Here is a 72089-nt window from a genome sequence, read left to right as displayed (position 1 = left end):
GTTAAAAGAATTGAAGTGTATTCAAAAATGTGAAACTGTTTTATTTTGTGATAATGGATCTGCCATAGCATTATCAAAGAATCCAGTTTTCCATGGAAGAAGCAAGCATATTAGAATCAAATATCATTTTATCAGAGACTTGGTTAAAGATGGAGAAGTGATAGTAAAATATTGCAAGACTCAAGATCAAGTGGCTGATATTTTTACAAAGGCGCTCAAGTTTGACTTATTTGTTAAATTCAGAGGAAAACTTGGAGTTGCTCAAGTTTAGATTAAGGGAGGATGTTGAAGTTAAATTAATCTAAACTTAATACATGAATTTGCATTATTAAATATGCATGAATATGTGAGATACATGGAATAGTTAATAATCACTAAATACATTGATATATGAATAGTCACATGTATTGATATTTATTGTTAATATACTTTTCTACTAGTATAAATATGTGTAAGGTTTCTCATTTGTAAATAAGAAAGAAAGTAAGAAATTCAAGTTTAAGAAATATTATTCAAGTTCTTTCTTCTCAATTGTGTGAATAAGAGAACAATCTTCTTCTCTTGTTTCTTGATTTGTATTGTAAGGGTCTATTACGTTTCCAACAATAATAATATACTTGTATTTGGAAGAGGTTTAAGGAAGTCTTGGATAATATTGAGATGGGTTGTTGATGGATTTCAAATCACTGCTTAGTATCTCTAAAAAATGATATCATGTAATATGGGAAGAAAATCTTTCTTAGGTTAACAAGATAAATGAAATGATTATTGGAATGCAAATCTCATTCATGTGTCGTTCCTATACTTTCTTTTCGTCGTAGTTCTTAGTTTACCTACTAGAGAACTCAACTAGTATCACTACAAGAACTTTTCCCTTCTAGTGACAACTTTTCTTTAGCAATGCAACCCATTTCCATTGCCCAAAAGCTAACTTATATCCATACATTAAAAAATGTCACAAAAAAATGAATAAAGTACAAAGGAGTTTGAGAAAAACTCTAACAGGACAAAGATACAGTTATATTAAATCAAAAGATGATAGAAAAGAAATAGATGGAGCATTCAAAAATAACTAAATGAAAGTTGTCCAAGTTGATAGGACATAAAAATATGTAAGATCCATCTCAGCGATCACAGTGGCAAGAAATAGATCGAGCAGTGCAAAATAACTAAATGAAAATTGTCCAAGTTGACAAAATAGGACACAAAAATATGTAAGGTCCATCTCACTCGATCGTCCATCACAAGATCACAAGAATTCAGTTCACAAGAATTCAGTGACTAGTAATTGGGCTAACCCTTTCGACGTTGAATAGACTTCTAGGGACATTTTGTCGTCCTTGAGCAAAGTTAATTATGCATGATTTATGTCATACTTACGAGCAGAGAGAGTTTGAAAATCCCACGTTGAAAAAACCAAGAAAACTTACACTACTTTTAAAATAGATTGATTGGCTACTCTTCTTTTTTAAGGGGTGTAAGACCAGGAGTTCCCAAGTGGTCACCCAATTTAGTACTACTATCGTTCAAGCACGTTTAACTACGGAGTTCTGATGGGATCTAGTGCATCAGTGCTACTATGGTCGCACTCAATTACTACTCTTCTTGTCAGTGGTTTTGAGATGGAACCTTATAATATAAAGGATTTGCAATTTCTTTTAGATTTTAAATATTAAAGGACAAAATAGGACTTACTAAAATATGTAAGGATAAAAAGAGAACCTAATTTTTTCCCCACATTTCCCATTTATATACACTATAGAGTTGGAAAGAAATGGGAGGATTTTCAGAGAAGTAGAAAAAAGTTTGGTCAACATGTGGGAAGATATAGGCTCTCTTATTGGTAGGTGGTCTAGCAAAAACTCAATGTTCAAAGACTACAACCAAACCGTAATATCTTTAAACTACATGGCATTGTTAAAGTAATGTTTGTAATATGGTCCCTCACCAATATAAACATCTGTAACTTTGCCAATTATTAATGAATGGTGGTATAGTGATTAATCACTGTACCTCTCTGTTTTCTTTTCAATAAAAAAAAACTAATAGAAGAAGTTTTTTTAGTGTAGATTAAGACAAATAAAGTTGGATATAAAATGCTTTTGAAAGTATGTAGGGTCTAATTTGAATTACTTGAACAAAAAGTGTTTTCAAAAGATCATTTTTCAATTTAAGAAATGTATTTTAAAAACTATTCTTGTGACACAGACTTCAACGTTTTTTAAAATGATTTATTTTTAAAATTAAACAATTGAAAAGTTAAACTAAATTCAATTTAATCTAACATACAAATGTTTTAATGGCAAAAGGAATGGTAATCATTATAAAAAGTTATTGGTAAGAGAGAATCTTCTAATTGTAAATAGTTTTCAAAAAAAGTTAGCAGAAAATGAAGAACACCTTTTATTCATTGTGGAACATATTTTATGTTAAAGTCTCTCCTTAACATGTGAATAAAATGAAATTGGGTCATCAAAGTACTATGGAAATTTTTTTAATGGACAAAATTCCTAAAGATATTTAGAAATATATCAAAAGTTTATAGTTTATCAATTACTGTCGGCATCTATTAGGTCATTTTACTATATTTAAAGACAATATTTAAAATTAATAGGGTAAATTAGATAAAATTCTTATAAACTTTCTACCTCGTAGGAAAAAATATATTTGAGTTTCAAGAATCTTAATACTATCTTTATGTTAAAAACTCTCTTATCGTTAGTATTGAATGAAAACCATTTTTCTCTTTAGAAAATGATACAAATTGGATTAATAGGTGCACCCAAACATTTCGATCAAATATATTCAGTAAGCACGGCTAACACAAACCCCATACAAAGTATTGAATGAAAACCGTTAGTAATTTGTTTTAGAAAATACTAAAAAAAATCATACAATACTAATAAAAAGCCCTGTAATTTAGCCAAAATAAATAAATAAATAAATCATATATTGTTTGTCAAACAACTCTTTGGGTTATTGTTTAATAATTATAAATATATATGACATGCAACAAGAGAAGTTCACACATTTCGTAGTGCTAATTTTTTTTCTAACGTTTCTCTAAGTCGTCCATAACTTATGACTTTTCTGTTAGATCACACTTATTTTATTTTCTATTTCATTAATACTATGTAGAGTGTAGTTATCGAAACTCATCGAGTCTTAAAAAAAAGCCAGCTAGTTGTAATAGCTCGGTAATATTTTTTGGGATAATAATTAATTGTATATATACGACGATAACCTTAAAAAATTGCAAATATATATAAAAAAATGTTTTAAGTGATAGACTTTAAAGCTGACAAGTTCTTGTTGGTGATAGACTCCATTGCTGATAGTCTTCTATCAATGATATAATCTACCACTAATAGACTCAAAGAACTGGATCTAAATTTGATTACTTTTTAAAGTTGAACATATTTTTTAATTTTTTTCTAAAGAAAAAGAAATCATTTGATAAATCCATGACAAAAACAAACTAAATAAATGTCTATCAAGGAAATTAGGTTGTGGGAAACACTCTCTCTATGCATAGACATAGCCATTATATATTTAAGCCAAAAGAATAATAAAATAAGTCATTTTTAGAAAAATTTATAGTGTCATGGAAGAGTCGTCCCAAACCAATCTTAAAAAATTAGATTGAAAATAATAAGAAAAATACTCTAGAAGTGTTCTTTGTGATGTAGAATAGAAGTGTTGAATCTTAATTTGCTATATATTTGTAACTTTGTTTTTTTGGATGGGTGCTATATGTTGTACTAATAGTTTAAGTTTGGATTTTTATATATATTTGCCACTGCTTTATTTATTTATTTATTTATTTATTTATTTTTCTTACTTTAAACCTTTTTGTTTTATTTATTTTAATCCAAATGTTGAAAATGACTTTTTAAATACATGTGTGCCTTCTTTTCAAATTAATCCAAATAAGGTCAAAAGCCAAAAGTCACATTTGTAGAAGAAAAAAACCAACCAATGATGAAAACAAAATAAGATATTTACATCTATCATAAGAAAAAACGTGCAAAGAAAAAAAAAAAAAAAAGAAAGGACCAACTTGGACGAAAATTTTCTTATAATTAAGATATTTTAAGGATATTTTTAAATATGATAGAATAAATTAAAATATTTATAAAATATAAAAAATATATCATAGTCTATCCTCGATGAACTGTAATAGACTACTATATTTATATCTATATGTATCAATTAGATATAGATGGTAAATCTATCTTGGTCTAATACGGTCTATCACACATATATATTTTAAAAATATGTTTAGAAGTTTTTTGATTTTTAAATAATTTTTCATAAATAAATGAGTTTAAAGATAATAAGAAAATGAAAAATAATATGTGCCCCCATATACGACATTAGATTTTTCCCAAAGTCCTCTTCTTTATAAGTACTTCTCAAGAAAATTAATCTATAAAATAAAATTTATTTTATACTCTAAAGTAATCAATTAAATTTTCAAGCCAATGATCCATACAAATCTTAAATCAATTTGGATCTATTTGATAACGCTTTTGTTTCTTATTTTTTTGTTTAGGTTTCTCTTGTTTGATAACTATTCTCGTTTTTCATTTTTAAAATTCAGAAACATTTTTAGAAATGGAGCAAAAATAAAGATTTTCACATGGATGATTTTCTTTAAATTTTTTTTTCACTTTTTTATTTCTTCACTTGTTTATTTATTTTTCTTCCTTTGTTAAATTTTCATATTCATATGGTTAGTATTTTTTAATTTATTTTTTTCCTTTCTTTATTAATATTTAATTCATATATATTTTAATTTATTTTTATTTTAAATCGACTCTTTCAGTTTAAAAGTCACTCACGGTTATGCATGAGACTTTTAAATACGATAATTAATACAATATTAGAAGTAATTTATGAAATTTAAGAATTAGATATCAGTAGCTAAAATGAATCTAACTCATCCATAATTGATACGATTGAAATTGAATTTCCAATGTCCTATTAAAAAAAAAAAACTTGGTAATAGTAGGTTTCATGAACAAAAGGATTTATCATCTTCCTTTCCTCTTTTATTTTAATTTTTCCTAATATTTTTATATACTACTTTAGTAGAATTTTATGGTAGATAAGTGTCACTCAAATAAATTTAGGCAATCTTTGTTGCGTTTTAAAAGTGATTGTCTTAGATGTCATGCCAACAAGAAAACCTAGTTGTTTTGTGATTTAAAAATAGTTTTGTAAAATAAAGAATTTAGTAGAAATAAAAAAACGATTTTTTTTTATTGTATTGGAAAACATGTTTGGTTAAATTAATTTGAATTTATAATTCAAATTTGATGTTTGGTTGTGAATTTTAAAATGCAATAACAATATATCTTATATTTATAAATTTTTAAAACAAAATTAAAAATAAAAAAGAATTGAAAGGACATGCAAGTTTTAATCAATCAACATGATTCTATACCTTTTAAACGAAAAAAAAATTATAACATTAAATTCATGTTTTGTTTTTTTAGCAAAAGGTATATGAGAAAATTCAGCCTTTGATATTGAGATTAGATGAACTATGTTAATTTTAATAATTATAATTAAATTTAGAAGTAATTATCGTAAATGAAAAAACCATCGAAAATCTTAATAAAATACAGTAAGATTTCACGTTCTACGTTGAATTATGTTCATTTTAGTATATAATATCTAAAGCGTTTTATTGGAAAAAAACCAGCTATCAAATTTATTGGTAAGATATTTGCTCTCTAACTGGTAGCTGGTCCTCAAAAAGTAAATTGTTCAAGCACTACAGCCAGGCCACAATTTCCTTAAATATCAATGCTTTTTGCTTTTTACTTATGTAACTGAATCAAGACATTGTATTATCTTTCTGATAATAAAATTCGTGACAGGGTGGCTACTCTCTAACTGCTAGTATCTTTTAAAAAAGAAATCTAAAACATTTTATTAATAATAAAAATCGATGAATATTAATAAAAAATGTCATATAAGTAGTTTAGGTTTTATTGGTTTTTTTTTTTTTTTTAAATTTCATACCCATTTTAAGTATTAACAAAAATCTCAACTCACGTCTATGTGGATATTAAATAAGTAATTTAAAATATTGATGAAAATTGATCCTATATTTTAGTATAAAAAAGAAAACATTAAATTATGGTGGGGTTTACCCAACGTTTTTAATCTCAAATAATTCAAGAAAAAAAAATATATTGATTTTGACCACAAATACATTTGTGGTGGAGATTGGCCATATTAAAGGAATGTGGCATAAAAACAAAAACCTTTCTCAAATGAATAAAAATTTGGAAAGGTCACCAAACGTTTGACATGAAAGATCTCTGTACAGATGATTCAAATGGGAGTGTGAAAATGAAATTTCCCACCATTTTGAAAATGAGGTTTAATTTTTTTTTTTCTTTTTACTGTTTGATCATATCATGTATGGGTGAAATTACCGAAGCCCTCGTGTGCATGCGGATTGACCAATTCTTGGTACTCGCTCTTCTCTTGACTCTCATTTTTTACTGTCTCATTTTTTTAGTCTATCTTGTTCTATTTTTGATAACTTTCACAAATCCCACTCTTCTTTCCTTTTTTTTCTTAGGATTTTCTCTTTCTCACTCAACTCTGTCTTGCTTTCTTTTTTTATGATTTTGATCACCTCTCTCTTCTTTTCTTTGCTGGAGTTGGACATGATCTTACTCACTGAAGAAGGGATTGTGTAGTCCAAAGAAGAAGAAAGGTGAAGAACGAAGGATGAGAGAGAACACTAGATCTAGGTGATCTCAAAATAATTAGAAGAAGAAAGGAAAAAAAGAACCCAATAATGGAAGAGGGAGGAAGAGAGAAAAAGATAGGGGTAATTGTGTAAAAGTATTTGAAGAATGATTTATAACCAATGGGTAGAAAATCTTAAGTTCTGAAACAGTGGAGCAATTTTTCATTTTAGGCCTCCAAAATACATCTCTTAAAACCAGCATTCTTATGACTAAAGAGGCGGACGGAAAAGGAGGAAGACTCTCTATTTCTGGTTCTCTTGTAGCTGGATTCTTTGGAACCACAAGAATCCTTAATTAGAATGAGATTCCAACTCAGTACCTTTTGAGATTTTGAGAAGAGTTGTTCTTTGGAAACTCTACCATTTAACTCAAATTTCCACTTAAAAGATAAATCACTCTTAAATAACTCAATCTTACCAATTTCAATGTATTTATTTTTCTTGATAAATTTCTTTTCTTTTTGTTTCTCTTTATTTCTCACTCTAATATCTATTTTAACTGCAAATTAATCTATAAACAAGTTTATAACATAAACGACATACATATTTTAAAATTCCAAAATATTAACTTTAGACTTCATAACTGAATATCCCTTACCAACATTTATTTATGTTAAAAAATGGTAATAACTCAATAAATGAAATAAAAAACAATGTACTAAAAAATCTTCACAAACTTATCTATATAAGAGCCAACCAATTGTCCAAATGAATGGGCACTAAGAGACAACCTTACAAAAAGGGAAAGCAAAAGAGAAAAAACGTACAACTTGTATGCTCTCAATGGCTCTTCTCCACTTTCCTCTTTCTTCTGCATTCTCTTTTCATGGAGCTGCTCTACCATCTACAAACTATCAACCTTCTTTTACTATGGTAATATATGTAATTTATGATTCCTTTCTTTAAGTCTTCTTTTTAAACTATTTTCAAAATAATTGTAAATCATAGTAATTTTGATCTTTGAGTTCCATTACTAGCACAACCATGGGAGTATTGAACAACGTCTTTGATCTTTTGTTTGATGACATATGTCATTATTCATTAAGTCACGATCATGTTGATGCAAGCACATTACAAAATACTTACATGATATCAAGGTTTTCGCTGTATCACTTAGTTGGGTTAATTAACAGAAGCAAATTCGAAAAACTAAAGTTTGATAACCGTTAGGTCTTTGGATTTTTGTTTATGAATTTTATACTTCTTTTTATCTCTCAATATTTTCTATACCAATGGTTTTCATTTTTCTTTTGTTCATCATTTAATTTTTTTTTGTCATAGTTTGAAATTTGATTTTTTTTAAAGGAAATTTCAAACACATGGTTTAGAAGAGAGAAAAAACTAATTAAGTGAGGATATGAATTTTTTAAATTCTCATGGTTTGGATAACAGTCACATGATCTTCTTCCTCTCTTCTATCTTGTGTTTGGAACAACGTGGATCCTCTAAATAGGACAGAACCTTTCATGACTTTAATTTTCATGAATTAGTTTCACCCAAAGAGAGTGCAATAAAGACATTAATATCTTCTCTTACCGAATACTAGACTTTTTATTTGTATTTTCAGTATCTTACGTTCTCACTATTCTCACTTCTTTCTTTTACCTGCAAACTTGTAACTCGCCCAGACTACTCATTTAAGTACCATGTTTGGGTGCACTTTTGAAAGAGTAAAAATCACTTTTCTCAATGTTCAAAGTTGTCGGTTTTGAATATGGGCAAAAGTGATACGCAGTTTGCCAATGAACAAGTGGACTGTTTTCTTTCCATTTAAAACACATGTATAAACTTGGTGTCATTATTTCAACCTCTACTATCATGGGGGGACCTTGGTTGGTATTGGAGTCACACATGTGGTTTGAAGTAGAGATACGTTTTCTTTTCCAAGTTCCAACAACCGGCCATTATTGTTATGAACATGATAGGCAGTACAATAATATCAATACATAGGCAAGTCTATAAATTTAAAAGACAATCATAGATTCAAAGAATTTTACATATATAACAGTATAATACAAACAAAAGTTTAGATCCAATTCTTTAAATTTTTTTGCTATGTAATTAAATATTAGCTTTAAAAATGTTTCCAACTGCAGTTATCTAAATGTAATTTATTTTTTCGGAGAAATTGGGAGTTACATACTTTTGTTTCCTTATTTTTTTTCTAACATATTTAAAATTGGTGGCATAAAAATATTGCAGTTAAAATATGTTGTGGTTGAACGTGGAATGTGCATAAAAGCATCGATACAAACTCAAAGTGGTGATGTTATTGTGAGGCAATGTGCAAATTACAATCCTCCTTTGTGGAAAGATGATTTTATTCAATCATTACATAATGAATTCAGGGTATGGTTTCTTTGAAGAACTGCACTTCTCTGTCATTAGTGATCTTCTATTTACTGCAAACACATAGTGTCCAATGATGATAAGTTGTTTCATTTTGCTATATTTAAAAATACTTGATGCTATTTCTTCATGTTAACTAATGTTCAGGGAGAAACATATAGGAGACGATTTAGTCAATTAAAAGAACAAGTTCAAACATTGCTGAAAGAAGAAAGTGACTCTTTGGAGCAGCTCGAACTCATTGATGCCTTACAAAAGCTTGGAATATCATACCACTTTGAGAGTGAAATTAAAAATATACTACAAAGAATAAGCAACAAGTCTCTTAAAGAGGATAGGAAGAAGAATAGTCTCTACGCAACATCTCTTGAATTTCGACTTCTAAGACAACACCAATTTGATATTTATGAAGGTTGATACTTTTTTTTAGAAAAAGATATGACGTGAACCAACGTATTATCCAAATATATGGAGGTTCTTTGAAATAACTTTTAAGAAAATAATATTATGCTTATTTTTTGTTGTTGAAATTATGGACAGGTGTTTTCAATGCCTTCAAAGATGAGATGGGGAATTTAAAAACATGCTCTTATGAAGATATAAATGAAATGTTATCTTTATATGAAGCTTCATTCTTATCAACTAAAGGGGAGACTATTTTGGAGGAAGCAAAATGCTTTGCAGTAAAATATCTAAATGAATTCATCAAATCAAGCAAAGATGAACTCAAAGTAGAGATTGTAGAGCATGCCTTGAAGCTTCCTTTACACTGGAGAATAGAAAGATTGGAGGCAAGATGGAGTATTGATATATATGAGAGAATAGGAACCCTAAATCCTATTCTTCTTGAAATTGCTAAACTTGATTTCAACATGGTGCAATCTATTTACCAAGAAGACCTTAAGTATGCATCAAGGTAAGAGTGACAAAATTCATTTTTTCCAATTAGTTATTTTTTCGTTCAATTACAAACTTGGTCATATATTTAAAGAAAGTTAGAATTTATTAATTCAAACCTGGCGAATAGTCCTATATATGGTTTGATAAAACCATGATATGGAACTATTTTTTGGTGTTTTTATAATCGAACCATAACTAGGCAGGGACTGAATTCTAATGGTAAACAATATGGTCTAAATTCTAACTTTTTTTCAAATTATAGGACTGATGAATTTAATTTTAATTTTATTTTTATTGATCCCATGCACTATTCTAATGAACTTTTTTTAATGTATAAAGTTGGTGGAGAGACACAGAGCTAGGAGAAAAGATGAGCTTTGCAAGAGACCAACTGATGGAAAATTTCTATTGGACAGTAGGCATTGGATTTGAACCTGAGCTTTCATATTTTAGAAGAATGGGCACAAAGATTGTGACATTGATTACAATGATTGATGATGTTTATGATGTCTATGGCACATTGGATGAACTCAAACTCTTTACAACTGCAATACAGAGGTAAGTTGATCAATGATTAAAAGAAAAAGTTAGATCAAAAGATTATAATCAATTCGTCGTAGTTTTGTTTCTAAATAAATTCAGAAAAACCCAAGTTTAAGGGTCTTTGTTAATTAAATCCATAAACCATAGCCAGAGACCTAATACTTCCATAATCATGTCGAGTCTGTCAGCTACATCATTCTTATCAATATGCATCGTAGTTTTTTTTTTTTTTTCCCTTAAACATTATTAGTTGTATATGTTCAAATTGCAGTTGTTTGAAAATAGAATTGATATCTAATTCTCTCTTTTTAATCAATGGTAATTTTAGGTGGGATATTGGAGCAATGGACCAACTTCCTGAGTACTTGAAACAATGTTTTTTTACTCTCTACAATTCAATAAATGAGATAGCTTATGAAGCACTAATCAATCATGGAGTTGATGTCATGCAATACCTCAAGAAAGTGGTATGGAGAACTCAGGAAGTTGATTAATTATTAATTATTATTCAACTTCATAAACGTAACATGTAAATTTTATAAATGGTGCAGTGGGGAGATTTGTGCAAATCTTATTTAATAGAGTCAAATTGGCATCACAGTGGCTATAAACCAACGTTGGAAGAATATATGAACAATGCATGGATATCAGTAGCAGGACCACTTATGTTAGTTCATTCATATATTTTTGTATCAGCTCAAATATCAAAGCAAGAATTGGAGAGATTGACAAAATATGAAGATACAATTCGTTGGTCATCAACAATTATGAGACTTGCAAATGACCTATTAACACCATTGGTACGTAAGTGTAGAACAACATTTCATTTTGACAACTATATATATTATAAAGTTGACTAACTTTATGTTATAATATTTTATGATTTAGAATGAACAAAACATTGGTGATGTTCCAAAATCAATTCAATGCTACATGAATGAAACAGGCACTTCAGAGAAAAATGCTCGTGTTTACATAAAACATATGGTAGATGAGTTATGGAAGAAGTTAAATGAATATGATGATGAGAAACTTGTGTCCTCACAACCCTTCGTCAAGATGCCTAAGAATCTGGCACGAATATCTCAATGTATGTATCAATATGGAGAAGGAGATACATTAGATCACAACAAGACAAAAGAAAGTGTGGTGTCTCTTCTTGTAACACCTATTATCATTCATTAATATAACTAACCATTAAATTTATAGTTAGAATAACGGTAATGCTTCGAGTTTAGGTACTGAAAAACAAGAATAAACTGATATCACGTCAGAGATGTATCATAAGAATATGAAAGTATAGGTAAGAAAAGTTTTAAAAAGAATAAAAAGTTACTACTATATTTCCTTTGTGTGAACTCAATTCCAAGAACTTCAAAGTTAAAGGTGCTTAGTTTGGAGTAATTCGATGGTTCATACTAAAAAGATCCGTGTTGGTTTGTGGGAACAACTTTTACTCTTAAAACCTTTAAAGATAAATAAGGATGATGCAGTCAGATCGAATGGGAATGTTGAGCCCGTCAAGATCGTAATCAGAAATTCAGAATACTGAGAGTTTGAACCAAGAAATAAAGAAGGAAGAAAACAAGCTAATAAAATTAATTCTTTCTTGAAGGTTTCATAACTAATATTATAGAAGGCAGGCCACAAACTTTTTAAGATGATGCATCATCTCCCGTTGTACCTTATATTATATAATTGGAATGAAATTATCAGTAGTGAGTCAAAATTCACTTTACAAAACAATAACCAAGAATAATCAGTTGATTTTCATCTTGGAAGTAAACCAATAGAATGTAAATGGATTTTGAAAAGAAAACCAATGGTTGAAGGTGCAATTGATGAAAATAAAGGCTTTCATACTCACACTACTAGAAAAATAGTCTTTCTTGACGGTTTTATTTTTAATTTCTTGATGGTTTTTGAAAAAAAAAACGTTAAGAAAGGAGTGATTTAAAAGAAAAACCGTCAATAATTTTTATGAAAGGGTGGAGGGTAGTCAATTTTCAGCTTTTTTGACGGTTTTGAAATGTTAAGTAATATGCATTTTTTCTTGACATTTTAAAACCGTCAAGTATTATCTGTTAAATTCTTGACGTTTTTAAAATGTCAAGAATTTTTATGAATTCGACATTCTTGACGTTTTTTAAACGTCAAATGATATATACTTATTATTGACGTTTACAAAATGTCAAGTAATATCGATTAAATTTTTAACGTTTTAAAACGTCAAAATTTTTTATAAAAAGGCATAGGGGAACCATTTTCAAATTTCTTGACGTTTTAAAAACATCCAAAATTATTAAATAATTAAAAACAAAACCTAATTTTCCTTTCTTTCTTTCTTTCTTTTTTTTTTTTTTTTTTTTTTTTTTTTTTTACTTTTTCCCTTTCCCTCCACCCAACTTCAATTTCCCTCTTCCTTTCTCACAACCCACACGACGACATACCTTCTTCTCACAACTCACCCATCCCGAACAAAGCCGAATTTTCGAGGGAATCGAACGATTTTTTTAGATGGGTGGGTGATTGATATAATGTGGGATGTTTACGATTGGCTATTCTGACCGGAATCTGCGGCAGGGGCGACGTTCATGTTTAGGAAGAGAAGTGGATTGGACAGTCGGCTGTGGCTGGAGGAGAAGACAGAGAAGGCTGGCTTTTCTTTGTTGATTCGAGCTTGTAAGAATAATCCTTCCTCATTCATAATTTCATAATTTGTTTTTGAGAAAATAAAAAAGAAAAAGAATTTTTTTTTCATATAATTTTTCTATTTATTATTATTATTTCTTGTTTTTTTTTTTGTGATTTTTAGTTTGGATTATTTGATTCTCTCTTTGAAGTTACTTGGAAGAAAAATGATTCGGTAGGAACTTTGACAACTTTGTAGTTTAAGTTTAACAAGAAGCAGTATGTAACGACCCAACTCCTTATACTGAATCGAAGTCATTACCAAATATAGAACAAGTGGTTTAAGTCATAAAAAAAATTTCAAAACGCATACGGTTTAAGAAATTTTATTTATAAAATTTAAACAAGGTAGTCATGCAAAAATGTAAAAGCGTTCTGAAATCCTACTCGGGCCCTATCTACATAAAAGATGGTAAGTGATGAAAAGTACTCAAATTCAAATGCGAAAATCTGAAATAAGAATAAGCGGAAGCGGTAGTCCCTATGGCCCTCCACGGTCTCACTTCGGGTCGCTCGCCAGCTTGCCCTTGCCCTTGCCCCGTCCTCTACCTGAAAACATAAAACGAAGAGAGTGAGTATAAAAATACTCAGTAAGGGACCCACTACTAGTCCCACTAGGTGCCTGTTAACTTCCTGTTAGAGTCCTGATAACTGGTACCCAATCTCTGGCACGTTCCCGAACACGTGCAATCATGCGCTCCCGTAGGAACGTAACTCTGGTCTTCGGTGCCCCGGGGGACACCTAGGACAGTCGGGATGCGAGGACCCCGTCGAGTCACTCGAGTCATATCTATATCCATGCTAGACTGGCGTCCCGTCGGACCACACAGTCCTCAATAGGTGGTGATCCCGAAGGACACCCATGCAGGTACGACTCTAACAGATCAAGCTAACAGGTACCCTAATTGCAGTATACATACACATGGCATCAGCATATAACATATCATATAAATCATCTCTGCCCTCTCCGTCTCGACATTCGTCGTATAGCTATAACAGCTCTCGCCACACATAACAGGCTATAGTATAACCATACCGTCATTTACATCATACTAACATTGATTTCAGGCATCGTACCGTCCAATCCTCAACATGCAAAATTGGAGTATACATCATCTCATATTTCTAAGCATGGAGCGAGTAGTAGAATCTCTTACCTGGAGATTTACTTGACGAGTCCTAACCGCGAGGCAGTACGCTTTCCAAGCGACGAGGTCCTAACTGTTTAATATGCCAAAATTCGTAATTAGGTCGCCCACGATTAACGGTTCAAGACTCATTCGAAATGACTTACCCTAGAAGGAGATTGCAGTGCTCAAGCCCCTACTGAAGAAATCCCCCGCTGCAGCAGTTACCTGGTCCAAGACGTCCCTTAAGGAAAAATGACCTAATTTAATTCCAAATTAAATTAACTAGTGCCCAAAATATTGAATCTTACTGGATAATGCCAAAATAATTGATTTAATTACCAAAAATTAGGTGGAAGGAGCCAAATTAGTCTTGGCGGCTCGGCTGGAAGAGGACAGGGACCGGCTCGGCTTGGCGCAGGCGCGGCTCGGCTCGGCACAGGGATTACGCGTGCGGCTCGGCTTGCAACAGGAGGGAGACGCGGCTCGGCTACGCAGAAGCGCGCGGCGCGGCTTCACACGCGAACGCGGCTCGCGCACGGGTGCACGCGGGCGCGGGTCGGGTTCCGGAAGGTGGCGCGCGTCGGTTCGGGTCGCGGGGCGGGTCTTCGGTCGGATCTTTGCGCGCGAGGCGTCGGCTTCCGGATTTCGGGTGGCGCGGCGGCTGCTGGTGGTCCGGCTACCGCGGCTTCGCTCGGCGACGGCTACAGACTTGCGTTTCGGCTGCGCTTGCGTCGGATCGAAGCGGCGCGACTCGGCTGGCTGACGAGTTGGCTGCGGACGCGCGAAGGTGGTTCGACTCGGCTTCGGCGTGCGAGAGACGGCTGCTCCGACGGACGCTCGGCTGCTGGATCGGCTTGGGCGATTCTTCCGACGCGGCTGGAAGCTCGGCGACGGCTCGGTTTCGGCTGTAGGCTCGGCTGCGCTGCTGAACAGAGAGGGGAGATGCTTGGCGGCTCGGGTTCGCGGCGACGGCGGCGGCGGCGGCGTGCGGCGGCTAGGGTTTCAAAAAAAATTCCTTTTTCTTTTTTTTCTTTTCCCCTCTTTCTTTCTTTGATTGATTTTTTTTTCTTTCTCTTCCTCTTTACGCACGAGTCCCAAGGCCCTTTTATAAAAAAATGACTCTTTTCTTTCCCAAAACAACCCCTCCTCTCTCTCTCTCCAAATCTCACCAAAACAACCAACTTTAGTTTAATATGGGCTTCCCTAATTATTTCCAACAAAATAAAATTAAAATAATAAGATAAATAAATAAATGGAAAAATGATACTTATTATCCTAAACAAATGAGGATTCCCAACTTTAATTACTCAAGAAAATCCAAATGGTAAGGTTCTTCCAATAAATCTAAAATTTCCATAACCCCGCTTAACATTAATGACAATGGACAAAACCCAAAAGAGATATCGAATTGTTGGGCGTTACAATCTTCCCTCCTAAAAAAAACTTTCGTCCTCGAAAGTTCTAATCCTCGAACAGCTCGGGGTACTGGGCTCTCATATCCTCTTCTTTCTCCCACGTGGCCTCTTCCACTCCATGGTTCTGCCAAAGGATTTTGACTAGTGGAATTTCTCGACTGCGAAGCTTCTTGACCTCCCTTGCCAAGACCTCGACAGGCTGCTCCTCGTAGCTCAAGTTCTCGCTAATCTGCAGTGGTTCGAAGTCCACCACATGTGTTGGGTCTGCGACATATTTCCTCAGCATGGAGATATGGAATACGTCGTGCACTGCAGCAAAAGATGGGGGTAGCGCCAAGCGGTAAGCCACGGGGCCAATCCGCTCCAATATCTCGAACGGCCCTACGAAGCGTGGACTCAGCTTCCCCTTCTTCGCGAACCTCAGAACACCCTTCATGGGTGCAACCTTCAGAAAGACCATATCTCCCACTTCAAACTCGAGGTCCTTACGTCGTATATCAGCGTAACTCTTCTGTCTGCTCTGGGCTGTCAGCATACGAGCTCGGATCTTCTGTATGGCTGCGTTGGTCGTCTGCACTAACTCGGGGCCTAGCATCCTCTGCTCTCCAACCTCGCCCCAGCAGACAGGGGATCTACAGCACTTGCCATACAGAGCCTCGAACGGTGCCATACCGATGGTAGCCTGGTAGCTGTTGTTATAGGCAAACTCCATCAGATGCAGATGGGAGTCCCAACTTCCTGAAAACTCTAGTACGCAGGCTCGCAGCATGTCTTCCAAAATCTGGTTCAATCTCTCTGTCTGACCATCAGTCTGAGGGTGGAATGCCGTGCTGAAGTCCAACCTCGTACCTAATGCAAGTTGAAGTCCTTTCCAGAACTTCGATGTGAAACGGGCGTCTCTGTCTGAAATGATGGATACGGGTACTCCATGAAGTCTCACAATCTCTGTCATATATAGCTGCCCCCACTTACTGGCAGTGTAAGTGGATTTCCCTGGCACGAAATGGGCCGACTTCGTGAGTCTGTCGACCACAACCCAGATCACCGTGTAGCCCCTTAGGGTCTTGGGCAGTCCCGTAATAAAATCCATCGACACACTCTCCCACTTCCACTCTGGCACACTCAAGGGTTGCAACAACCCTGCTGGATGCTGCCTAGGTGCCTTCACCTGCTGGCACACCAAGCATCTACTGACAAAGTCTGCCACATCCCTTTTCATGCCCCTCCACCAATAGACACTCCTTAAGTCCTGGTACATCTTCGTACTCCCAGGGTGCATGGTAAACGGGGAACTGTGGGCCTCAGTCAAAAGCTCCGTCTTAACTGCGCTGTCTTCCGGCACACACAGGCGTCCCTCAAACATAAGGCCACCGTCAGAGGATATGGAGAAGTCTTCACCTTCCTCTGTCTCTACCACGCGACGCTTCTCTGCCAAGTAAGGATCATTCAGCTGAGCAGCAATGATCTTTTGCCTCAAGGTTGGCTGAACTGTCAACTGAGCCAACTGTGCGGTAACCTCACCTACTGAGACTGCAATCTCGGCTCTCTCAAAATCTCTGAGTAAGGGGGTTTGCTTGGTGATTAGCACTGCTGAATGTGCCACTTTCCTACTCAGCGCGTCAGCCACTACATTTGCTTTGCCTGGGTGGTATAGGATCTCGCAGTCGTAGTCTTTCACCAACTCGAGCCACCTCCTCTGCCTCATGTTCAACTCCTTCTGAGTGAAGAAGTACTTCAGGCTCTTATGGTCGGTGTAAATCTGAATCTTCTCACCGTACAGATAGTGCCTCCATATCTTCAGTGCAAAGACTACAGCTGCCAACTCCAAGTCATGGGTAGGGTAGTTCTGCTCATGGATCTTCAACTGGCGGGAGGCATAAGCAACTACCTTACCTTGCTGCATCAGGACACAGCCCAGTCCCTTCTTGGAGGCGTCACTATAGATTACAAAGTTTTCCGAACCATCGGGCACTGTCAGGACCGGTGCAGTCACTAGCTTCTGTTTGAGCTCCTGAAAGCTCCTCTCGCATGCTGGGCTCCAGACAAAAGGGGTTCCCTTTCTGGTCAACTGGGTCAACGGGCTGGCTATACGTGAGAAGTCTTCCACGAACCTCCTGTAGTAACCTGCCAAGCCCAGAAAACTTCGAATTTCACTAACCGTGGACGGTCGAGTCCAGTTGGTCACCGCTTCAATCTTTGCGGGATCTACTGAAACTCCCTCACTGGAAACCACGTGGCCAAGAAACGTCACCTTCCTTAACCAGAATTCACACTTGGAGAACTTGGCATACAACTTGTTGGCTCGAAGGGTCTCTAAAACCTGGTGTAAGTGCTCCTCGTGCTCAGCCTCAGTTTTTGAGTAAATGAGGATGTCGTCAATGAAGACTATGACGAACGAGTCTAGGAAGTCCTTAAACACCCTGTTCATCAAATCCATGAATACTGCAGGAGCGTTAGTCAAGCCGAAAGACATCACAACGAACTCGTAATGTCCGTACCTCGATCGAAAGGCCGTCTTGGGAATGTCACCGTCCCTAATCCTCAACTAGTGATAGCCTGATCGCAGGTCGATCTTGGAAAAGACAGTGGCTCCCTGCAACTGATCGAACAGGTCGTCAATCCTGGGCAAGGGGTAGCGGTTTTTGACTGTCACCTTGTTCAGCTCTCGGTAGTCAATACAAAGGCGCATCGACCCATCCTTCTTCTTCACGAACAATACTGGGGCTCCCCAAGGCGACACACTGGGCCGGATGAAGCCTTTGTCCAGCAACTCCTGTAACTGGACCTTCAACTCCTTTAGCTCGGCTGGAGCCATTCTGTAAGGGGCCCTCGAGATAGGGGCAGTGCCCGGCTCTAACTCGATGGCGAAGTCTACTTCTCTGGGAGGCGGAAGTCCTGGAAGTTCGTCTGGGAAAACGTCGGGGTACTCCCTTACCACTGGTTCGGAAGATAGGGAAACTTCTGGCTCTCTCACATCCACTACGCTTGCCAAGATGCCCCAAGTTCCCTGGCTGAGTAGTTTACTAGCCTTCATGGCTGAGATGACCTTGGGTATACATACCATGCCTGCCCCCCTGAATTTGAAGCTAGCCTCGGAGGGAGGGTTAAAGACAACTTCCTTGCCAAAACAGTCTATATTTGCATGGTTGGCTGACAGCCAATCCATGCCTAGTATCACGTCAAAGTCCTGCATGTCTAACACTAGTAAGGTCACGTCTAACATACGATTCGCTATCTCTACCCGACATGCCTTTATTTGTTCTTTGGACAACAGGACCTCCCCAGATGGAGTAGAAACCGACAAAACACTACCCAAAGGCTCTACCTCCAAACCCACATGCTGAACGAAAACGGAGGATATAAACGAGTGGGATGACCCAGAGTCAAATAGCACAAAAGCATAATGCCCCAAAATTGGGAGCGTACCTGTCACCACTGTGCCAGCTCGCTCGGCCTCCTGCTGGGTGGTGGCGAAAACTCTCCCCTGCTGGGACGCAGAAGGCTGGGGCGGTGTCGTCTCAAAGGGTTTCCGAGGACACACATCAGCAGTGTGCCCCGGTTGTCTACATCTGAAGCAGACTCCACTTCCAGCTAAGCAACGACCTCCGTGGACTCTCCCGCAGGTAGTACAAGCGGGTAGCTCTCTCAGAGTCCTCCCGGCTGCTGCAAGCTCCCGTCGGTGTCTCTGGAAGACACCTCCTGACCTCAGTGTTCGCTGCGGTGCTACGTCAGGCTGCGTCTCAACCTTTCTCTTCTGTCCCAAGGCTGACCCTCTGCCGGCAGCCTTAGACGGATCGGCTCTCTCAGGCAGGCTCAAATCCAGTGCTATACGTAGTGCATCAGCATGCGTGGCTGGGCGGAGGGCTCTGACAATGCCCTGAAGGTCTAGCCTGAGTCCTCTAACGAATTTCTCTGTCCTGGCAGCCTCATCCCTTACCATATCGGGAGCAAAGCGGGACAGCATATCGAACTCAGCGTCGTACTGCTCCACCGTCATGTCGCCTTGCTCCAAGTTTAGGAACTCTTGCAGCTTGGCGTGCTTCACATTGGCAGAGAAGAACTTAGCATAGAAGTTCTCCTTGAACTGCTCCCAAGTTATTTTGCTGACATCGCCCCCCAGCATTCTCTCAGCGGTCTCCCACCAGGCGGTGCCCCTGTCCTCCAAGAAGAAGACTGCACACTGCACCTTCTGGTCTTCTGGGCACTTCATGTACCGGAAAATAGTCTCTATGGACGTCAACCACATTTGGGCCTTTGTGGGGTTGTCCATGGATCCGTCAAAGGTCTTGGGATTATACTTCCTGAAATCCCGTAAGTGTTTCGCCTCGGCCGACAGTTGAACTGGTACTGGTTGAGCTTCCTCAGGGGCTGGAGGAGCGACGGCCTGAGCCTGAGCAGGGGCGGCCTGGGCCTGAGCAGGGGCGGCCTGGTTCTGCTGGGCGGCAAGGAAAGGCGCCAAAGCAGCTTGCAGCATGTCCTGATAACGCTGCTCCATCGCGGCGAGATCCGCCTAGGTGACCGGTGCGTTTGGGTGATCTGCCGGTGCAACAGGTGGTGCCTCCGGCTGGCCACGACCGGCTCCTCTGCCTCCCCTACCACCTCCTCGGCGTGCACCCCTACGTGGCGGCATTCTCCCTAAAATTCACCAACAAACTTTTCACCACAAGAACTTAACACCCTATATCTAGGTCTTAGACTATTCAGGCAAAATTGTAATCTTAACATTAGCAAGGCTTTAGACATACCTGGCGAGTGCCGAAGGACCGTATAGCCATAGGGTGAAGTAAAACCAAAACAAAAAAAAAATGACCTACATCGTAGGTCAGTCTACAGAACCTAAAACACTGTGCTCTGATACCAACTGTAACGACCCAACTCCTTATACTGAATCGAAGTCATTACCAAACATAGAACAAGTGGTTTAAGTCATAAAAAAAATTTCAAAACGCATACGGTTTAAGAAATTTTATTTATAAAATTTAAACAAGGTAGTCATGCAAAAATGTAAAAGCGTTCTGAAATCCTACTCGGGCCCTATCTACATAAAAGATGGTAAGTGATGAAAAGTACTCAAATTCAAATGCGAAAATCTGAAATAAGAATAAGCGGAAGCGGTAGTCCCTATGGCCCTCCACGGTCTCACTTCGGGTCGCTCGCCAGCTTGCCCTTGCCCTTGCCCCGTCCTCTACCTGAAAACATAAAACGAAGAGAGTGAGTATAAAAATACTCAGTAAGGGACCCACTACTAGTCCCACTAGGTGCCTGTTAACTTCCTGTTAGAGTCCTGATAACTGGTACCCAATCTCTGGCACGTTCCCGAACACGTGCAATCATGCGCTCCCGTAGGAACGTAACTCTGGTCTTCGGTGCCCCGGGGGACACCTAGGACAGTCGGGATGCGAGGACCCCGTCGAGTCACTCGAGTCATATCTATATCCATGCTAGACTGGCGTCCCGTCGGACCACACAGTCCTCAATAGGTGGTGATCCCGAAGGACACCCATGCAGGTACGACTCTAACAGATCAAGCTAACAGGTACCCTAATTGCAGTATACATACACATGGCATCAGCATATAACATATCATATAAATCATCTCTGCCCTCTCCGTCTCGACATTCGTCGTATAGCTATAACAGCTCTCGCCACACATAACAGGCTATAGTATAACCATACCGTCATTTACATCATACTAACATTGATTTCAGGCATCGTACCGTCCAATCCTCAACATGCAAAATTGGAGTATACATCATCTCATATTTCTAAGCATGGAGCTAGTAGTAGAATCTCTTACCTGGAGATTTACTTGACGAGTCCTAACCGCGAGGCAGTACGCTTTCCAAGCGACGAGGTCCTAACTGTTTAATATGCCAAAATTCGTAATTAGGTCGCCCACGATTAACGGTTCAAGACTCATTCGAAATGACTTACCCTAGAAGGAGATTGCAGTGCTCAAGCCCCTACTGAAGAAATCCCCCGCTGTAGCAGTTACTTGGTCCAAGACGTCCCTTAAGGAAAAATGATCTAATTTAATTCCAAATTAAATTAACTAGTGCCCAAAATATTGAATCTTACTGGATAATGCCAAAATAATTGATTTAATTACCAAAAATTAGGTGGAAGGAGCCAAATTAGTCCTGGCGGCTCGGCTGGATGAGGACAGGGACCGGCTCGGCTTGGCGCAGGCGCGGCTCGGCTCGGCACAGGGATTACGCGTGCGGCTCGGCTTGCAACAGGAGGGAGACGCGGCTCGGCTACGCAGAAGCGCGCGGCGCGGCTTCACACGCGAACGCGGCTCGCGCACGGGTGCACGCGGGCGCGGGTCGGGTTCCGGAAGGTGGCGCGCGTCGGTTCGGGTCGCGGGGCGGGTCTTCGGTCGGATCTTTGCGCGCGAGGCGTCGGCTTCCGGATTTCGGGTGGCGCGGCGGCTGCTGGTGGTCCGGCTACCGCGGCTTCGCTCGGTGACGGCTACAGACTTGCGTTTCAGCTGCGCTTGCGTCGGATCGAAGCGGCGCGACTCGGCTGGCTGACGGGTTGGCTGCGGACGCGCGAAGGTGGCTTCGACTCGGCTTCGGCGTGCGAGAGACGGCTGCTCCGACGGACGCTCGGCTGCTGGATCGGCTTGGGCGATTCTTCCGACGCGGCTGGAAGCTCGGCGACGGCTCGGTTTCGGCTGTAGGCTCGGCTGCGCTGCTGAACAGAGAGGGGAGATGCTTGGCGGCTCGGGTTCGCGGCGGCGGCGGCGGCGGCGGCGTGCGGCGGCTAGGGTTTCAAAAAAAATTCCTTTTTCTTTTTTTTTCTTTTCCCCTCTTTCTTTCTTTGATTGATTTTTTTTTTCTTTCTCTTCCTCTTTACGCACGAGTCCCAAGGCCCTTTTATAAAAAAATGACTCTTTTCTTTCCCAAAACAACCCCTCCTCTCTCTCTCTCCAAATCTCACCAAAACAACCAACTTTAGTTTAATATGGGCTTCCCTAATTATTTCCAACAAAATAAAATTAAAATAATAAGATAAATAAATAAATGGAAAAATGATACTTATTATCCTAAACAAATGAGGATTCCCAACTTTAATTACTCAAGAAAATCCAAATGGTAAGGTTCTTCCAATAAATCTAAAATTTCCATAACCTCGCTTAACATTAATGACAATGGACAAAACCCAAAAGAGATATCGAATTGTTGGGCGTTACACAGTACACCATTGCTTTCAACAAGAAGCATCTAAACTTGAGTCTGGTTAGCTAAATCAAATTTGCCCTCTAATGTTGCATATTTTATTTATGTTGTTTACAACAGTATGTGATCTACCATGAAAGTAATTATCTTCACTTATATAACAGAGTTTTCTTTCTTTCTTTCCTGAATGCTGAAATTCGATTATAAAGAAAATGTTGTCCAAAAGATTGAAGTTTGGAATTGAATTGAATTTAATTTAATGATGAGTAGGAATTGTTAGGTGTGTGTTTATTTCTCTTCTTCTTCTCTGCTGTGTTGTTTTGTATTCTGATGGATTGTGATACAAATTCTCCATTTAAATTCATCTCTTGGCCTGAGGAAGAATGTTTTATTCTTTGTGATAACCAAAACATTGTAGGTTGTTGTTAATGTTGATGTTTTCTGTATGCTCTACGCTGTTTGATGAAATGGCCAAAATAAAGTTAGAGTTGAAGTCCGACACTTTTGTGTCATTATGAAGTTGGGTGGTTTTCTAGTATGTGTTTGTTTCTTTGCTTGGTTATTAAAACCCTATATTTTTTTCAATAAAGAAAATATTGAGTAAGTGTCCGTTACTCGATATTAGTTTCTGCTCACCAACTGAGCAAGATATTAAAAAAAGGGAATAGTTTGGTAATGTTCCTTTTATTTTACATTCCTTTTAGAACTTCTCTTTAAAATTTTCTAGTCACTAAGAACTGTTTATGTCTTTTGAACTCTGGGGAAATATTCATATTTTAAGAAGCAGGTTTTTTAATGCAGACAAATTCCCCATAAATGAAGGTTGACATAATGTGAGTGAAATGAACTTCTTGAGCTCAATTGCAAAACTTCTTTTTTTCTTTCCTTTTTCCGTTCACCAAATTTCTTGATTTCAATTATATGTAGTACACATTAAGTGTTTGAGAATGACATTGTGATATAAAACTTAGGTTTATACTTCCTGAGCATTACCTAATGGAAGCCCCATAGGTTTAAACATAATCTACCCGACCTTAAGGCTTGAGATCATTTCTATTGTATTGTCTTTGATTTTGGCTGCAGGTTACATTTCTGCATCCAACTCCTCTGCTTCCTCATATCTATAGCCATGTCACATTTGTCTAGGTTGGTAAATGGATAATTTTGTATTCGTTTTTTTGTTGTGGGATATTTTGTTCTTTGTGTGTTTAGGTTTAATAATTATAGTTACTTATACCTCGTTGTTAGTTTAATGAAGTGTTTCTTTTTTCTATTTCAATTGCCGATTTTTCATTTTTCTATACTCTTATTTTTATATGTATTTTTCTATAGCCCTAGTTTTTCTTCTTATTCTTTATATACTTATCTGTCTATAATTTTTCCAAATTTATATCCTCATTCTGTCTCTTACATGGGCACATAATACTTTTGTTTATAGGCACGATTTCCAGTTTTTCAACACACAAAGGTTGAGTGAACTCTATAAAAAAGAAGTGCGGTATCTCATGGTGAGTGTAAAATTCTTCAATATTCCTCTCTGTTTTACATTAATTGTCTGTGCCTATTATTCAACAGCTTTACTTGCTTTGTTATTATAGTTATTCTTTAATTAATCATCGCTGTTTTGATTGTCACAACAACCACTACTACAGAAATTGGATTACTTAAGTTAATGCAGTGTCAAGTAAACTTTTACTTGACGTTTTTAAAAGCGTCAAGTAATCGACCGTCAAGTATAGTCAGATTACTTGACACTAAAAAACCGTCAAGTATACCTTTACTTGACACTAATAAAGCGTCGAGTATACATTTACTTGACACTGTATTAACGTCAAGTAATCTACCGTCAAGATCGCATACTTGACACTATTTACACGCCAAGTAAAATTGTATAGTTGACACTAAAAAACTGTCATGTATTTAACATTATGTATATTGTTTATTAATATATTAAATATACTAATTTCTATTTTCAGTTTCCTGCATTAGGTACATTCCTTTCCAACCAGTAGTTACACAACAAAAAAATGACAAATAAACCAGTAAACCAACAATAATTTCATTCTTCTCGACAATGTGTCATCAACAATTACAGAATTTCAATCCAAATATAACCAACATGTACAAAACATTTACACAAAAAAGGTTATGGGCGTTCTCATATTTTAACCATTTACAAAATTAAGATCATATCTAGGTGTCTATCATATGTACCGAGTTAAAAGTTCAGCCCACTCCACTCGTACTTAATCCAATTCAAGTTGTGAGTATGAGTTTCTCGTACAATCTGTAGAACATAAAAAGTCAAGTAGACATTTTGTTAGAAAAAAAAGTCACATATTAACTTAGAATTATATCCTTCAAATAGAAACAAAATGTAAGATCTCTATGAAGTATTGGAAGCTTACAAACATACTTTAAGAATTAGTAGAAGGTTGCTCACATAGCTATCAAAAGAATAAGAGAGAGAACACATGGCATGTCATAGTAACTTAGATGCATTTTTTAGGGAAAAAAAGACTTTGTTTTAAACAAAATCAATAGCTTGTTTAAGAAAACATAGGCCACAACAAATGAAAAACCTAAAAGAGTGACTTTATCAACTAATTCTCACATAAAAGAGCTCGTATCTTTGTTGGAATAAGTCCGAACCTACAATTCAATTGAAATGCAATACAAATTTATAAAACATGAAAGCTTTTTAATAGCCAAAGTACAGTCAAGGAATTATCATAATGACTCAAACTGAAACAAGTTCTAGCATAAAAATTAAAAGATATAAATTAAAATATAGAACAAAATAACTCAATTGGAGAAACCAAAGATGACTGAAATAAATCATAAGGCACAATTTCTTTTTCCCTATCATGTTTATACGCGTGCACATAGCCTGAAACAAAATGGAAAAAAATTCACCTGTATCCCATATTGCAAGCTTCAACTTCTTGCCCCCAACTGTAACATGCTTGATCTTGAAATTGACACCTAAAAATTATGTAGAGAATAAGTATCAATCTAATATGTAAAAATATGAGTAATAGACAACAAGAACCAGTGGGCGATCCTTTGACTGTCGAAGAGCTAGAGGAGGAGCGACTATTAGAGGAAGTAAGTGGATTAATGTTTTAAGGGTTTGTCTCACAATCACTTTAGTGAACTATATTCTTGGTTTTAGGAAGTGAATTTATTTTTCAAGGTTTTTTCTCATAATTACTTCACTGAACTTGATTTTTTGGTTTAGGGATTTTCTTCATGGAGTCGCGGAGATTTCAATACATTTATTAGAGCTTGTGAGAAATATGGGCGAAATGATATAAAAAGTATTGCTTCAGAGAGGGAAGGAAAAACGAAAGAAGAAGTTGAAAGATATGCAAAGGTCTTCAAGGAGAGATACAAAGAGTTAAATGGTAAATAGATCCGTCTTGTGATGATGCATTTTTGTGAATATGATAGGACAATGTTCTTGATGATTATCATAACTGGACATAGGAAGAAAACAAATGGATCGATGAAGATGATAAAAATGAGATAATTGTGAGTTGTTTTAACTTTTAAGAATATTTTCTTCTGGGAGAGTATATCTTCTTTTTATGTTTAGTTTTAGGAATTATTGCATTTATTTCGCAGCAGTGAATAGTGGTTTTATTACTTGATGATGATGTTGGATATTGGTTCTGCCCTGATGAAGTCGGTTGTTTAGCACTTTGTCTGTATTGTTTTTCCTCCCTTAATTTAGCACTTTGCCTGTGTGATGTTGGATAAAGATCGCTTTTTTTGTTGTTGTAGAAAGCTAAGTGATTGGGTTGAAAGCTAAGTGATCGTTGAAGGTTGAAGACTGTAAAGGCATGCGTTAGATGAGGTGTGGGTTGAGTTGGCTCACTTTTTGGGTTTGTACATATGATTGCGACTTATTTTTTATTCTAAAGTAGGAAACTTTTTGTTGTGACTGATTTTTTGAATTGTTCATATGGAGGAGGGTTGATTGTTATACTTTCAAGACTTTGTTGTGGAAGCCATTTTGAAACTTTGTTGATAGGTTATTTGTTCATAGGTGAATTGTTCATATGGGGGGATAATAGGTGAATTGTTCATAAGAGTTGAATTGTTTTGAAACTCTAATGAAATTGTATATTGGTTTTGTAAATGATAGGAATATTTGCAAAGTTTTGGAAATAATATGGTGAAAGATTTTATATCTGATGAATATTGTCGTTTATATATGTATTTATGGAACAATTGTTGGACCACTATACAGGACAAATGGGAGCATAATACAATAGAAAAATGCTTGACGGTTTTAAAATTTCATAAACAATTGCATTCTTGATGGTTTTTAAATGTCATAAACAATCATTTTCTTGACGGTTATTAAATGTCATGAAAAAGTACTCTTGACGGTTATCAAATGTCATAAATATTCATATTCTTGACGATTCTAAACTGTCATGAACACTTATACTCTTGACGTACGGTTTTAAACTATCATGAAAAATTGAATACTTGACGGTTGTAAACTGTCAACGTTCACTATTCTTGACGCTTTTACCAACCGTCAAGAACTTTGTCTTTCTTGACACTGGATTCAACGACGATTTTAAAACTGTCAAGATTAATAATCATTCTTGATAGTTTAAAACTTCCAAGAGAGTCTGTTTTTGTAGTAGTGTCAATCTGATCCAATGACGAGGATTATCTAGTTATAAGAATGTTAGTTGCAATAGCTTTACAAAACTTGAAAATACAGCAAAGAAATGTGAAAAAGAAAATACATTTTTAAATATAGATTTATGATCGGTCGAAGAAAAAATAATTTAAACTTAGGGTACACACTTAAGACTATAGTCTTATTACAGGTAAGTCTGGATCGAATAGAGGGAGCATAACTGATTGGAGGGGGAGAGTTTGAAAGAAAAGGTAAATAGCAAGAGAAGTAAATTAGAAGGAATTCAATATTGAAAAAACCTAGCTTTTGGTTAAACAGAATTCTCTATTCAATGTTTTCGACTATGCCTTTCTTATTACTAAATTCCAAATGTTGCTTTCACGTAAGCAAATCAATCGAAAAAAATCCAATAAATTTGAAGTAACTAATTGATATCGATTGAATTCGTGATAAGCATACAAAATTTATGTTTATATCAATCGAATTAAAGTCTAGAGCTAGTTAGGTAGAATATTTATTTTTCAAGCGACTAACTAAATATTCATGCAAATTCAATTCTAGGTTAGAATGATCAATGCCTATTCAATTAATTAGCAACCTTAACCTAATGCTTCAATAAAGCTATCTACGAAACAAACTTGTAAGTTCGAAGAAAACATCCCTCTTTTGTTTTCATTTTACCCAATTTTCTTTTAGTTTTAAAATTTAAAATGCACGCTTATATTAAACAAAAATAAAAACATTTAGAAATACTATAGTTCAATTTTTAAGAAATTACAATATTCATTACATATTAAAAATTATATGTTAAATTTTTACAAATTTGGTCTTTATTGTTTCGATAAAATTTAAAATTAGTCCATATCATTTTAAAATTTAAAATTTAGTTTCTATGGTTTGATATAACGTTATATATAGTCCCTATGGTTTGTTAGAGGGACAGTTGTAAATATAACAATAAGAATCAAAATACTAACATATATTCTGATTGTTCCTCTTCGTCGGATCCATAGTTTTCATCTTCCTCTTTGTGCAAATCTGAGTTTTCGTTGTGAGTTTTTCTCTAAAGCATCATAGGTTAAGAGTTAAAGGTTAAATTTTGTTTTGTTTCTTTTAATTCTGAATATTGAAGACATAATAACTTACTTTAAAATTAATATTAAATTCTAGATGTCACGAAATAACGATGAGATTGTTGAAATTGATGGATCAAAAGAGAAATTGCCTGAGTAAGAGATGATATTGCCAATCAAATTTGGCAATATTTGAAGGATAAATATAATTTTATGTTTATGTTATTATTTTTATTCGTGCATTGATACTTCTTCGTATTAAATGAATAAACTTTTGATAATTTTATTTGTTATGTTTGATGGATAGACCTATATTTTTTTTTTTTTGAAAGGAAACCGCTAGAAAGGACTTAGGGATGAACCTAAGACCACTCTAGACACACAAATTTATTAATGAAGGGCTAGAGAAAAGCCCAAGAGTTAATTACAGAAGTTGCTGAGATTTAAAGCAATTGTAGCAGCCGAATAATTTCTAAAGTGAGAGTCCCTACTGCACCAATTGCCTATAAGGATTTTACATTCCTCCTATAATTTCTAAAATAGACCTATATTTTTATTTAATGTTTAATTGAAGTAGATGTGAAAAATAAAAAATAAATCTAGAAGAAAATCAATAAACAATAAACAGTTATCAAACACATTTTTTCTTTCTGTTTCTTTTTTTTTCAAGAAACAAGAAATAAAAACAGTTATCAAATGCATTACTGTTTCTTGTTCTAAAAAAAGAGGAAACAGGGAACAAGGAACAAGAAACAAGAAACAGAGAATAGGAACGTCACCAAACGGGCCCTTAGCGATACATTTCTATCTTTCCTATAAATTATATAATATTATAAAAATACTAAATACTAAATTATAAAATAATACCAAACACATATCTAAAAATATGAAATAAAGATCAAAGCTATTTACCTAAATATACAAACAACCCATTTTAGAAGGTAGTTGAAAAAACTTAATATCAAACATTCCATAAGAGGATAAATTAGGTTTAATTTGAAAAGACCAGAAATAAATTGGAATTTGAGTGTAGAGAATCCATTCTTTTTTTTTTTTTTAATTTAGAAAAACATTGAACAAAAGGAAAATGATTATTTTTAAATTTAATAAATTCAACCAAAATCTTTATAAATATAAAAACTATCATTTGATAGACAACCATAAGTTGAAAGTTTAGTATCAGGATGTGTGAGTGCTATTTATAAATATTTTTATAGTTTTGGTATTTAAAATAGGTTAGTTATCGTAAATATAACAAAACACCAAAATATTTACGGTCGGTGTAACAAAATCAAAAAACCTATGTTTGTAGGAATTTTTCATAAATTTCATATTTGTCCTTGATATTGGTGACTATTCGTCTCTTCTATTTCTTCTTCTTCTTCTTTACGATTTATTCATCTTTACAATTTATTCATCTTCTTTTCTAAAATTTTTTAGCTCTTGCTTCTTATATTTTTATTTTTGTTCCAGATTTCTTTAGTTTTTCCGTTCATCTTCTTTTGGGTAAATAAAATATAGATTTTTCCAAGATTTTCTTTCTTCTATTTTTATTCATATTCTATTTTTTTTCTTTCTTCATCTTCTCTTTCTTTCTTACAACCTTCTCTTTCAAAATATTTAAATATCACTTCAATATGATCTAGATGATCGTTTAGATTTGAAGTATTTTTTTCATCGTTAAAAGGAATTATAAGATCATTTAGAAAAAGAATTACACGAAACATTTTTTCCATGTCGAAAAAGAACTTACACGATCTGTGTATCATGTCCACCATCGAGGTAGCCACGCCACTCTTTTCTAGAGAGGGCACAACCTTTGACGATTTCAGTGACTTGGTATCAGCAACCGACCTTTACCCGCTCTTCACAGCCCTAGATTTGAGTTACCACTTCTTAACGGCTCGCCAAATATGAAGGATTAATCGTAGTTGGACATGTTCCAGTAAGGATTCAAGTGCATTTGAATAAGATTTAGTGTGGAAAACTCTGAATTTCAATGAAGACCCAAGTCTTTTTTTTTTTTTTTTTTGGTGTTGATTTAGGTGGTAACACCTAATTGGACCTTTTTGAATGGAAAATTCTATATTTGTAGTTTGAAATTGTTTTAAAATGTACCACAAAAGCTTCTGGTTGTTTTTGGGTTAGAACATCTCTTCTGATCATCCTTTAGAACTCTAAATAAGGTTTTGGACTGAGTTTTGGCCTTAGAGCCTTGGTCCTATGGTTTAGGGGCCTTCTGCATTGCTTTAGGTGCACTTTATTTAAGTGAAATTCTATTCGATGGGTTTGTTTTCTCATTGATAGATAGTGCTTTACTTGCGTTATTTCTATTTTCTATGATGTAAATGCTTTATGTTCTTGAATTATGTGTTTTTGGCATTTAAGCATGTTGTATTGTCACATTAATATTCATGTTGATGTGCTATTATTTGACCCTATGTTAATGAGAGAGTATAACCCGTTAGTATGTATATGATTTATGGTGAGAGCGTGTTCTAAAATATAATTAAATTTACCTTCATCCATCATCAACTTAAGCTTTTAGATTGAATTGGTGATTTAAGCTATCCTTCTATATAATTTTGACTTGGAGTATTGTGAAGAAAAGATTCTGATGAGTTTCGTATGAGAAAAATGAGTTTCTTGTGTATTTATGAAGGAAAGTTGGGTCAATATAAGTTTTTCTTGAATAGAAATGATCGGGGGTTGCATGTTGCATCTTATCGGTGAATTTAGAGGAACGTCAATGCTTTGGATAAAAGTGGACAAGGATTGGTGTGATGAGTCTCGAATGAGTATGTGGGCTAGTCGTCAAATGTCTTGAATAAAAATGATCTAGAGGCGCTGCAGGGTTTAAGGACTTGGATAAAAATGGTCAAGGGTAAAAAATTGAGCTTTGTTGAGAACTTTGAAGTCCAGAATAAAAAGGGTCAAAGGTAAACATATTTTGAAGGAATCAATCTCAAATAGTTTTAATGCGTACTCGAGATTTAATGCGTACTAAATATGAATGTTGAATGTTGAGTGAGCTCTTCAAGCTTAAATAGAGAGTGTGCATTAAATGATATGTTGATTCGTGTGTGGACATGTTATAGCTGTTGTTTATTTTTTCATGTTAAACAAGCATGTATAAATGTTGTGTATAACATGATGTGTAGATAAGTTACCAATTATCTTGTTGATGGTTTGATTCTCCCTCCTGCAATTGTTGAACTCAAAAAGGCATTGTTGAGTTTAGAAAGAAAAATAAAAATGACAAGATAAAGGGCATTTTGTAAGTTGCTCGTTTAAAGGTCCCTCTTGTAAATGTTGCATGTCAATAATTTCTGCATGGTAGCTTTCAACTTGGGATGAAATTAAACCTGAAACCACTCTCCTTTTCAAATCGGTAGGTCCATTGAATTTTAGATTTTCATTTCATTTTCCTTTGTATCTGTAGTGCGATCAAAGTCCCACAATGGTACCAAAAGCAAAGCCTTTGGATTTTGATTTCGTTTCCCATCGTTATTGGTTATGTTTTGTAGTTTAGACACTGTAATTCCATTTTTCCAGCCATGCCAATCGGTGAGCTTCGATTTTCATCTCAGTCTCCGATAGCAGTGGTGGATTCTACTATGAATAACGATGAGACATGGCTCTGAGGGCAGATCAAAGCGGAAGCATGGCAAGATGCCGAGTCAGAGCCAGCACTGGCTAGCTATCTTTACTCGACGATTTTGTCGCATTCATCACTCGAGAGACCACTTTCGTTTCATTTGGGGAACAAACTCAGCTCTTCCACGCTTCTTTCCACTCTTCTTTACGATCTTTTCCTCAACGCTTTCTCCACTGATTATGGTCTATGATCAGCAATTGCCTCCTCAATTACAAAGGTTTCTTAGCCTGCCAGGTGAGAAATTGCACATTTCAACCTTTTGAATTTGGTGAAATGATGTTTTTCTATAAGTTGAACTATTTGGGATTACCCATTTTGGCTTAAAATAGAGGTTCTTACGACTCATTTTGATGATTTGAAGATTGAGGTGTTCTTAGATTTGATCAGTCTGTTCATTGTTCTATTTATTCTTCAAATTGTGATTTTGTGAGTTGATTGGGGACTACTTTTCCACATTTAAAGCAGAAGGCAGAAAGAAAATAAGGATATACCAAATAAAGAATACTGGCTTCCTTTTCTCATGATGATTCTTTGTTGGATATATATTCATGTCTTGGGAAAAGTTACTAAATGTCAAAAACACCTTTTATGTTTAACTGATTTATGAAGTTCAAAGTCAGCTTTGTGTTTCTTTTGTCACTATCCTTATATAGCAAGTCATTTCTCTTTTAGGCTCATCGTGTGGCTCACAAGCTGTGGAATCAATCACGTAGGTGCTAGCACTAGCACTTCAATCACGCATTGCTGATGTCTTCGCCGTCGACATTCATCCTGCAGCAAGAATTGGGAAAGGCGTTCTATTCGATCATGCTACTGGTGTAGTGGTTGGTGAGACGGCAGTGATAGGCAACAATGTCTCAATTCTTCATCATGTCACTCTTGGAGGGGCAGGAAAGATGTGTGGAGACAGGCATTCAAAGATTGGGGATGGAGTCTTAATCGGCGCTGGAGCAACCATTCTCCGCAATGTGAAGATTGGAGAAGGAGCTAAAATCGGGGCAGGATCTGTGGTGCTCATTGATGTGCCACCACGAACAACTGCCGTGGGAAATTACGCAAGGCTGGTGGGGGGGAAGGAAAAACCATCACAGCTCGAGGATATTCCTGGAGAATCCATGGATCATACTTCTTTCATATCCGAATGGTGATAATTTGATAGTATTTTATACAATGAGTGGTTCTACATTTTCTTCTCTCCGGCACTGCAACTGTGGATTTTACTTTCCATTTATGCCCTTGTCATTACAATAGCCACTAGAGCAGATACATCGACCCTCTTTTTGGCTTCCCCTGTAGTATATTCACTCTTTTGCAACTGCTTATCAGACAATAAGTTTTGACAAATAAATAAAATGCAGTAACTTAACATATAGCTTGAATGTCTTTTCTTTCTCTTCTTCTTCTTCTTCTTCTTGGCCTTCACCATCATAGAAATGATTTCTGTTCACTCAGAGTCTCTTGTTTATCATTTGGATTAAGTTGTCTTTGCCACTAATATTACTTTGGACTTGTTGGGAGGAAGGGAACAAACAAGTGATTCTGAAGTTGGTGTTTCATGGATACTATGTCACTTAACAGAATACGTGTCCTCTTTAATTTCTGTTAAGCGGCCTTGATAAATAAAGATAATACACGATTCTTAGTCTCACGATCTTCGATAGTGTGCCCATCTCTATGTTGGTAGATAGTATGAGAAATTCTAGCCAGATTTAAAACAATTTCAATGAAACCCTTACAGAATAATGGTGAATTATTCAAAGCTTGAACTTCTTCATTCATTTTTTTCCACGATTCCATAATCAAATCCTTTATGTATTGTCTTGCTTCTTGTTTTGATACACCCGTGTCATTCATGTAACATTGTATAGAATTAGCGACCTCTCCTCTCTTTGCTTCCTCCTATATAAGATTTAGAGAAATCTCATTATCAATATTAAGAAATATTTATTAATATTATACATAAAGAAGATAAAATTTAAAACGAACTATACCGATGATGAAGCTAAATCATTGGCAAGACGAAATATGATGGATGAATGTTGAATAATATAAGGATAATGTTGCAAGCATTCCAAAGCCTCAATTGTCAATGAGTTTGTGGCAAAGACATAAGCATGAACAAGAAGAAGAGATGCAGATACCGAAATCCAAGCATTCTCTAAATACTCTTGAAATGTTGGTATGTAATTTGTGTAATACCACCTTGCTTCTATCAAAAATGCTTTGCATAAATCTATCCACTACAATATTTAATTGAGGATTAGTTGATAAGAACAATTTAGGGTAATTTGGAAGGAAAAGTTTGGAATTAGAATAAAACTTACCATTTTTTTTAAATAATGAATGACATTGACTTCATGATCATTGAGTAGTTTGAAAGCCATATCGTTGATGGTGTTGTGGAGAGTAATAAAACATAATCTCATGTATTTAGGCAAGCGATCAATTGCTGCAATATCCCATCTGAAAATACAATTGCAGTGGAAGGTTATTTCATCAGAAGAAAAAGAACTCAATCAAAAACTCCAATGAATTGGTACGGCAAGAAAATGAGTTTCTTTTAAGTTTTGAGTATCCCACGTTAAAACAATCGAGAACTCCTCAATATTTATAAGATACATGAGCTAGGTCCTCCCTTCATCGCTTTCCTCTGCAACAAACTACTTCCTCCTCGACATCGTCTCTACCTACATCTTCATCAAGCTGATTGTCGAATAGATGGTGGTGGAACCAGCCTATTCAAGCCTTGATAACGTTGAGAGGGAGGATTTCTATTAAGACCACACAATTTTTGTCCATGAAAATGTTTTCGTCATGGGTCCAAAATTCTTGTAGTGCACGTTAGTTAATCAAGTCAATTTGTTTTTCTTAATAAAAATTAATTTAATGGTTTTTTTTAGTATTTGGGACTTTTTAAGTATATTCTTGAAAGCTTTTAATAACCAAATTTAAAACATTACAGACCAAATACACATTGTTCACAACACAGAGGCAAGAAGTTATTTTTCCTAAAAGTTCTATAGATCATGAAAATTTTGAAAACATATGGGTTATCTTTAACTACAAAACTTAATCATCACATAGTTTTGTTCGATTTAAATGACTAGAAATTACCTCTCAACGACATCGGTAAAGAGTTCGAGCTCGTCCAAAGTTCCATAGACATCATAAACATCATCAATTATTGTTATTAATGAAGTAACTTTTGTGGTCATTCTTCTAAAACATCCAAGATGAGGTTCAAATCCCATTCCCACAGAGCAAAAGAAATTAGCCATTAGTCTATCCCTTGCAAACTCTAGTTTTTCTGCAAGCCCTGTACTCTTCCACCACCTTCATATGCACCGAAACAACCACTACAACATATTAATTTTAATGTGTAAGAAAGAACAAATAAAGATATATATGTATGACAATAAAGAAATAGAAGAATATGAAATGTAACTTAACATTTGTTTAGAATCACTTTCTTAACCAGTTAAAACCAATATTGTTTTCTCTTTACTTACAAATATATAGAAAATCATTCTAAATAGTCTTTTCGAAACTTAGAAAATCATTTCAAATATTACTCTTACTTATTACCTAGCAGCATATTTGAGGTCATCTTGATGTATGGATTGGACAACGTTGAAATCTAACTTGGCTAAATCCAACAACACTAGATTTGAGTCGGGTTTTGTTCGGTACACATCGATAAACCATCTAGCCTCCAATCTTGGCATTCTCCAATGAAGTGGGAGTTCAAGAGCGTGGCTTATCATAGTACAAACTATTTCATCACCATTTGATTCAAGGTATTTTGAAAGATGTTGAACGACAAAGTGCCTCAGTTCATCCAAAAAGCTTTCACCTTCCATTGACAAGAAGGAAGCTTCGTACAATGATAACATATCTTTAGCTTTCTCATCACAAATATCACTATCCATATTTTCTAGTTCATCCTTAAACCCGTCAAATACCTCTGTAGGAGAGTAATTGTGTATATAGCAATCAGGTCTAAAATATAAACAAACACAACACAATAAAAAAAAATATAATATTAATGAAATTCAAGTTCAAGTTTCATACACTTGTAGACCCTATCATTCAAATAACTTATAGGAGTCTATTAGATTTTGCTATATTTTCAATTCTTTAAAAATGTTGTTACATACTTAATTTTTAACCCTAAAATACTACCGTCCTTAGAAAATAATGTTGATTTTCTAGGAGAAAAAAACTAATGTCTAATTAATTCAATAACTATATTTTATTTTAGAAAATTGTTTTAAATAGTAAAATTCTTTAAAATATTTATAAATGCAGCAAAATTTTATTTTTCTATTCGTGATAGACTTTGAGTCATCTACCAATGTCTATTTACTAAAGTGAAATCTTTATCTAGGTCTATCATAGTTTATCATATGAATAGAATGTAAAATTTTTCTAAATAAGTTAACTCATTTTGTTATATTTTAAAATATTTTTTTTATTTTTCATTTTTAAAAGCTAAAAAGTGAAATATATATATATTAGGATTTATTGAAAATGTCAAACTGTTAAAAACATTAATAAAATATGGTAAAATTTTAGATTTTATAAATATTTTGAGTTCATTTTGTTATATATACTTGAAAATGCTCTTATTTTTATTTTAGTTCTAGTTCCCTACTTTGAAAATTTTAATTAATTGTTTTTCTTTTTTTTTTTGTCAATTTACTTACTATATATGGACAAAGAAACAAAACTCTACCTTGAGGGATGTGATAGCCATGTTGCCTTAAAATTCTAAAATGAAGAGATGTGGCATATAAACTTCTGTTGTTATTCCATTCTAAACCTTCTTCTCCATTGTTGAATCTTTCATTGATAATCTCTAACATTTGATTTATTTCCATTTGAAAGTGATATGAGATTCCCAACCTTTGCAATTCATCAACAACCTCCAATCCTTTCAAATTATCACCAACTAATAATTCTTCATTGAGCATCATTTTCACTCTTCTTATTAGCATATTCCTTTGATTTAAACACCTCTCCTCCTGAAATTAAAGCAAGTTTATGCTATCAATTTCTTTTATATATTGACCCTACCCAAATAATATAAATCTAATTTTAACACTTTCATTATTATATAGAATACTTTTAACATCAATGATTCTATCTTCTCATCTCTACATGCTAAAAATGATTCCCAATCACAATTTTAGGTTAGTTTTTCTAGAAGAAAAAAAAAAGTTCAAAACACTTTTGTAATCTCGATTGTTAATTTATATTATAATCTTCACACGTCTACAAGTCAGATATAACTTAGAGGTAAGCTCAAAGTAATCTAAACACCAGTTTGGAGTACCTCGACTTCAATTGGCCAATGGAATGGGCTATTCCTAAGTCATTCACTATTTGAGTTTCCAATTATAATAGTTAATGTTTCTAACTATTATAACATACAATTAACGACGATAGTATTATTTCAAACCTGTCTTGGATACCATCTTTAATTTTCTATGTTTTTACCCATTCTTTATCATTCTCGTTAATATTGACTAATATAATCTACATTTCAAAAGTAGACTATTATAACCGACATACTATAATAAACAACTCAACCTCGAGAATCCTTCTAATATTCAATATAGAAAACAAATCACATACTACTACTTTTACTTAGGAACCATAATAAATAGACCATACAAAGAGTTAAACAAATTGTACCTTTTATGAGGAGGGGGACACCTAATGGGTGGAGTGAGCTATTACAAGTCACTCCATTGGGGCTCCACCTATAATATCAATTATTACAATTATTTATAACCTTCAAATTTTTATCTATCCTCTTTTTTTCGTGTGATTGTGTTTACTATTTTCTATCTAGACTAAAATATTATGAACCTCAAATACCACTATTGTTATAACTCCATTTAAAATAGTTTAAACTCACATGCTAGAATAACCCAATTTAGGTACGATCAATACCCCTTAAAAACTTACTTAGACACGTTTCTCAAAGTTCAAAGCTTAAAAGAAAAAAAAACATACTTGAAAGTTCATAAACTTAAATAGTTCTAAAACCTGTGTAGGTTTTCAATACAATGGTAGTGTTCCCACCTTGGTCGAGTGATAGATACTGTATGAAGCAAATAGCACAAAGAATAATGAAAATGATTTTATAGTGCCATGAAACAAGTAGGGTTATTGTAGTGAGTAAAAATATGTAGAGTAACATGAAACGGTTTATATAGAAGCATTACCATGAATTCACTCTTCAAGGATTGAATAAACTCATGTTTCCAAATAGGAGGTTGGTAGTTTGCAGATCGTCGAACAACAGAATTATGAGAAAGTTTTTTGATGACCATGGATGGCTTATCCATTTGGCAAAGAACATAAAAGTTTGGAGAAGAGGGAAGATTTTGTGTGGAGGTAAAACAAGAGATGGAAGGATAAAGAGGAAGGAGAAGATGGAGAATACTCATATTCAATTCTCTCATACATATATTTACAAAACAAAAGATATATTATATTACTCCATATATAACTCCATTGATTTTATATATATCAATTTCAAAAATCCTTTGTTTATTATTATAAAAAAGTAGAAAAATAATTGAAAACTTTAAAAAGTATAAAAGTGGGAAAAATACAAAAATTTACGTGAAAAATTTAAAAATCGAAGAAAAATCACAATTCACTCTAAAATAGGGCAGTTGCCAAACTAGGAAAAGTAGAATTCTGAAAAATGCAATTTTAGCAATGGTTTATCCAAATTTTCAGATATAAAAGAACAATATTAGATCTCATTTTTGTTTTTAGTAGTCTAATTTTACTTGTGTGTGTGTGTGCACATGAGTTATACAATTAATATTCTAAATTTACCATTTATTGAACCACAAGTCTTAGTCTCAAGAAGTTCTCATGCATTTATTATCATCGATGGACTTAAATTGAAACTTGATTAATTTGTTTTAAGTTAATAATTTATAGTATATGAATATCAAGTTAGTAATGATTGAATTCTTCTGCTTAATTGATAACCATTCAATAATTACCTGCAGAATAGTCTTCGAGTTTTAAGCTTTTACTCTTTTTCTCTTCACCCTCCCACCTGTTTCTGATAATTTTGTATTTATTAAATTTTCTTTTTTATGAATAGTAATATATTTATAGAATATATCTTTAAAAAATTGTCGAAAATATTTATTAATATAACAAAATATCATTATTTAATAACGAAAAATTGCGATAGACCACTGTCTAGAATTATTGTAGTTTATTGTAAATATTGAGTAAAATTTTGCTATATTAATTTGTAAAAGTTATTTTTCTCATAGGTAATATTTATAAAATCAGTTTGTGCAAAAACAAATAAAGGTCATTTACTCTTTGTGACACTGTCATATTGTGGGCGCTTTCAGTAGGTCTACCCCTCTCCAAGCTGTCTTCTTTGATTACACTCTTTGAGCTGATGTGCATATATAGGAGACACACACGTGTACTAAACCCACCACACGTGTTAATTATTTTGAATTGAGGAACTTAGAACCGAGAAGCTTATGTCATTAACTGCATGCAACATTCTTTAAAATGTTATTATATATGTTAATATTTTGATTCTGATTACTATATTTACAATTGTTCTATAAGAAACGTGGTTCTTAATTGTTACGAGCACACCTCACACATTCTGTGACCACATAAACCCTATCTTCTCATATCTCAGTGACAACTTCTAATATTGGTGTCAATTTCCAATCCCAACAATAAATATAATTAGTACCTATTTAAGAGATTTTTTAATGTATAACTTTTCAAAATTATTTAGAAAAGTACTTTAGTTTTATTAAACAAAATATTTATATTTTCACAAAGTCCCAACATTAATTGTTAGAAATATTCTAAATTATTATTAGACAACACGAAATTACATCTCAAACTAATTAACTGTTAGGTTAAATTATCTTGATGACCAAGTAGAAACATTTGTTAAATCCAAGAGACTAATTTGCTTTGTAAACTTTAAAATTAAATAGGCACTGACTTAGGGTCTCTATCCTCGTCTTGAACATTTTGGTAGAGCCTAATTTCTTAGAGGTCATTTATCTGCTTAAGGATATTCAATTTTCTAAAAACGTTTCCTCGTTTATTGAGAACGCTAAGGTTAAGTAGTCAAAATTTGAGTGTTGTCTCATTTTCCCATGTTTATCGTAGTCAAAATGCTCTGGCACATTTTGTGTTGCACACAAAACTTTGAAGAATCGATAGTCTTCGGTTCTTTATAGTTCTTTATCTTGAATGACTTACTTTGAAGTTCCTTTTTATTTTTAATCGTGAATAAAAAGTAGACCATAATTTCAAATTGTAGAAACAAAAGTTGGAATTTAAAAAAAGAAAAGTTCATTCTCAAAATTCCAAGTTCTATTTTTGTCTTATCTCTAAAAGTCCAATCACTTTTGTCCCCTCAATTCAGTAGTGACATTTTCTTCTCTCTCCTCATGAACAATTTATTATTTCTTTTTTCCAAAACAAAGTTTGACAAAATTTTCCCAAATTAGTAGTTTTGTTCACGTGGACTTATAACTTCCAAACTATCACTCTTCCCCCATTTAATACCACGATTTTTTTTTTCTCTCAAAAGTATATCTTTTATTTTAATAAGGGGCATAATGCGATTGTGAAAAGTATTTGGAAAGTAGATAGTTCCAAGATAGGGTTGTTTTGGGGAGGAAGTGTGTTGAGAACCCTTCATTCGTTCCAAGGAGCTAGGTCATGTCTTTAACTCAGGACCTACATTATTTTTATAAAAACAATTAGAACTAGGTCATGTCTTCAACTCATGGTTTACAATTTTTTTTAAAACAATGGAGCTAGGTCATTGTCTTAACCCATGACCTAGCTCTGCCCGTGCTAGCCTACCAGTCAACCACGTCAGAGGCTATGCTAGCCTACTAGTCAATGATCGTAAAGTCGCCGCCCATCTACACCTTTGCATATGCCTATTGTCTGCCTCTATTCTGCTAGGCCTATTGAAGCATGTAGGAGGACAGGTGTTGAAGACTCGTCCTCTTCCTTTTAAATTGCCCATCTTCACAAACCATTCCCACAAACTCTCTTCACACAAACTTCACCTCACACATACTCTTCAGTTCGGTCGGTTTATTCTTAATCCTTCTTTATGTTCTTCACATAAACCATTTCCATAAATTTTTACTTTGTTAGATCGTTTAGACCAAGTACAAAATTGTTTTTCACGTGTGTGTGATCGATTAATCTCGTGGGTATTTTTATTATTTCATGTTGTAGGTTTATGGGCTTTTATCTTTTTCAAAATTGTTTTATACGATATAAATATTTTTGCGTTTTGTTCTACTTTTAAAAAAACGAAAAACAAAAATTTTCTAATTAGTGGAGAGAAAAGTTAAATATATTGAAAGCAAAAAAGTTAGAAGAGAAAGAAGGAAAAATGGGACAAATTTTGTTTAGGCTAAGATGGAGAGGGTAAAAATTGGAGACAAAATAAAGATAAAATGAATAAAATGAAGTGAATGGAAGAATTTTTTTAATGTGAAATAATTATAGCCTTTTCCATTTACAATCTCTCCAAAAGAATCACTTTAAAATCATCACCTCCCAATGATTGACAGAGAATTCACTTTAAAACCACTTTCTCATTAATACCAAACATCACCATTTCTCTATCTCAAAAGTTGGGCCTACAATTAATTTTGATGATTCCAAAATTGAGTTGATTAAAAAATTAAGGTAATTATAATAGATAGTAATTTTATAAATAATAATTAAATATATAAAACCTTTTACAAATGGTAAATAATATAGCAAAGTTTATTTGTGACATATCTATATTTACAATATGATATATATTTTCATTATTGGTAGACTTGGACAAATTTTGTTAAATAGTGTTATCTATATACGTTAATATTTTAGATTTAATTGCTATATTCGTAACTATTTTACTATAAAAGAATAACTATAAATATAATAATGAAACCAAAATAACAATCTATAATTAAAAAAAATACCGTAGGTTTAGCAAAACTTAAATTCAATTTCAAGAGTCATTTAGCCTATCTAGATACATTTTTATTATATTTGAAATTTTTTTAAAATGCTATTCAATTCAATTATTAATCCGATATCAAATTCTAAAAAGAAAGAAAAGAAAAAAGAAAATGAAAATCAAATAAAAAGCATCCAAACACGTGGTTATTAATTGTGATGGCCACATTTCCCCTTTTTTGGACCATATAAATTAAACCCTATCTTTTGGTATATTGAAAGAACGAGCTAAGCCCCCACAGAATATGACATATCTCAAACACGTGGTTATTAAAAGTTAGGGTTTTTTCTTGCATAATCATTGGTATTCTAAAATATTATACATTTTGTTCAACATGCACTATAGGAATTCTACCGACATGGCTAAGTCAAGAGTATGGTTCTAATACGACTTAAGGACAGCGACCCTCCATATATCACCAGATTTGTATGACATTGTTCGATTTAGAGGCATAAACATATATTCCTCATGGTTGGCTTTTGTTTTATGCTTCACCTCAAAAGACCTTCTTACCAATAGAGATAGTTATCCTCACTTAGATATCCTTGATCTTCTCCTTATCTAACTAGCTAATGTAAGACTTTGAATGCATTCCCGACAAAGAAATTATCAAATATCAAGCAATCTAGTTGAGAATATCAAACTCTCACCTGCAACAAAATAACGAACTTGGTAATTATTTAGTTCGATGAAGTGCCACCTAAAAGTCAAGCAATAATTGCAATAATGTATTTATCAATAAATAAACGGCAATTACAGTAACACTTCAAATAATCCAACTTAGAGAATGGTCACTTAGACTTCTCTTAAGCATGTAACTCCATCTCAATGAAACTTAGACCATTTTCACCCAACATGAGAATCTGTTCTTAAAATATAATAGAATAACTCATAGGCACTTAAGGTCGACAATGAAAGCTTCATAACCTAATGGATTGACGAACATGTGCTTTTGGGATCCACACACACAAGAGAACCGCTCCAATATTCTTCAAAACAGTCATTAAAAGAACATAACTTGCTCTTACATATGCACAGTGGAAAATAAGAGAAAATCCACATTAAAAGTTTGAAGAGCATAAATAAGGAAAGAATAGTCTAGAAAAAATAACCCTACAGAAATTTGTCGATAAGAAAAAAGTTAAACTGCAAGATTGACATCTTTAGAGATATCTTGTGAGATAACTTCTGAGCAACGACACCAAAATATCCAAAGATGCAAATTTATAACTTCTAAAAATGTTAGATATCAAACACATAATGTTTAACTCTGAATGATACAACTGATACTTGCAAATACGCGATAATTTTTTTCTAACAAACCACAAGAGATAAAAACATAAGAATCTTGGTACACATAACTGTGTTCCTAACTTTTTGCATATATCGATCTGCACGCATTCATTCCCCACAATATACAATATTTTGAAGTTTCTAATGTATATATGAATCTAAGCAGACTTCATAAATAAAGATAATACACGATCCTTGGTCTCATGATCTTCAACAGTGTGACCATCTCTATGTTGGTAGACAGTATGAGAAATTCTAGCAAGATTTAACGCAATTTCAATGAAATCTTTGAAGAGTAATGGTGAATTATTCAAAGTTTGAACTTCTTCATTCAATTTCTTCCATGATTCCATAATTAAATCCTTAATATATCGTCGTGCTTCTTGTTCTGAAGCACCCGTGTCATTCATGTAACATTGCATAGATTTAGCGACTTCTCCTCTCTTTGCTTCTTCCTACATAAGAGTTTTAGAAAAATCTCGTAATCAGTACCAAGAAATATTCAATACTGTATAAATAACTAAGACAAATTTAAAAAGAATTATACCGAAGATGAAGCTAAGTCATTGGCAAGACGAAAGATAATGGATGAATATCGAATAATATTTGGATAAAGTTGCAAGCACTCCAAAGCCTCTATTGTTAATGAATTTGTGGTGAAGACGTAAGCATGAACAAGAAGAAGAGATCCTGATACTGAAATCCATGCATTCTCTAAGTACTCTTCAAATGTTGGTTTGTAATTTGTGTAATACCACTTTGCTTCGATCAAGAATGTTTTGCATAAATCTGTCCACTGCACAACAATTTAATAGTAAAAAGAATTAATTAGGATTTCATAATTAAGTTTCCGATTTGGATTTCATAATAATATATTAAGTTTCATATTAGCACAAAAAATCATATCCAATAATAATAATAATAATAATAATAAAGAATTAAAACATTTACCATTTTTCTTAAATATGGAATGACATTGACTCCATGATTCTTTATTGCATCAAAAGCCATGTCATTGATGGTGTTGTGGAGAGAAATAAAACATATTTGCATGTAGTTCGGTAATGAATCAATTGCACCGATATTCCATCTGAAAATTTCACACACATTTTTCAGTATAATATGAAATACAAAGACCAAATAGAGAAGTCATACTCAAAATTAACTCAATAATTGATGGAGTATTTTATGGTTAAATTTGGTTGGATTTAGTGTGGCTATTAAATTACCTCTCAACAGCATCGGTAAAAAGTTCAAGTTCGTCCAAAGTTCCATAGACGTCGTAAACATCATCAATAATGGTTATTAATGAAGCAATTTTTGTAGACATTGTTCTAAGGTATTGAAGATGAGGTTCACATCCCATTCCCACAGACCAAAAGAAATTAGCCATCAATCTATCTCTTGCAAACTCAAGTTTCTCTCCAAGCCCTGTGCTCTTCCACCACCTTCATATACACCAAAAACATCCCACACTACAATATATTAATACGAGATATGAAAATGAAGAAATGGAACAAAATTAAATGTAGCTAAGAACATGTTTGAAACGACTTTTTAACCTATTTAAAACAAATGTTATTTTGAGTACGTAAAAGTAATTTTTTTTAGTGCATACGTCTTAAACAATCATTTCAAATAGATCCTTATTAAATAAGTACCTGGAGACATCTTTTAGATCATTTTGATGAATAGATTGGACAATGTTGAAGTCTAATTTGGCTAAATCCAATAACACCGGATTTGAGTCGGGCTTTGTTCGATACACGTTATCGATGAACCACCTAGCCTCCAATCTTGGCATTCTCCAATGAAATGGGAGTTGAAGAGCATGGCTTATCATAGTACAAATTATTTGATCATTATTATTAGATTTAAGATATTTTGAAAGACGTTGGATGGCAAATTGTCTGGCTTCATCCACAAAGCTTTCGCCTTTCATTGCTAAGAAGGAAGCTTCGTAAAATGTTAACATTCCTTTAGCTTTCTCTTCACAAATACAATCCAAATTTTCTATCTCATTCTTAAACTCCTTGAACACGTCTACATGTAACCAAACAAAGACATATTACGCGATATCAACAAATAAAGAGAATACATATAAATTAAACGTAAAATACAGATTCATGAGTATGTATTTACTGCGTTCACGATAGGGAGAACAGTTTTATTAGAAAGGATGTTATAAAATATAGAATAAATGCACATCTAGGATTTAGAATTCCCCGATACTTAATCGTTTGAAGCGTCATGTATTGAATTAGACAGTCTAACAAAATTAAATGCTTAGCAGTAAATATTATTTTAGTTTTTAAGGATTTATTTAACCGATTTGTTTTACTTTTTAAGGATTTATTTAACCGATTTGTTAAGATAAATTATCTAAATTACATGAAGAGCTGTAGAAATGAGATTGTGTGTTACCTTGAGGGATGTGATAGCCATGTTGCCTTAAAATTCTAAAATGAAGAGATGTGGCATATAAACTTCTGTTGTTATTCCATTCTAAACCTTCTTCTCCATTGTTGAATCTTTCATTGATAATCTCTAACATTTGATTTATTTCCATTTGAAAGTGATAAGAGATTCCCAACCTTTGCAATTCATCAATAACTTCCAATCCTTTCAAACTATCACCAACCAATGGTTCTTTGTTGAGCATCATTTTCACTCTTTTTATTAGCATATCCCTTCGAATTAAACATCTGTCGTCCTGAAATTAAAAGCAAGTCTATGTTATATATCAACTTATTTTATTGACCTTACCAAACAACATATAAATCTACTTCCAAGAACTCCCAAAATCGTATTAATTTTTCGAATGTATAAGGTTAGAAGTTAAAAATAAAGATAAAATTCAAATATAAAAAAATACTCAAATTATCAACAAAATATAGCAATATTTTATATCTATCAACTGTGATATTGATAGACATTAATAAAAATTTATCAATATCTATCCATCTAAAAGATTTTTATATCTTATAAATAAATTTAACAATTTTTTTGCAATTTTTTTTGCAATTTAGAATAATTTTTCATAAAGATACTTATTACTATTTTATGAATGGATGATCTACTATTTGCACCACTTCCAATAGGAAAAAGTTAGATATTTTAAATTGGAACCAACAACCGACATCAGTTAGATCCTTATGTAAGAATTTATGTGGTTTTAACACGACAAACAGGAAAGGGTCCATCACTTTCAATTTGATAACTGTGACTCTTTGGAAGATTTGGTTAAAAAGAAATAATTGCATCTTCACAAGCTCCGAAAAAGACTAAAATTTGCTTTGGGATGACATTGTGGCGCTGACTTGTTTCTGGAGTAGTAGATCAAAACTTTTTTTAGATTACAATGCTAGCACTATAGCTTTAAACATAAATGCTTTTGTTTGATCGGACTTTTCTCTAGCCCTTTCTCTCCTTGCTTCCTGTATTGACTGAATCTTTATTGATTACAAATGAAGTGGGAGTGATGAGGGCGCTAAGGGGGTGTCCACCTAGTGGAGATGTTCGGGTGCACCTAACTGACCCTTTAATTTGTATATTTTTCTAAAAAAAAAAGGAAAAAGTAGAAAGCAGAGTTTTTATTATTAAATTATATGCCTAAACTAATTGAGTCTTATCTACGTCTCATTAAAATCCTAAATATCATGTCCGTTTGATAATTATTTAAATTTTAGTTTTTTTAATTAAGCATATAAATTCTTGTAGCATTTTCACAAGCTTTTGATCTCTCGCAAACTTTTTACTAGTGTTTTTAAAAACCAAACCATGTTTTGAAAACTAAAAATAATGTGTTTTAAATTTTTATTTCTAGTTTAGAAGCAAATTTTATAATGAGTTCCATGTTTTTTAAAACCAAACCATGTTTTGAAGGCCCCTCCATAGCTTTGAAGAAAACGTGTGGAATGCGATTAAGCAGGAGCTCCCTACTCTAACCAAAGCCGCGACATTGATTTTCCGATTTGGTAACTTAATCCAAATGGCGAGTTTCATATTGCATCCATCAAAAGGGAGGTTCTTCGGGTCGATACAAGTAATTTTTTTAGCACCAGTTCTGTCATCTTCATGAACCTTTGGAAGCCCAGCATTCTGAAAAAATGTAAGTTCTTTTAATGGACGTGTTGCATGAATTTATTAACACTGTTGATAATCTTCAAAAAAGACTTCCTTGCTAGAATCTCAATCCAAATTGGTCCTCTCTGTGCAAAAAACACTCAGAAGACCTTGATCATCTCTTCATTTCTTGCCCGTTTTCTCATGAACTCTGGAGAAAGGTTTCTGATATTTTGAAGGGGATATCAATTGCTACAAATGTTGTTTATCTGTGCAAAGATATTTGTAGTCATAAGACGGACAACAGAAAAAGACCATTATTTTTAATATTGTGGCTGTTACTTTATGGATTATTTGGTTGGAACGAAACAATAGGATCTTCAAAGTGTTGGGGCGTAGTGATATCGTAATTTGGGAAGACATTCAAGCTCTTACGGGTTTTTGGACTAGCAGATCGAAGCACCTTTCAAACTATAGTCCTAGTTCCATTGTTTTAAACATTGCCCTTTTCTCCTGCTTCCTGTATTTTGTTTTCATATATTAATGAAGTGGGAGTGATGAGAGTGCTAAGGGGGTGTCCACCTAGTGGATATGTCTGGATGCACCCAAGTGACCCATCCTATCTTTTTTAAAAAAGAATTTTATTTTCAGTTACGTTTTAGAATTTAGGTAAGAATTTGATTGTTTTACCTGATGAAAATCATGGTAAGAAATTGAGAAAAAATAAGTTTTAGCTTTAAAAAATCAAATAGTTACCAAAACGAGCTTTAATTACCAACATAGAACAGTTGTACATGTAACAATAATGTTCAAATCATTGGCAAACATGAAATAATAAAAAAGATTTTGCAATTTTAATTATAGCTCTCAAAATCTACCATTGATATAGACCCTATCGCTAAAAACCTATAATAGTTGACAAAAAATCAATCACCAATCAATAGATTTTATCGATGATAAATTTTGAAATTTTGTTATATCTAAATTATCAACCCTAAAAGTACTAACCACGATCATCGCATATCATCTCTTTCACTTCTTCTTCTTTCCTTTTTGAAGTACAATTACAACACATCATATTATGTTTTTGGAATATAATCCAGCTATGGTAAACAACGATGAAATTTATTCCTAATAAAATTTAATAAATTTATCGTGATTTTAAAAGTATCACCATATACTAAAACTGTTGCCCATATCAATATATATAATTGCACATTTCCAATCAGAATTAACACACATCATATAATAATTAATAAATGTTGTATGGTTCTCATTTTTTATTTGCAATTAATTATCTGGCTACAACACAAGGGAAAAGGTGAGGCACAACACCATACATTAAAAAATTAAAAAGAATTATATGTGGGATTAACCTTTTTGTTTCCAACATTTCATAAAATAGTAAACAGTATGTTTCAAATATTCTTTAAGATCTTACCAAATAATAATATATATAAGATTATAAATAAATGGCTGTTGATAGGTGGAGGATGATATTCTCCATTTAAAAATAGACAAAAAAGTTAAAATGATAATAGATATGGTAATAATGGATTCATGAACTTTCTTAAATGCCAAAATCTAGCTTCCCTTGTACTCTCATTTCATTGGTCCTTAAACTAAAAGGTCATAAATATATACTATTTTTAGTACATTTAAATTTGTTAAATTTTAGTTCATTTCTACGTGCAAATGTCAACTTTGAAGAAAATGTTATCAACTCACAAATATAACAATATCTTATTTTAGCTTTCAACCATTTATTAGTGTGATCTTGAGAGATGGATTTTGTAAGTATTTTTCCAAGAGGGAGTATATAGGAAACGATCGAGCCTTGAGCAAATTGGCTTCTGCCTGAGGTTGGACCACATGTATAAGTTGTTTGTAAGAGAGGGGTCAATGAGGCTTGTTCTTTGGATGAAAGTATTGAACATGCTCATGTTGTGCTTTTCAATGCTAATGGCATTTGATTCACTCCTCCATATGATAACATTGAAGTCTCTTACCAAAATCCAATTTTGCGAATTGAGGGATGAGAGACTGTCTAATTCCTTCCAGAAATCATTTATGTGTCTTCTTTTTGCAGCCCATATACAACTGTTAGCCACCAAGTTGCATTATTTCCTTTGAAGTTTGCCGTTACTGTAAAAAAGTCTTCCTTTGAGTTGATGATATTGAATCTGAGATCATTCCAAAGGATCAAAATTCCTCCTGAGTTTCCGGATGATTTTTTTGCAATCCACTTAAGACTTTTTATGCCCCACAAAGATTTGATTGTGAATTTCTTAGAGTCTTTCAGCTTTGTTTCGGTTAAAACTACAACATCAGGATCATAGCTAGTAATTATATTTTTTATTTGAGCTCTTTTATGGGGAGAGCTTAACCCCCTTACTTTCCATTTTAGCACTTTCATTTAACATGATCATTCCTTGAAACGTTTTGTTTGATGCATTCCCCAGATCCAAGAAATCATCTCCATACAAGTTGTTTGATGTACTTGGCAGGTTTAGAAGGTTTGTTGGAGCTAGCTTCAAATTGTTCTCTTTTAGCCATATCACTAACTGTTTTTTGAAGTCTGAGTTTTCAATTTGGTTCTCCTCCTTTCTTTTGCATCCCCTTTTGTTTCTTGAGTCTTGCTTTGCAATTTTGGTGGCGTTTTCTGGCTCTGCAGCATCTGATAGATTGCATTTTGGGCCTGTGTGCTTCTGGGCCTGTTGTTCAATCTGTATTTGTGTTGGAGTTTCTGGTACAACTTCTGGGCCTGTGTGCATGATCTCGTCTTCATTATCACAGTTTATTTGAATTTCTCCTGGGGAAATATAGCCAAGATCAACGGATAGATTACAATCTCTGTCTTTTTCTCCTTCGACCACCATTTGTATGGGAATGATATCGAGATCTGCATCGGATATTGATTTGATTCTGTAGGTTTTTTGCTGAGATTTTCTCTCCGATGTGTGTTTCTTTCTTGGGTTGCTCTTTTTTTAGCTTTCCTCATTAATGACGTGTCTTGTCTTCCTCGTGGACGCACTGCTAGGATTATAATAAAAGTTTTTTCTTTTGGAGAAGGAAAACTAACTTTCCTTTTTGAAACATTCCTTGAGCTGACGTGGCCCACTTTTGTTTGCATTGAATGAGAATCCCCTTCCATATCTTCATTAATGCTCTGTAATAAGCATATCTCTTTGCCTTTTCTTTTCTCTTTCTTGTTTGCCATCTCCCCATCCGAATCTTTAGATCCTTTAGATCCTTTGTCATCAATAATCTTGGCCATTGTGAGATTTTCACTTGAGTGTGACGACTCATTTATTACTATCTTGCTTTCCAGTTTGATTTTTTCCGGTGGAACTGCTGTGTTTCCGATGAAATAGTACTGTTCCGCTTTAGGATTGAAATCATCAAAGTCAATTGCAACTTTTCTTTGGAAAGAACCATGGATTTTTACATCTCTTTCAGTGAGCCACTTTTTATTTTTATAAGTAACAGTTTGAACAACGAAGGGGTGTTCGTTGTCGTCTTTGATGCTTATATTTGAAGCCAGAATAATTGTATCTAATCTTGATTCTGGCTTCCACAAGATTTGTTCTGGTCTTTGTTTCCTTAGCCACATCCAAAAAGCCCCCACAAGCATTCCCAATTTGGATGAAAGTATCAGTCATCCAAGCTAAAAGAGGAATGCCTCTAAAGTTTACCCATCCACCGTAGCTAGGAACCAGTCTTGGGGCCGCATGTTTTTCGAATGACCATTTTTCAAATCTGACATAAAAACTTCCTACTGTGGACCATTCATTGTTGTTGCATAGAAGGACAGATTGTGTTGGATCTTTGAAAGTGACAATGGCTTTGTCTGCATGAAACGAAGAGAAAGAGAAAGAAGTTTCCATCTGTTTTCTCAAGGTGTTCATGATAATTTTTAGCCAGTCATAATGGAAGAACCTTCTTGTTATGATGATAGTGTTGTCTTCTTCGATTATCTCTCTTGTTGGACTTGTAGAGAGACTTCTTTCTCTATCTAATGATGAGTCACTTGGGTATCCCTCTGATAGAACTTGTGCATAAGATCTTCTTGATGTCTCTGAGTCAGATGAAGAAGAGTAGAACCTATTTGATCACTGACGGTCTGCAAGTGGTGGCCTCGGCTTTGGTTCTATTTCGACTGTAGGGCTGATCATGGAGAGGAAGGAGACCTAGCCACTTTTCTCTGTGCCTTCAGGTACTAAAATGCAACTTTTACTACCTATCTTGTCCACTATAAACACTTCTGCTATATGGCCATTTTGGTTTCTATTTTTTCTCACCCATATGCAATATTTCGCATAACATTTTTCCAGGAAAACACGGTTGGTTTTTGGGGTGGCTATTAGTGATTTGAAAGTACTTATAAGCCAATCTAAAGAGTCTTTTGTGATGAGGATTGAAAAGGATTTTCAGGCCCCCACCTCAGTGATCCAGTAGCTAAGTGGCTTTTTTCTTTTTTCTAAAGACAAAATGAACTCTTTTCTTTCTATTTGGCAGGAATGCGGGAGGGATTTGAACTCCATTTCTTAATGCAGGAAGCAGTTGGAAAGTTATAGCAATTGTGAAAAATGTGAAGAGAGTTCTTACCTTTTATGGAAAATGTGTAGACCATTTTGTCATCAATGCATCTGAAAGGTAGTTGCTTAATTAGCTTGCAGTAGTTAATGAAGCTTGTCGTCATTTTTGTTGTTTGTTAATGTAGGGGATAACACCAGGTGATTTCCGAAAATAGAGAGAAAATGATTGATTGAGAGACTATTCTCTCTCATCTCTCTATCAACTTTATCCCGAGTCTAGAGTCACATCTGATCATTTTTCAATTGTCTTGGAATGCACTGAAATTCGATGGGGGTCATCCCCTTTCAGACTAAACAACATTTTCTTAAAGAAAAAGGATTTCAAAAATAACTTTATGCGTTGGTGGCCGGACACCAGTCATGAGGGACACCCAGGCCATGCATTCATAGAAAGACTGAAGCAACTCTCAAGGTCTATCAAGGTTTGGCAAAGAAACAAATTAAACCAGTTTGCTACCCAAAAAAGGACCTCACACTAGAAATAGAAAACATTGACAAAAAGGAATTTCAAAACCAGTTGAACCCTGAAGACAGTGAAAGAAGAACAACTATAAAGACAGGCCTCTATAATATTGAATTCAAAGAGGCTCAGTTATGGGCTCAACGTGCAAAAAGCAAATGGATCCATGAAGGAGACGAAAACACTTCCTATTTTCACAAAGTTTGCACAGTAAAACAAAAAAAAAGCCTCATCACTGAAATAGAAGATGACAAAGGTTTGGTCCATGATACAGAAGAAAAAATAACAGAGTCAATAATCCAGCACTTCAAGACTATTTACGTTGGGGAAAAAAAGGAGCTGCTTCTCATAGAAAATCTTGACTGGAATCCAATTGACTCATCCCTACATAATGTTTTATGTGCCGACTTCAAATACACTGAGATCAAAGATGCTTTATTCTTTTTCTTTGTCAACAAAGCTCCTGGACCCGATGGATATACAATGGATTTCTACAAAAGTACTGGACATATCTTAAAAGGGACGTGATGGAAGTTTTCAAAGATTTTCATGAAAAAAGTATTATTAACAAAAATGTTAACAATATTTACATTGCTCTCATTACCAAAAAGTCAAATTGTGCGAATCCAAAGGAGTACAGACCTATCAGCCTTACAACTTCACTATACAAAATCATGACGAAGGCAATTGCAAATAGATTGAAATCCACTCTCCCTATTACTATCTCCCCCATCCAACTTGCCTTTGTAAAAGGAAGGCAAATCACGGACGTCATCCTTATGGCTAATGAAGCTGTGGATTTCTGGCTTACAAGTAAGACCAAAGGGTACATCCTAAAACTCGACATTAAAAAAGCTTTCGACAAAGTTAGATGGGATTTCATTGACTACATGCTTAAGGTGAAAAACTACCCTTTAAAATGGAGAAGCTGGATCAAGGCATGTATCAGCAATGTGCAATATTTCATTTTGATAAATGGAAGACCAAAAGGCAGAATTCTCCCGAACAGGGGCCTAAGATAGGGTGACCCTATATCACCTTTCATCTTCGTCATAGCCATGGATTACCTAAGTTGACTCCTAACAAAATTGCAGAAAAATGGAGTCATCAAATGAGTTGTTTTCGACAAAAATTGTGAGCTAAATCACTTTCTGTTCGCAGATGATATCCTAGTTTTCATAGAGGATGACAACAGAGTTATCAAAAGCTTACAGAAAGCTATTTTCCTCTCTGAAGCCGCTTCAGGATTAACAATCAACAGAAGCAAATCTTCGATTACTCTTGTCAATATCCCCACTAACAAATCAGCTGAAGTAGCAAATCTTTGGAACTTTCCTACTAGATCTTTTCCTATAGAATACCTTGGAGTTCCTTTGGGGGGGAAACCAAACTCTAAAGGTTTCTGGATAAACATTGTTGACGAAATACAAAAGAAACTAAATGGATGGAAGTACTCTTAAATTTTTAAAGGGGGAAAATTAACATTAATACAAGCATCCCTATCCAGTCTTCCTACATACCAACTATCAGTCTTCAAAGCACCGAATGGAGTAGGCAAATCAATTGAAAAATGCTGGAGAGATTTCCTTTGGAAAAATAAAAATGAATCCAAATGCACAAACCTGGTTCGATGGTCTATTGTTACCACCCCAAAATGCAAATGAGGTCTGGGCATAACTAATGTTAAAGACACCAATATAGCTCTCCTTTGCAAGTGACTTTGGCGCTTCCAAGAGGAGAAAGAATCCCTCTGGGTGAAACTCATCTCTGATATAAAGGTCATCACATTGGGGATATTTCAACAAAAGGAAAATACAGCAGCATGAAAGCCCCTTGGAGACAAATCATCAAAGGGATTAGGTGGTTTGAAAATCACAGCAGATGGGAAATAAACGATGGAAAAAACCTATCTTTTTGGCATAGCAATTGGACTGCCTCTGGCCCTTTCTCAAGCAAATATCTGAGGCTATACGCCTTATCCAAGGCTCAAAATGCAACAATTGAAGACTTGTGGGATCCCATCATAAACGATTGGAATTTACATCTCAGATGACCCCTAAATGAAAGGGAGACATAGCGATGGACCATTTTAAAGGGAAGCCTAAGAATTCCTATAGCGAACGGTGGCAAAAACAACATGATTTGGTCTCCAAACAACAAAAGGATCTACACAACCGCATCAGCAAAGAGACAACTACTCTCAGAAAGACCAAACTTAAATCTTAATGAGAGGAATTTTTTTTAAACACTTTGGAAATCAAATTTGCCGAAAAAAGGAAAGTTTTTTATGTGGTCTCTATTCCACGAAAGCATAAACACGGCGGATGTGCTCCAAAAAAGGCTACCAAACACATACCTTCAACCCAGTAGATACGTCCTCTGCAAATCGGTTGCTGAAGGTTTAAACCATATCTTCACATCTTGCCATTTCACTTAAAGCCTTTGGGACAAGCTAATTCGACATATTGATGTTCAATTTGACACAAGAAACGCAAAAACCCTCTGTCTTTCGCTAGGAGCAATGAAGCAAACAAAATAGAAAAAATGTAATTTGCCTAAATGCTGGGGTGGCTCTTTTGTGGACAGTTTGGCTGGAACGAAATGGCAGGGTTTTCAGAGATGTGGAAAAAAGTTTGGTCAACATGTGGGAAGATATTGGAACTCTAGTTGGTATGTGGTCTAGCAAAAACCCAATGTTCAAAGACTATAACCAAACAACTATATCTCTAAACTATAAGGCATTGTTAAAGTAATGTTTGTAATATGGTTCCTCACCAAAATAAACATCTGTAACTTTACCTATTATTAATGAATTGGGGTACAGTGAATGCTCACTATACCTCTCCGTTTCCTTTTCAAAAAAACCATTTATCAGTGTGATTGAGTTATTAGTAATAAAAATTTATAAGTGATATTTAAGTCGATTGTTATTTTCCAAAATGGTTGATAAATAATTAATTTTCTTCCACTGCAATAACTCAATCTTAAATTTTCTTCCTTATTGTTTATGTATTTTATTCGGTTGATTTTGTTTTTTCAAACTGTATTCTTATTTATTAGCATGTTCGTCACTTCCAAACACTCGCATATATATTTTATTGCATGCAAATTATTATATTTTGTAATTATTGGAACTATAATCAATGAATAGGAATCAAAATTTTATATTTTAAATCAAAATAAAAGAAAAGGCAAGGGCTTGTTTAGCAGGTAATTTATGTTTTCTGATTTACGTACTAAGTCCAATGAATATGCATTTGGCTGATTCTTCATATTTGGATTCTATTTCTGAAGACTGTATCTGAATTCCATGCAAATTCTGAGAAATATACATCATTATGTTTTTAAAATATCAAAATTTTGAATTCAAAAATTTTAAATGCACAATTACAATAAACATATCATAAAAACAATAACAAATTAGTATAATATTTTCATCTTATAGACTCAATTATTTTTGTTAGTTTAAGCATATATATATATATATATATATCAAAGCAACAACTATAGAGGACAACAATTATACATAGTATATGGATATTACAAAACAACAACTATACAAAAAATTATAACATATATAAAGAGCAAGTTCATAATTAGTTAATTAGTAGTATATAGTTTATGTTCAACCCAGTTTCTAGTGAGTAACTATAATTAGTTGTATAGTCTATAAATATATTGTCAAACACATCTCGAAGAAAAAATAGATGGAAATTAATTTACAAATTTTGAGTAAAATACAACTTTGTTTTCTTTGAATATCTCGTTTTCAAATATTTATTGGCATATTATCTATCCAAACATGTCCTTAATTTTTTTTTTCTGGAATTATTTTTGAAGGCATGGAATATAAGCTGAATGGTAGAAGCAAATCATATGAGTAAAATAACATGTATAAAAACAAAATTTCTTATCAACATATTACCATGAATTCACTCGTCAAGGATTGAACAAATTCATACTTCCAAATAGGAGGTTGGTAATTTGCACATCGTCGAACGACAAAGTCGTCGTAACCGTTTTGAACATAATTAGCCGACGACTTAGCCATTTGGGAAAAAACATAAAACTTAGGATAAGAACTAGGAATATTGTTTTGTGTGGAGGCGAAGCAAGAAATGGGGGAAAGAAGAGAAAGCTGAAGAAGACTCATTTTCATATTCGTTTCACAAAATACAAAACTCTCCCAATGACTTTAATGTTTGAATTTAGTTTGTTTTGTTGAGCAAAGGGAAGCAAGTCTTAGTGGTTTTATATACTTTAATTTACTGAAGAAAAAAAAGTGTTCTCTACATGATAATTATTAAAAAAAGACTATGAATTTTTTTTTAACATTTTGGTGGCCATATATATATAATAATCAGGAGGACATCAACCATCTTTTCATCAATTGCTCCTATGCGTAGTCTATCTGGAACAGGGCGAAAACTCTTATGAATTGGAACAAACCCCTTGCTGACGTAGCCTTCCTTTGCAAGGATATCTGCTCTATTAACATCAAGAGCCAAAGAGGATCCATTACCTTCAATACCATTACTGTAATATTATGAAAAATCTGGCTTTAAAGAAATTGCAGGATTTTTAAACATTTGAGAAAAGAAGAAGCGGAGCTGTGGGAAGATATCCTAGCACTAGTTCCATAGCGTTAAATGTTTCTAATTTTGTAAAATATAGGGCTTATCTCTAGCCCTTCTCCTTGCTTCCTGTACTGGTTTTTATTATATTAATGAAGCGAGAGTGATGAGGATGCTAAGAAGGTGTCCACCTAGTGGAGATGTCCTGGTGCACCCAACTGACCCATCGTATCCTTTTTCAAAAAAAAAAAATAATCAATATGTCATTACATTTTTCTTGGTCTAAATTTAATTATCAGGATTTTGGAAATTTTTCTACGAAACATGTGTAAGTCGGGACAACACACATAACTGAAAGGAGTTGTGCTGGTTTATGGAAAAAGTCTTCCCTCTAAAAAGTATTCAAGGGAAAGTAAGGATTGTGTAGGTTGGTTATAAGAGATGTGTAAGGGAATGTCATGACAATTAATCTAAGGCACATAATTACAATTTGTTTCCTTATTTATCAAATCGAGATATTGCAAATAATATATTCTAGGCTTAATTATAACATATTCTAGGCATGCATATATACGTTAGCATCATATTTATAGTGTAGAATCGTTCATTTTAAGATTAACTCTTTGATCTTATATTATGTTTATGAAGAGCTTTGTAATGTAATGCATGCTAGATTACCTTGTGAACCTCTCACTAGTCAAGGTTTTTGCTAATAGTCGTCATGTAGACTATATATATATGTTAAAGTATGTTTCATTTTAATTAAAATATCTAACATGTGAGAAGTTATCCTGCCCAATCTCGTACCACCTAGATTGTTTGAAGTTATCTCTGAAATAATGAAGGGAGGCAGGGAGCTTGTGCATGGACGGAACCTACGTAAGTCTATTTGAAGGAACCTGAAATAAAGTTGGAAAAAGTGATCAGGAAACCTCAATCTTAGAGGGAGTATAAGTTAAAACAAAAGAGTGATTTGTTATACGTAAGTCATTATAGAAGATATCTTACAAATAAATACTTCGTGATAAATGAATAATACCACTCAAAGTAGATAACTCTAATCAGTTGAACTAAGTTATCCAACCTTTGAGTTGTACTACTCTAGTAACGATCAATTTATAATTTGTCGGTGGTTTAGAAGGTAAAAATATTTTTGTGGTCGTTCTGTTCTTGATGCTAAGGTTGGTCATTACCCTTATTATGGTGTGGTGTAGTACTATGTGGGGTTCATGGGTGGTGTCGGCATTAGACAGAAAATGGATGTCGAAACAGGTTTGAGGTCCTCCTCTTCCTGCTAAAGTAAAATTTTCCTGTGGAAATCTTTTCATGGGATTCTTCCACCAAATTGTAATCTTGCAATTCAAATAGTTGGTGATGGACGACGTGCCTAGGCTGATTCAGAAATTTTGCTAACGAATGCTTTATAGTTTAATAAAAATAATCTAAAAAATGTACAAGGGTAGTGTTTGAATTAATATGTAGTTGAAAAGACATTACTAACAGGTGCTTTACAATTCGAAAAAGCATATATTTTTGCAATATAGTCAATGATTAATGATTAATAGAAGTTTATCTACAATGAAATTTATTGTATTCATAATAAATTTTAATACATTATTTTGAAAGTATTGGCATGCACTTAAATTAAGTCCTAAAACATTGGTCACATGAGCAATAATTACATATTTCCAATCAGAATTAACAGTACAAATCATATAACACTCAATGTTCTATGGTTCTCATTTTTTGCTTGCAATTAATCATCTGGCTCCAACATAAGGGAAAAGGTGTGGCACACAACCGTACATTACAAGATAAAAAGAATTATGAGTGGAATTAACCTTTTTATTTTCAACGTTACATCAAATAATCGAACAAATATACAATATTATAATAAATAAAATAAAATATATGAATAATATAAATATATAAATTAAGAAAATTAAAGAAAAGAAACTCTCTCAATAATTTCAATTTATTTGAAATTTTAGCTCATAAGTGTCGTTTATGTAAACCGACTAAAGACCTTTATTTATAGGTAAAAATGTCGAATAGGTGTAGTTTACCTGTGTAAATGGATCAATACTTTGTACTTCCTTTATGGCAATAAAATTTATGATAGGATAGCTCTTCTCTAGCTCCATTCACTAGTATTTTTTCAAAAAGAAAAAATGTCGAATAGGTGGTGAATCCAATGGATACTAATGGTATATAATATTGAGATACGTGGATAACAAATGAGTTAGTGTTTTTTTTTTTTTTTAAATGGAAATATAGAGTGATATAGTGAAAATACACAATACCATAGATTGATAAAAGGTAATGTTACAATTGTTTATTTTGGCAAGGGAGAAGCCATACAACAGACATTATTCTAACAAAGCCATATAGTTTAAAGATATTGTAGTTTGATTTTAGTCTTTGAATAGAGCGCTTCTGCTAGACCACAATCCAATCAAAGTTCTAATGTCTTCCCAAATGTTGACCAAGCTTTTCTCCACACTCTTGAAAATTCGATTATTTCTTTCCATCCAAACAGACCAAAGAAGAACCACCCCTGCATTCAAGCAAATGATATTTTTTCTATTTGTTTGTTTCATCAAGTCGTGAAATAAGCAGAGAGAGTTGGTGTTGTTTGTGTCAAAATGTCTGCCAACTTGACTGAATAATCTTACCGAGAGGTTCTTTGTGAAATGGCAAGAGATAAAGATATGGTTCATGTCTTCAACAGTCGATTTGCACAAGACACATCTATTGGGATGAAGGTAAGTGTTTGGAAGTCTTTTTTGTAGATTGTCCACTGAATTTATGCTTTCATGAAAGAGAGACCACACGAAAAGCCTACATTTTTTCGACAATTTTGAATTCCAGAATTCATGTCTTCGGCAGTCGATTTGCACAGGACACATCTATTGGGTTGAAGGTAAGTGTTTGGAAGCCTATTTTGTAGATTGTCCACTGAATTTATACTTTCATGACAGAGAGACCACACGAAAAACCTGCATTTTTTCGACAATTTTGAATTTTAGAAATTTTTTAGAAAACGGCCTTCGCTTTGAGATTGTGTTGAGCTTTCAGATTGAAATTGTCTCTTAGTAGAGGCAATGGTGTAACTTCTATTAACATCTAGAACCCAAATCATCTTGTTTTGACCTCCACTTGTTCAGAGAGTTTTTAATCTACTCTTCTTGAGTTAGTTATGAATTGGGATTTTACAATAGACACTAAAGAAGATATCTATTTTAACACATATTACCATAATATTTTATAATATATCTATCTGGATTATTCATAGTATACATACATATACATATACATACACATACACATATACATACACATATACATAGACATTCACATATACATAGACATTCACATATACATATACAAACATATATACATATACATACATACATACATACATATATATATATATATATATATCCTTTTAAAATCTCTCCTGTCACAAACATTATCTAGAAAAAAGAAATGTTTCAAAAAGTATGTATAGATTCTTTAAGATCTTAGGGCAAATAATAATAATATATAAGATCAATAAATAATTGTTGATGGGTGGATGATATTCTCCATTTAAAAATAGAAAAAAGAAGTTAAAATGATGAATATGGTAATAATGGATTCATGGACTTTTTAAAATGCCAAAACGTAGCTTCCATTAATCTCTCATTTCATTGTTCCTAAGATAATCAATAAACTAAAAACCCAAAAATAAAAAGTATATACTATTTTTAGTACATTTAAATTTGTTAAATTTTAATTCATTTCTACGTTTACATATCCACTTTCAATTCCATTAATTTCGGGTTTGTAAATATAATAATTAAATTTAAAACATTTTTATATATATCATGATACAAAAGATTCGCAGATATAACAACATTTTGTTTCGATACTCAATATCTATCAATATAATAGAGTTAACATTGAAAAAAATTTATCAAAAGACGAGTCGTCACCAATTCTCTTTACTATGTGATTGGACATCAAAATAAAAGTAAATAATTTTAAATAGAACATAAAAATATATGGTCCGCAAAAACTAGAATTGAATTCGGAAAGTCATTTGTGTATGAGGAATACGTTAGGACCCTACAACATCTGTTTAGAAAATGGTGGCCAAATTTCAAATCTTGAATTGAAAATATTCTTTGAACTTCTTTTTTAAAATAATGTCTTATTTTACGCCTACATTTACTACAATATCTGAAGCAATTATCTCATAAAATAAGTAGAGGGTATCCTATCAATTAAACTACATTGAAGAAAATTTTCTCACCTCGAGAAAGTAAGGAATTAATACAATTTCTCAAAATTTTTCATAGAAAGAGTCTTCTGATAAAGAGATGTTTTTTAAATATTAATTAAAATTATTTTTTCTTTAAATCAAATAGAACTTTCAAATTTTCTAGATTTCGTCGTAAGATTTTGTTTAAAAACATGATATAAGTTATTAGAAAAAATTGATTAAGAAACCTTATGAAATTATAGATTAAATTTTGAGCGTTTGAAAAATATAATAAATTATAATTTTAAAATAATTTTTTAAAAAATTTAAAAAAAAGTTTTGTGAAAGATTTATAAATTTTAGAGGAAAATTGTCAAAAATAAAACATTCCACAAAATATTTGCACTTCAGAAAAAAAATTAAGTGTAATGAATTCTCTATTTTCGTTGTTTTGTTTTATAGAATGTAAATAATTTATCCTTTTTTTCTATTTTTTAAAAAACACTAATTTTAAATATAAATAAAAATGCAACTTAATAGAAAAATTAGATAAGTAAAAATAAGAGTAAAAAACATCATAACAAATCAAGCAAATATAAAATAACATATTGAGGTTTTAATAAAAACATATTGGAGATCGATTTCAGACTTCCAAATAATCAATTTACTCTCCTCAAGAATTCTAGAAAATTGGATTCTCAAATTTTCTGGATTCCATCATCACATGTCTTTTTAAAAGAAAATTAATTGAAAATGTTAAAAAAATTAAACAACTATATTAACACGAATATATTAAATAGACCATAAAACAAACACATACATTTAATACACATGTGTACAAGGATAAAAATATAAAATAAATAGTAACCTATAAATAAAATAAAATTACTAGTAAAAGAAAAAAGAAAGTAAGAAAAAATAATTAGTAAAAAAGAGAAGGTGAACAACATATGAAACAATGTACATAAACAAATAAATTTATTATGTAAGAAAGAAAATTATAAAAATAAGATAATAAAAAAAACAATTATAAAAGAAGAAAATTAGATAAATAAGAATAATAAAAAAAATGGAAAAAAATATAATATTAAATAACATATAAAAATGGAAAAAATTGGAGGAATACTGCTGTTTATTAAAATACTGTTGTTTCGATTTTCTCTCCATTTTTTTTTTAATTTTATTCTCTCTTTGATCGAGCGTAGAATAATCGACGAAAATAACAATTTTTTTAATTTAATAAAAATTTATTATTATTAAAATTTTCTAACTACCTTTTAACAAAAATTAATACTTATTTTCACACCAACTAATTATCCTTTTTTTCCTTTTTAATTTAACGTTTATTTCATTTTCTTTTTAACCAAAAACAATATAAAGGAAAAATCTAAAATTTAATACTTCTATGCATTTTTAGAAGAAAACGTACCTTCATTTATATTCTTTTAATAATTAAAAAATTTGTCATTCATTTTATGGTTATCGAGGGTTTTAAATGCTATTTAAAAGAAATAATTATATTAATATACCATTTTAAAATATTATTTGTCAAATTAATGTTCTTTATAATGCCCTTGATAGGGAATTTTTTTTTTCTTTTTAACGTCGGGACGTAACAACGATGTGTTTTTTCCTAGTCTTAGATACACTTGATATGTTATGAATTGTAAGCTGCATTTGTAAATATAAATAGGTTCTGACCATGTGTCAATTATGCAAATGAAAATGTTGTTTAACAAATTAAAAAAATAAAAATTTTAGAAATCACAACTAAACGTTATCTTGGATTTAGCAAATGAAAATGTATATTATCTAAGTCAAGCAGCAAAATATCTTGGATTTCATATTACGTGAAGTAGAGTATTACTATAAATATATAGATATTTGTTTCACCAAGCTATTTTTCTAATTAAAATGTTAATTGAGAGTTTTGTGTGGATAGACAAGATGCATAAAAGTAAATACTAGATAGTATATTAATATAATTTCTTATAAAAATCTACAATTGTATTTTTAATAATTGTTTATATTTGAAAAATAGTTGAAAGCCGTAAATTAAATTTTTTTTATATCATTACAACGTGCAAACATATGAGAAGACTCTTAGTCTATCATATGTCTTGATCGTTCTTACATTTTTTCATATGTTTGGGCAAACTATCTATGATAGTTTCGTATGACTCCAAAATAATGTGAAACATAACATATTACATTAAAACAAATACTCCTTTATAGAATATTATACTACTACTTTATATGATGCATGACTGTTTATGCTAAACATCCTACCATATGTTGTATCATTTGACTGTTCAGCTTAGAAAAATCAAATAGCAAAACCAATCTTATTAATTTAAAAAACTAATACTTATCAAATCAAATATAAAAAAATTACATAAAAACCCCTAAAATTGCACACTAATCTTCTTAGGTATAAAAATTTAAAATAAAAATTGTATCTTTCGCGTTAGTTTAGTTTCATATTTTGAATATGTCTAATGTGTTATATATTGAAATATTGCTATGAAGCATAGTTTTACTTATGGTTTTTTGTTTTTGTTTTTTATTTAAATCTTGTGTATCTAGTGATTATTTTTTTATTTTTTTATTTAAATTTCTAATAAAATATTGGTATCTTAAATGAAAATAAAATTAAATTAAAAAATAAGATAAAAAGTGAAAAATAAAAATGAAATAAATGAAAAGAAAAAGGGAGAAAAAATCTCAACCGCTTGTGTCTCATAGGGCAAGTGTTGAACACTCGTCCTACTCTTTCTCTCCCATCTCAAAAGTCTTAAACACTGGTTCTACTCTTTCTCTCTCCCCAAATAGCAGTAGGTTTCTAATAAGTTTTAAAACTCCCTTATTTTACTAATAAGTTTTTAAAAATACTATATTTTAATAAATCATCCTAAAAAATATGTGCTACCAAGAGAAAAAAAAATGAATTAAATTAATTATTATAAACATAAATATATAAAAAATAAAGTTGAAGAATAAATTAACAAATGAAAGAGGCAAAGCAAGAAATGGGGGAAAGAAGAGGAAGCTGAAGAAGACTCGTTCTCATATTCATTTCACAAAACAAAACTCTCCCAATGACTTTAATGTTTTTGAAGCATAAGTCTAAGTGCTTTTGTATACATTAATTTACTAAGAAAACGTATAGTTCTGCATGATAATTATCAAAAAAAAAAAATTATAATTTTTTTTTAATATTTTGGTACGATGGCAACAAATATGTAGGACTCTAGATATATTCCAAACAAAGAAAATATTCTTGGTACACACAACTATGTTCCTAAGTACTTTTTGCATATATCGATCTGCACTCATTCGTACACCACAATGTACAATATTTTGAAGTTTTTAAAGTATGAATTTAAGCAGGCTTGATAAATAAGGATAATACACGATCCTTGGTCTCATGATCTTCAACGGTGTGCCCATCTATATGTTGGTAGACAGTATGAGAAATTCTAGCAACATTTAACGCAATTTCAATGAAACTCTTGGAGAGTAATGGTGAATTATTCAAAGTTTGAACTTCTTCATTCAATTTCTTCCATGATTCCATAATAAAATCCTTAAGATATCGTCGTGCTTCTTGTTCTGAAGCACCCGTGTCATTCATGTAACATTGTATAGATTTAGCGACTTCTCCTCTCTTTGCTTCTTCCTACATAAGAGTTTTAGAAAAATCTCATAATCAATACTAAGAAATATTCAGTACTGTATGAATTATAACTGAGACAAATTTAAAAAGAATTATATACCGAAGATGAAGCTAAGTCATTGGCAAGACGAAAGATGATGGATGAATATCGAATAATATTTGGATAAAATTGTAAGCACTCCAAAGCCTCTATTGTTAATGAATTTGTGGTGAAGACGTAAGCATGAACAAGAAGAAGAGATCCTGATACTGAAATCCATGCATTCTCTAAGTACTCTTCAAATGTTGGTTTGTAATTTGTGTAATACCACTTTGCTTCGATCAAGAATGTTTTGCATAAATCTGTCCACTACACAACAATTTAATAGTAAAAAGAATTAATTAGGATTTCATAATAATATAATTAAGTTTCATATTAGCACAAAAAACCATATCCAATAATAAAAAGAAAAGAATTAAATTAAATATTTACCATTTTTCTTAAATATGGAATGACATTGACTCCATGATCCTTTATTGCATCAAAAGCCATGTCATTGATGGTGTTGTGGAGAGCAATAAAACATATTTGCATGTAGTTTGGTAATGAATCAATTGCACCGATATTCCATCTGAAATTTAATATACATTTTTCAGTATAATATAAAATATAAAGACCAAATAGAGAAGTCATACTCAAAAAATTAACACACTAACTGATGGAGTATTCTACAATTAAATTTGGTTGGATTTAGTGTGGCTATTAAATTACCTCTCAACAGCATCGGTAAAAAGTTCAAGTTCATCCAAAGTTCCATACAAATCGTAAACATCATCAACAATTGTTATGAACGAAGCAATTTTTGTAGACATTTTTCTAAGATATTGAAGATGAGGTTCACATCCCATTCCCACAGACCAAAAGAAATTAGCCATCAATCTATCTCTTGCAAACTCAAGTTTCTCTCCAAGCCCTGTGCTCTTCCACCACCTAATTCATATACACCAAAACATCCCACACTACAATATATCAATAAAGAGGTATGAAAACGTATTAAACGTAGCTAAGAACTTATTTGAAACGACTTTTTAAACTGTTTTACTATGTAAAAATATATAGTTCTTTTTAGTATGGTATCGTAAAAAATCATTTCAAATAGACCCTTTCTAATTAATTACCTGGAGACATCTTTTAGGTCATCTTGATGAATGGATTGGACAATGTTGAAGTCTAATTTGGCTAAATTCAACAACACCGGATTTGAGTTGGGTTTTGTTTGATACACATTATCGATAAACCACCTAGCCTCCAATCTTGGCATTCTCCAATGAAATGGGAGTTGAAGAGCATGTCTTATCATAGTACAAATGATTTGATCATTATTATTAGATTTAAGGTATTTTGAAAGATGTTGGACGGCAAATTGTCTGGCTTCATCCAAAAAGCTTTCACCTTCCATTGCTAAGAATGAAGCTTCATACAATGATAACATTCCTTTAGCTTTCACCTCACAAATATTATCCAAATTTTCTATGTCATTCTTAAACTCCTTGAACACGTCTGCATGTAATCAATGAAAAATACTTTAACAATAAGACTTTAGATAATTTTTTAATAAGTTAACCTAGATTTTATTGAGAAGAATTGTTGTAAATGACAAAACTATTAAAAATACTTATAAAACACAATAAAATTTCATATTTTATCAGTGATAGATACCGATAGATACTGATAGATTTCTATCAATACCTATTAATATCATTAATAGATGACATTCACAGAATGCTACCAATGTCTATCAGTGATATATATGAAAATTTGCTCTATTTATTTTGTAAATATTTTGATTCATTTTACTATAATAAAAAAAATGTCGTTTTTAATTTACACTATCATAAATTACTATTTCGTTAAAGTATAAATTTAATTGTTATGATTCGGAGAAAGTTATAATTTAGTTCATGTTAGGGAGAATTTCAAAGCATACTGTGCAAACAAATCTTCATACTGCCATATATGACTATATTGAAGAAGCTTCGGTTTGTTAGAAGATTTTTTTTAACATAACCAATAGCTGTCCTCCATCTAATATATTTTTTTACCAAAAGAAAGATCCATTGTCTAAAATTTGGGAGGAAAATTAAAGAGTAAATATATAAAATAAAAAAGAAACAAAAACAAAATTATAACCAAAAGATAGAATGTCACATAGTTCTGAGAAAAACTTGTTTTTACTTGTAAGAATTTGACTTAGAACTTAAATGGATGGTAATCAAATAAGTTTAAAGAAAAAGGAAAACAAAATCATAACCAAATAAGTTCAAAAACGATGATATGGGTTCATTACCTTCAGGGATGTGATAGCCATGTTGCCTTAAAATTCTAAAATGGAGAGATGTGGCATATAAACTTCTGTTGTTGTTCCATTCTAAACCTTCTTCTTCATTGTTGAATCTTTCATTGATAATCTCTAATATTTGATTTATTTCCATTTGAAAGTGATATGAGATTCCCAACCTTTGCAATTCATCAACAACTTCCAATCCTTTCAAACTATCACCAACCAATGGTGTTCTTTGTTGAGCATCATTTTCACTCTTTTTATTAGCATATCCCTTTGATTTAAACATCTATCATCCTGAAATTAAAAGCAAGTATATGTTATATATCAACTTATGATCGTCTAGCATTCATAATCCAAAAGTTTTTTATATTTAGTAAATATATTTAATAATTTTATTATTAAACTTGATATTGAAAAAGCTTTCGATAAAATCCAATGGAGATTCATTGACTTTATGCTTCGGAAAAAAGACTTCCCCATACAATGGCGCAGATGGATCAATTCTTGTATTGGTAGCGTACAGTACTATGTTATTGTAAATGGAAAACCAAGGGGCAAGATACAGCCAACCAGACCATACGGCAAGGAGATCCCATATCTCCCTTTATTTTTGTTATTGCTATGGATTACCTAAATTGTCTGCTGAAATCCTTAGAGGAACAAAACAAAATTAAAGGAGTCAAATTCAGTGAGAATCTTAACCTCACCCATCTGTTATTTGCGGATGATATCTTACTTTTTGTTGAAGATCATACCGAATCCATGGAGAACCTAAAGTTTGCACTAAAGCTATTTGAGATGGCTTCTGGTCTGAACATAAATCTCCAAAAATCAACGATCACACCGATCAATGTGGGCTTATCCAGAACCTCATAGATGGCTGCTAAACGAGGCTTCACTTCAGAAGAATTGCCGATAAACTACTTGGGAGTTCCTCTTGGTGGTAATCCATTGTCCAAGATTTTTTGGGACAGCATTTTCGAAAAAATTCAAAAAAAAAAAAAAAAGCTGAGTAATCGAAAATATTCCTACCTATCCAAAGGTGGTAAAATCACTCTGATTAACTCCACCCCTTGCCAGCCTTCCAAACTATCAGCTCTCTGTCTTCAAGGTTCCAAATGTTGTTTGCAAAAACATTGAAAAACATTGGAGAAGTTTCCTTTGGAAAGATACAACTAATAAGAAAAAAATCCATCTTATTAATTGGGCAGTTATCACCTTACCTAAAGAAAAGGGTGGGCTGGGCAGAGTTAAAGACACAAATTTTGCTTTGCTTTGCAAATGGCTGTGGATATTCTTTACAGAATGTGCCCCCTTTGGAAACACATTATCCAGGCCAAATACGAAAACGCTTTTTTAGGAGACTTACCCTCAAAGGGAAAATACAACCGTCGAAGATCACCCTGGATATCCATCATTAAAGGAGAAGATTGGTTTATGAAACAGATTAAATGGAAGATCAATAATAGTGATAGTCTTTCTTTTTGGCATAGTATTTGGCATGAAAAAAGCCCTCTAAATTAAAATTATATAGACCAAGGCTTTATGCTCTTACCACCGAAAAGAGAAGCTCCATAAATAAAATGTGGAATGCGACAGATGCAAATTGGAACTTATTTCCTAGAAGGCCTGTTAAAGATTTTGAAATTCAACAATGGAGAGAAATGACTGCATCTTTACCTACGCCTTTACTGAATCAGGGACAAGACATACCTCAATGGAAATTAAACTCAAGTGGCACCTATTCAGTAGCCTCTGTTAAAACTGCCATTCATGAAGAAGTCCAAAGAGGTAATATCAATATAGTCCAACTATTTTCAATAATCTTTGGAAAGCTAGCATACCAAAAAAATGTAAATTCTTCTTGTGGTCTATTTTACATGAATGCATCAATACTGCTGATATTCTACAAAAAAGACTGTCTAATTCGAGTCTAAAACCATCATGGTGTACTCAATGCAAGGCAGCTGATGAAGATATTAACTACTTGTTTTCCTCTTGCCCATTCAGTCTATATATAGGACTCTGTTAGATTGACTCTAAACTGGAATGTTGATATTCCAAATTCGGTTGACCTTTGTAAGTACATATGTCGATCCAATCAAAAGACCAGGAAGAACATTATTCGTTTTAACTTGGTTGCAGTCTCTCTCTAGTTGATTTGGAAGGAAAGAAATAACAGAATCTTCAACGATAGAGAAAAATCTCCGACTGAAACTTGGGAAGATGTTCACGCGCTCACTGGCCTATGGACTATCAGATCTCCAAAGTTCTACAACTACATTGCTGCCACTATTGCACTAAATTTAAATACTTTATGTTAACTTTCTTTGGATGTCTTGGGCTTATATCTAGCCATTTTGGTGTTCGTTATCTCAGCTTCATGTACTCTCCTTTTTTATCATTAATGAAGCAGGGATGATGAGGGTACTAAGGGGGTGTCCACCTAGTGGAGATGTCCGGGTACACTTACTGACCCAAATATATCTTTTTTAAAAAAAAAATTATCTGACCACAACATAAGAGAAATAATATATAAGATGATAATATTCTCCATTTAAAAATAGAAAAAGAAAAGTTAAAATAATAATAGATATGGTAATAATGCCAAAATTTATCTTCCATTATACTCTTATTTCATTGGTCCTTACATAATAAACTAAAAAACAAAAAGGTCACAAAAATATATACTATTTTTAGTACATTTAAATTTGTTAAATTGTAATTCATTTCTACGTTCAAGTGTCACTCCCAACAAAAGTTTGTAAATATAACAATTAAATTTAATTAAAATATTTTTAGATATATTGTAATACAAAATCTTACAAATATAATAATTATACAAAAAGTTATAATATAAAGACAATTTCATATATTTGAAAACATAAAATACAATTTTGTTTTTTTTAATATCTCCATTTCAAATTTCTTTTTGCATGTTACCTATGAAAAGATATTCTTAATTTTTTGTTGTGAAATTATTTTGGAAGGCATGAAATATAATAATGGTAGAAGCAAATCATATGAGCAAAATAACATGTATAAAAACTAAATTTCTTATAAACATATTACCGCGAATTCACTCGTCAACGATTGAACAAACTCATACTTCCAAATAGGAGGTTGGTAATTTGCAGATCGTCGGAAGACAAAGTCATCGTAACCGTTTAGAACATAATTAGTCGACGACTTAGCAATTTTGGAAAAAACATAAAACTTAGGATAAGAACTAGGAATATTGTTTTTTGTGGAGGCAAAGCAAGAAATGGGGGAAAGAAGAGGAAGCTGAAGAAGACTCATTCTCACAAACAAAACTCTCCCAATGACTAATGTTTGAATTTAGTTTTTTTTTTTTTTTGTTGAGCGAAGGGAAGCAAGTCTCAGTGCTTTTTATATACATTAATTTACTAAATAAAACGTGTTCTACATGATAATTGTTAAAAAGAAAAAAACTATGAATTTTTCTTTTGATATTTTGGTGGTCACAGGTATAAAATAAGAGTAAATTTGTCACTCCATTTTGATTGGTCTAAATTTAATTATCGGGATGTAGGAAGTTCTTTAACGAAACGTGTGAGAGTGAAGACAACACGAATTGAAAGGAGTTGTATTGGTTGGTGGAAAAAGTCTTTCACTCTTAAAAGTATTCAAGGAAATGTAAGAATGGCATAGCTTGGTCATAAGGGATGTATAAGGGAATTCAATGTCAGGACAATTAGTCTGGGGCATTACGATTTGTTTGGAAATAATTTCCTTACTTATCAAAGGGAGATATTGCAATAATATATTGAGCATCATATTTATAATGAGGATCATTCATTTTAGGTTAGCTCTTTGATCGTATATTAAGTTTCATGAAGAGCTTTCTGATGTAATGCATGCTAGAATACCTTGTGAACCTCTCACTAGTCAAGGTTTTTGCTAATAGTCATGTAGACTATATATATATGTTGAAGTATGTTCATTTGATGTCTTTTACTGTGATAAAATATATAAACTTTACTAATTTTTACTCTAGGAAAGCCTAAGTTTGGTTGGCTTGAAAAGATCTTAATGATACCTAGTTCGAGAGAAGTTATCTCAATTTCGTACCCTAGATTACTCGTGAGAAGTTATACAAGATGAAGGGAGCTCGTGCATGGACGGAACCTAATTAAGCAAGTCTATTTGAATTAGGAACCTCAAATAAAGCTGGAAAAAGTATGTGTATTCATGAAAGTGATCAGGGGATCTCAATTTTAAAGGAAGTATAAGTTAAAACAAAAGAGTGAGCAGTTCTACGCGTATATATGTAATATATAAGTTAATTCATTTGATAGCAAATGATTTCATTCCCTCATACTTAATGTCACTCAGAGTAGATAACTCTATGTTGAACTGAGTTACTAACCTTTTTGCATGTTTCCTTATCTTTG

At 33.2% G+C, this 72089-nt stretch overlaps 6 protein-coding genes and 2 pseudogenes across 7 annotated transcripts; 3 read left to right on the top strand and 5 right to left on the bottom strand.

The window, feature by feature from the left end:
• Positions 1 to 1472: 1472 nt before the first annotated feature.
• LOC127144080 (5S ribosomal RNA) lies at positions 1473 to 1591 on the bottom strand (annotated as a pseudogene).
• Positions 1592 to 7489: 5898 nt separating this feature from the next.
• LOC103499668 (terpene synthase 10-like) lies at positions 7490 to 11925 on the top strand. The gene is made up of 8 exons (XM_051079164.1): positions 7490 to 7648; positions 8978 to 9124; positions 9272 to 9536; positions 9665 to 10040; positions 10364 to 10582; positions 10896 to 11034; positions 11119 to 11367; positions 11456 to 11925. Exons 1-8 carry the CDS (start codon positions 7550 to 7552, stop codon positions 11750 to 11752), a joined length of 1791 nt encoding a protein of 596 aa, XP_050935121.1. The 5' UTR covers positions 7490 to 7549; the 3' UTR covers positions 11753 to 11925.
• A 20352-nt stretch (positions 11926 to 32277) lies between these two features.
• Positions 32278 to 33617, top strand: LOC103499669 (serine acetyltransferase 5-like; annotated as a pseudogene).
• Positions 33618 to 33639: 22 nt separating this feature from the next.
• On the bottom strand, positions 33640 to 46284 carry LOC103499737 (myrcene synthase, chloroplastic-like). Of its 2 annotated transcripts, none has more exons than XM_051091713.1 (6): positions 46156 to 46284; positions 35964 to 36342; positions 35493 to 35711; positions 34703 to 34841; positions 34370 to 34618; positions 33640 to 34277 (listed from the first exon to the last, which is right to left on the bottom strand). In XM_051091713.1, exons 2-6 carry the CDS (start codon positions 36305 to 36307, stop codon positions 33981 to 33983), a joined length of 1248 nt encoding a protein of 415 aa, XP_050947670.1. In that variant the 5' UTR covers positions 36308 to 36342; positions 46156 to 46284; the 3' UTR covers positions 33640 to 33980. The 2 variants fall into 2 exon arrangements, with proteins under 2 accessions (XP_050947670.1, XP_050947669.1); XM_051091712.1 differs by lacking the exon at positions 46156 to 46284 and adding an exon at positions 37114 to 37386.
• LOC103499664 (terpene synthase 10-like) lies at positions 44273 to 45124 on the bottom strand. The gene is made up of 3 exons (XM_051091714.1): positions 44961 to 45124; positions 44677 to 44821; positions 44273 to 44527 (listed from the first exon to the last, which is right to left on the bottom strand). The coding sequence occupies exons 1-3, from the start codon at positions 45122 to 45124 to the stop codon at positions 44273 to 44275; spliced, it is 564 nt and encodes a 187-aa protein (XP_050947671.1).
• On the bottom strand, positions 45353 to 46396 carry LOC127143830 (myrcene synthase, chloroplastic-like). Its single transcript, XM_051079036.1, has 2 exons — positions 46156 to 46396; positions 45353 to 45774 (listed from the first exon to the last, which is right to left on the bottom strand). The coding sequence occupies exons 1-2, from the start codon at positions 46394 to 46396 to the stop codon at positions 45353 to 45355; spliced, it is 663 nt and encodes a 220-aa protein (XP_050934993.1).
• Positions 46397 to 53528: 7132 nt separating this feature from the next.
• Positions 53529 to 54314, top strand: LOC127143829 (uncharacterized). Its single transcript, XM_051079035.1, has 2 exons — positions 53529 to 53796; positions 54016 to 54314. The coding sequence occupies exons 1-2, from the start codon at positions 53529 to 53531 to the stop codon at positions 54312 to 54314; spliced, it is 567 nt and encodes a 188-aa protein (XP_050934992.1).
• Positions 54315 to 64903: 10589 nt separating this feature from the next.
• Positions 64904 to 71004, bottom strand: LOC103499736 ((-)-alpha-terpineol synthase-like). The gene is made up of 7 exons (XM_051091596.1): positions 70747 to 71004; positions 67678 to 67968; positions 66509 to 66890; positions 66102 to 66320; positions 65823 to 65961; positions 65451 to 65699; positions 64904 to 65353 (listed from the first exon to the last, which is right to left on the bottom strand). The coding sequence occupies exons 2-7, from the start codon at positions 67958 to 67960 to the stop codon at positions 65057 to 65059; spliced, it is 1569 nt and encodes a 522-aa protein (XP_050947553.1). The 5' UTR covers positions 67961 to 67968; positions 70747 to 71004; the 3' UTR covers positions 64904 to 65056.
• Positions 71005 to 72089: the final 1085 nt, after the last annotated feature.

Source organism: Cucumis melo, chromosome 11 (genome assembly GCF_025177605.1).
Source record: "Cucumis melo cultivar AY chromosome 11, USDA_Cmelo_AY_1.0, whole genome shotgun sequence".
NCBI lineage: Eukaryota > Viridiplantae > Streptophyta > Magnoliopsida > Cucurbitales > Cucurbitaceae > Cucumis > Cucumis melo.
The sequence above is the reverse complement of the archived record's forward strand: the minus strand, read 5'-3'. Positions and strand labels throughout refer to the sequence as shown.

Bases quoted from the DNA above. Each gene is read 5' to 3' on its own strand.
- LOC103499668 (XM_051079164.1), top strand. From the start codon at position 7,550: ATGCTCTCAATGGCTCTTCTCCACTTTCCTCTTTCTTCTGCATTCTCT. The intron at 7,649-8,977 runs GTAATATATGTA...AAAATATTGCAG, and splicing joins ATCAACCTTCTTTTACTATG to TTAAAATATGTTGTGGTTGA. The intron at 10,583-10,895 runs GTAAGTTGATCA...TGGTAATTTTAG, and splicing joins TTTACAACTGCAATACAGAG to GTGGGATATTGGAGCAATGG.
- LOC103499737 (XM_051091712.1), bottom strand. From the start codon at position 37,375: ATGCTAATAAGAAGAGTGAAAATGATGCTCAATGAAGAATTATTAGTT. The intron at 36,343-37,113 runs GTAGAGTTTTGT...ACTCTCCTACAG, and splicing joins TGGCTATCACATCCCTCAAG to AGGTATTTGACGGGTTTAAG. The intron at 34,278-34,369 runs GTATAGTTCGTT...AATCTTATATAG, and splicing joins ATGATTTAGCTTCATCATCG to GAGGAAGCAAAGAGAGGAGA.
- LOC103499664 (XM_051091714.1), bottom strand. From the start codon at position 45,124: ATGGCTAATTTCTTTTGGTCTGTGGGAATGGGATGTGAACCTCATCTT. The intron at 44,822-44,960 runs GTAATTTAATAG...TGAAATTTTCAG, and splicing joins TTTACCGATGCTGTTGAGAG to ATGGAATATCGGTGCAATTG. The intron at 44,528-44,676 runs GTTTTAATTCTT...ATTGTTGTGCAG, and splicing joins ATTTAAGAAAAATGGTAAAT to TGGACAGATTTATGCAAAAC.
- LOC127143830 (XM_051079036.1), bottom strand. From the start codon at position 46,396: ATGATGCTCAACAAAGAACCATTGGTTGGTGATAGTTTGAAAGGATTG. The intron at 45,775-46,155 runs GTAACACACAAT...GGTTACATGTAG, and splicing joins TGGCTATCACATCCCTCAAG to ACGTGTTCAAGGAGTTTAAG.
- LOC127143829 (XM_051079035.1), top strand. From the start codon at position 53,529: ATGACGAAGGCAATTGCAAATAGATTGAAATCCACTCTCCCTATTACT. The intron at 53,797-54,015 runs GTATCAGCAATG...TTCTGTTCGCAG, and splicing joins GAGAAGCTGGATCAAGGCAT to ATGATATCCTAGTTTTCATA.
- LOC103499736 (XM_051091596.1), bottom strand. From the start codon at position 67,960: ATGTTTAAATCAAAGGGATATGCTAATAAAAAGAGTGAAAATGATGCT. The intron at 65,962-66,101 runs GTAATTTAATAG...ATTAAATTTCAG, and splicing joins TTTACCGATGCTGTTGAGAG to ATGGAATATCGGTGCAATTG. The intron at 65,700-65,822 runs GTAAATATTTAA...ATTGTTGTGTAG, and splicing joins TTCCATATTTAAGAAAAATG to TGGACAGATTTATGCAAAAC.